This window comes from Rhinopithecus roxellana, chromosome 1 (genome assembly GCF_007565055.1).
Source record: "Rhinopithecus roxellana isolate Shanxi Qingling chromosome 1, ASM756505v1, whole genome shotgun sequence".
Taxonomy (NCBI): domain Eukaryota; kingdom Metazoa; phylum Chordata; class Mammalia; order Primates; family Cercopithecidae; genus Rhinopithecus; species Rhinopithecus roxellana.
The window spans coordinates 40,563,455-40,633,029 of NC_044549.1; the positions used below are offsets into that span (position 1 = coordinate 40,563,455).

The 69,575-nt window shown below is 44.7% G+C and overlaps 2 protein-coding genes and 1 pseudogene across 10 annotated transcripts; 2 read left to right on the top strand and 1 right to left on the bottom strand.

The window, feature by feature from the left end:
- Positions 1 to 8,917: 8,917 nt before the first annotated feature.
- ADPRH (ADP-ribosylarginine hydrolase) lies at positions 8,918 to 19,727 on the top strand. Of its 4 annotated transcripts, XM_030941566.1 has the most exons (5): positions 9,138 to 9,500; positions 10,201 to 10,286; positions 11,782 to 12,115; positions 16,061 to 16,421; positions 17,251 to 19,727. In XM_030941566.1, the coding sequence occupies exons 3-5, from the start codon at positions 11,818 to 11,820 to the stop codon at positions 17,663 to 17,665; spliced, it is 1,074 nt and encodes a 357-aa protein (XP_030797426.1). In that variant the 5' UTR covers positions 9,138 to 9,500; positions 10,201 to 10,286; positions 11,782 to 11,817; the 3' UTR covers positions 17,666 to 19,727. The 4 variants fall into 4 exon arrangements, with proteins under 4 accessions (XP_030797425.1, XP_030797426.1, XP_010355761.1 ...); XM_030941565.1 differs by having other exon boundaries at positions 8,918 to 10,286; XM_010357459.2 differs by lacking the exon at positions 10,201 to 10,286.
- A 6,924-nt stretch (positions 19,728 to 26,651) lies between these two features.
- PLA1A (phospholipase A1 member A) lies at positions 26,652 to 59,866 on the top strand. Of its 6 annotated transcripts, XM_030941560.1 has the most exons (12): positions 26,701 to 27,723; positions 36,523 to 36,724; positions 38,532 to 38,709; positions 39,230 to 39,338; positions 42,784 to 42,885; positions 45,749 to 45,838; positions 47,762 to 47,929; positions 49,450 to 49,539; positions 54,131 to 54,208; positions 55,138 to 55,246; positions 58,758 to 58,922; positions 59,439 to 59,866. In XM_030941560.1, the coding sequence occupies exons 1-12, from the start codon at positions 27,651 to 27,653 to the stop codon at positions 59,521 to 59,523; spliced, it is 1,449 nt and encodes a 482-aa protein (XP_030797420.1). In that variant the 5' UTR covers positions 26,701 to 27,650; the 3' UTR covers positions 59,524 to 59,866. The 6 variants fall into 6 exon arrangements, 4 of the variants coding, with proteins under 4 accessions (XP_030797423.1, XP_030797420.1, XP_010355764.1 ...); XM_030941563.1 differs by lacking the exon at positions 59,439 to 59,866 and having other exon boundaries at positions 26,652 to 27,723; positions 55,138 to 55,250; positions 58,758 to 58,859; XR_004060208.1 differs by lacking the exon at positions 59,439 to 59,866 and having other exon boundaries at positions 26,653 to 27,723; positions 54,131 to 54,521; positions 58,758 to 58,779.
- Positions 59,867 to 64,516: 4,650 nt separating this feature from the next.
- Positions 64,517 to 66,671, bottom strand: LOC104657628 (annotated as a pseudogene).
- Positions 66,672 to 69,575: the final 2,904 nt, after the last annotated feature.

Here is a 69,575-nt window from a genome sequence, read left to right on the forward strand (position 1 = left end):
AAAGCCCTGACCTACAGGAGCAGGCTACTGCATTGTTGGGAGAGGCGGGATTCACATCCACATGGACTTCCCTCGGGTCTCTTTCCGCTCTGCAGAGAAGGGTGGAAGCTGCTCCTAGGGGTTTTTTTTGTTTTGTTTTGTTTTGTTTTGTTTTTGAGACGGAGTATCGGTGTGTCACCCAGGCTACAGTGTAGTGGCACGATCTTGGCTCACTGCAACTTCTGCCTCCCAGGTTCAAGCGATTCTCCTGCCTCAGCCTCCCGAGTAGCTGGGATTACAGGCATCCACCACCACGCCCAGATAATTTTGTATTCTTAGTAAAGAGGAGGTTTTACCATGTTGGCCAGGCGGTCTTGAACTCCTGACCTTGTGATCCACCTGCCTCAGCCTCCCAAAGTGCTGGGATTACAGGTGTGAGCCACCGCACCCAGCCACTCCTAGGTTTTAAAACACCAGTTTGTATCCACTTATCTCTTTTGCTCCTCTCCATATAGTCTCCCATCTCTCTACCTCTTGCTATATTTGATTACTACCTGCTTGTTAGAATTGCAATGCATATCTTAGATTTTTCTTTAAATACAACTATTAGACCGTCATCAAGAAGAGGCTTAAGCCTCTTTGGGGGTGGGGTAGAGAATATTTATTTATTTATTTAGACACAGGGTCTCACTCTGTCACCTAGGCTACTGTGCAGTTGTGTGACCCTAGCTTATTGTAACCTCAAACTCTCAGGCTCAAGCAATCCTCCTGCCCCAGCCTCCTCAATAGCTGGGACTACAGGTGTGCACCACCACACCTGGATAATTTTATTTATTTTTTTTGCAGAGACAGGATCTCACTTTGTTGCACAGGTTGGTCTTGCACTCTTGGACTCAAGTGATCCTCCCACCTCTGCCTCCCAGCATACTAGGTTTATAGGCATGAGTCACTGTACCCAGCAAATGTTTCAAAAATCAGACTCAGGAGGTTCATATCTTTAATAGATGTTTAGTCTATCGCGTAATTTCAATTTTTTTCTAAGTGACAGTAGAAGGAATGGAAGAAGTCCTGGTTGGGAATTCAAAATGCATGGGCTCCAGGCCCACTTCTCTCCATGTGTGAAACTGAGTTATATAAACTCTGAGTAACTGTCTTCACTGGCCTCAGCTTCCTCTCTAGAAAGTTATTGTCAGCCAGGCACGGTGGCTCACGCCTACAATCCCAGCACTTTGGGAAGCTGAGGCAGGTGGATCACTTGAGGTCAGGAGTTCAAGACCAGCCTGGCCAACATGGTGAAATCCCCTCTCTACTAAAAATACAAAAATTAGCCGGGCATGGTGGCAAGCACCTGTAATCCTAGCTAGTTGGGAGGCTGAGGCAGGAGAATTGATTGAACCTGGGAAGTGGAGGTTGCAACAAGCTGGGATCGCACCACTGCCCTCAGGCCTGAGTGACAGAGCCAGACTCTGTCTCAAAAAAAAAAAAAAAAAAAAAAAACAGGCAAAAGGAAAAAAAGAAACTGTTGTCAACTGAGAATTGACAAGTTTATAAATCTGGAAAGGAGAGCTTTATTTTTCATAAAGGGTTGCAGACCGCAAGGTGTCCATTCTCAGACTGGGAAGTACAGCCTTCCAGCCAGAAGCCAAAAAGAGGCACTTCAAGGGAAGGGCAAAGGGAACAGGAATGTATGCTGAGCAGGGTGGCCAAATACACATGTTTATTTATTTATGTATTTATTTATTGAGACAGGGTCTCACTCTGTCACCCAGGCTGGAGTGCAGTGGCACAATCTCAGTTCACTTCAACCTCTACCTCCCGAGTTCAAGCGATTCTCATGCCTCAGCCTCCCAAGTAGCTGGGATTACAAAAATACACGTATTTAATAAGCTATAGGAGAAATCATGAATATTTATGAAAGGAGAAACATGTGCATGTGCAATTGAGCTTCATGCCCCTTTAAGGTGTCCCTTGTACAAAAAATGACAGCATCAGCATGATCTGAGGGTGGAGTTCTCGGCCCTCTGATGTAAAAAGGTGAAGCAGAGGACACAAAAACCCTCACTGCAGGTCCTCTGTAGACTGGCCAAAACCAATCTGTGACTGGTGGTCTCTTATCAGGACAGAATGATGGTCAGTTGTGTGTCAAAACTGCAAAAGGAAGGGACAGCAGTCATGTGGTTGGTTGAAATCAGCGGTGGAGTCTGAGCTTGTTTTCCTTGATAAGCTGATCTTCTGGATGCTGCTCTCTGAACACCCTGACTGAGCTGATAACATTAACTCTCTCATAGGTGCCAACCATGTACCTTGACCATTCTCTCTTTCCACACTCTCACAGCCTCGTGCCATTGTCCTGTACAGTGTCTCCTCTCCTCATGTGATTTTTGCCCTACCTCTGTAGCTGCAAGAAGCACCAAGCATGTGCTTGGCTGGCACATTTTATTTATTTATTTATTTATTTATTTATTTATTTATTTATTTATATTATTTTTGAGTCGGAGTTTTGCTCTTGTCACCCAGGCTGGAGTGCAATAGTGCGATCTTGGCTCACTGCAACCTCTGCCTCCCCTGTTCAAGCAATTCTCCTGCCTCAGCCTCCCAAGCAGCTGGGATTACAGGCACCCGCCACCACGCCCAGCTAATTTTTGTATTTTTAGTTAAGATGAGGTTTCACGCTGTTGGCCAGGCTGGTCTTGAACTCCCGACCTCAGGTGATCCACCCACCTCGGCCTCCCAAAGTGCTGGGATTACAAGTGTGAACCACTGCACCAGACTGGCTGGCACATTTTAGATACTGTATTAGTCAAGGTTCTTCTGAGAAACAGAACCGATAGGATGGACACACACACACATGCAGAGAAAGAGAGTTTACTTTGAGGAATTGGCTTATACCATTGTGGAGGCTGGCAGTTTCGACAGGGTAGGCCAGCAGGCTGAAGACCCAGGAAAGAGTTGCAGCTCGAGTCTAAAGGCAGTCTGCTGGCAGAATTCTCTCTTCTTTGGGGGAGGCGAGTCTTTTTTCTATTAAGGCCTTCAACTGATTGGAATGAGGCTCATCCACATTAGGGAGAGTAATCTGCTTTACTCAAAGGCTACTGATTTAGATGTGAATCTCATCGTAAAAAATACCTGCACAGAAACATCTAGAACAATGTTTGACCAAATATCTAGGTACTGTAGCCTATCCAAGCTGACAAAATTAGCCATCACAGATGCTCACTAAATCTTCTTGAATTGACAACACAGGATATGTGAGCAGCTACTTTTGGTTTCCTGTTTCTCCTGTACTAGCTTTCTTCTGTTTTCTTCATTTTCCTTCATTTAAATTCATTTTAACAAATGTATATAGAGGTCTAACCTGTAGTATGTTTTTCTTTAAGATTTTTGCTATTTTGTGTCTGCTAGTAAGTCCAAGTGGCCCTGCCTATCAACCATTTCCTGTTCAACCAACTCCCTTTTCTTTCACTTTTTTTTTTAAGCTCCGATTATTCAACTAGGCAGTCATGTATGTATAATCCACATATTCAGGCCCCGAAGTGGCAAAGAGTTAATTCCTGTTTTTTGATTCTGTGCTTCCATTTGCCTTCTGTTGAAGCAGTTTTAGCCACGGTGTGGTAGAGGAGCTGACCACTAGGGCCTTAGACATTTTTGTATCAAATTGGAAGGGAATTTATTCTAAAAGCATGACCTTATCTGAACATTTAGAATCAATTATGGTCATAATACTATTGCAAATGAGACAGACACACTTATAATGTGAAAGTAAGTAGTTTTATTTATAGGATATAAAATTGCATACACAAAATTATTCCATTTTTGTTCAAAAAACATGTACATAAAATAAAGACTGTAAATATATACAACCTGAATCATGAACTGTGGATGGTTTCTATTTTGTCTATGTTTTCTAAAATTTCTTCATTACACATAATATACAAAAATGCTTATTGCAAGCATTAAGCTTCCCTTTATCTCTCTTCCTACTCCCTGACAACTCTCTCATCCCTATCCTCAGAGATAACCGTAATCATTATTAATAATTTGATATTTATCCTTCTATCCATTTTACACACATACTACGTGCATTTGCACATGCACACACACAGAGCTTTTCTCACGAATATAAATAAGGCCATATATATTCATCTTTTTAAATCTTTTTAATTTTTTGTTTGTTTTGAGATGGAGTCTTGCTCTGTTGCCCATGCTGGAGTGCAGTGACGTGATCTTGGCTCACTGCAGCCTCTGCCTCTGGGGTTCAGCAATTCTCCTGCCTCAGCCTCCAGAGTACCTGGGACTACAGGCCTGCACCACCATGCCCGGCTAATTTTTGTATTTTTAGTAGAGACAGGGTTTTACCATATTGGCCAGGCTGGTCTTGAACTTCTGACCTTAGGTGATTCAAGTCTGACCTTGGTCTCCCAAAGTGCTGGGATTACAGGCGTGAGCCACCACGCCCAGCCTAAAATTTTGTTTTTTTCAGTTAAGCGTCTCTAAGTTCTTCCCATGTGAGCATGTCTATGTCTACCTCACGGTTTTAAGCAGCTCCATAGTTTTTCCATAAATAGTTATGTCACAATTTAGGGGAAGGAAATGAATACTCCCCTGTAGATGGATATTGAGGATATTTCCAATTTTCTGCCATTGGGAACATTTTGTGCAGAACATCCAAAAACATTTATATTTGTGAATGTGTGTGGGTATTTCTTTTAGAACATTTTGACTACAATTTTACATTACTTTTATTACAAAAAAGTTACTGTACTTATCTTCAAACTCATCAAGTTGTATACACTAAATACATACCGCTTTTTGTATGTCAGTCCATATCTCAATAAAGTTATTTAAGAAAACATATAAACACTTGTTTTGTGTTAAACATATAAACACTTTAAAAATAGTTAGCAGCCTAAAAATAAGATTACGTGGGTACTCTAGAGGAGCAGGGGTTGTCAGGGCCTAGCACATACTTACACAGCAGGTGTTTAATGTCTGAAGAATGTATAAAGATCTTTCTTGTAAGTGACAAGTTTGTTAAGAACAGTGTCATTGTTCCTATCTTATACATGAAGTGTCTGAAGGATCTTAGAGATCAGGTCCAAGGCCTACAAGTTTATTTCTCAGCAAGAGCCTCAACATAGCAATTGATTCAGTATCAGTGAGTAATGAAGATGCCTATGATGTGTCTTCCTCAATAAAACTAAGAGCAAGGAACCAAGCATGCAATATATTTGTCTTTCCAGGACCTGTGCTAATGCCTAGCACCTAGTAAGATGCCAAGTAACTATTTGTTCTTTTTGGCAGAACAACATTCACTGTTTCCTTCGCAAACATACACTGGTTTTTGTAAAAGAACCTACCACTATCTCTCAGGGAAGATGTGTCTATCATTGATCTAAGGGAAACATCATAATCCAACCTGCCTGCCAGGAATTGGTTTAGACTTCTGGAGGATCTTTGAGAATAGTTTCTTTATCTTGAAAGAAGAGACACTCTCTTTTTCCACTGGACACTGTCTATAACTGCAACTGCAATGTATTATTATGCATACACATTATCTTGACTGCAATATAATCATAAATATATAATCTGAAATAATCAGAGCTAAACAAAAATTTTCAAAGGAATTAACAGTAAGTGGTTAATAGGCAAGGCCTCTTGGACTCACTAGCAGACACAAAATAGCAAAATGGTTTAAACAAAAACACACCGAAGGATAGGACCTCTATATACATTTGATAAAATGAATTAGAATGGGGGAAAATGTGATCTTGTGCCAGTTAAAAACGTCAGTCTGGGGATAAAAATAACTGAAGATAGTAGGTCAGAAAGATAAGAAGAACAGGGCCTTTGATGATAGTATTGAGTTGCTGAATTAACCCTGGGACTTCTTACCTTTAGACATTTTGTTACATAAGATAATAAGTGTCTTTATTATTTAAGCCTGGTGAGTATGTGGTGTTTTGGGGGTGGGGAAGAGTGATGTTATTTGCCATTATTTGGAACCAGAAGCATGCTAACTGATAAATTATCCTGTTGGTTTACACGACAATGTCCTTGATGCCCCAGAAACATTTTCTAATTTTGACAGAGGAGAAAGGATGTCAGTAGGTGTTAACTAATGTGAAAAGAAGGTAGAACGGCTCATGTGTGTGATAGAGATGAGAACTGGGAATACAGAGAGGTATCTGATCTGGTAGTAATTTTTTCTTGCATGACTACTACATTGATAAGCACTGTGCTAAAATTTTTCAATTAATTATTTCATGCAATCTTCAAACCAACTTTATGAAATATGTACTATTATTTTTCCTACTTTACAATAGAAAGTGAAGCTTAGCAAGATGAAGTGACTTGTCTAAAGTCACTTACTCAAGCTAGTGTTTTTTGTTGTTGTTTGTTTTTGTTTTGTTTCGTTTTTATTGAGATGGAGTCTCACTCTGTTGCCCAGGCTGGAGTGCAGTGGTACGATCTCGGTTCACTGCAACCTCCACCTCCCGGGTTCAAGTGATTCTCCTGCCTCAGCCTCCCGAGTAGCTGGGATTACAGGCACCCACCACCATGCCCGGCTAATTTTTTGTTTTTAGTAGAGACTGGGTTTCACCATGTTAGTCAGGCTGGACTCGAACTCCTGACCTCGTGATCCACCCACCTTGGCCTCCCATAATGCTGGGATTACAGGCGTGAGCCACCGCGCCTGGCCCCCAAGTGTTATCACAAGGATTTGAAAACAGATAGCATGCATGTGTCAGGAGTCGATGCTAATGGTCGCAAGTTCATAGGCAGCATAAAGTTCAAAGCAAACTAATTGCTAACAACTCCAGTTTTTCTGTTTTGTTTTTGTTTGTTTGTTTGTCTGTGTTTTGAGACAGGATTTTGCTTTGTCGTCCAGGCTGGAGTGCAGTGGCACAATCTCAGCTCACTGCAACCTCTTGAGCCTCCTGGGCTCAAGCAATCCTCCCAACTCCGCCTCCTGAGTAGCTCAGACCACAGGCGCATGCCTGGATAATTTTTGTATTTTTTGTAGAGAACAGGTTTCACCATGTTGCCCAGGCTGGTCTCAAACTCCTGGTCTCAAGCAGTCTGTCCACCTCGGCCTCCCAAAGTGCTGGGATTACAGGCACGAGCCACTGTGCCCAGCCCCAGTTATTCTTTACATTTAAGCCAAAAACAAAAAATCACCCTTTCCCATGGATTCTCACAGAAAGATCACTATATAATATGAACAATATCCTCAGCAGACATCTTAAGCTGAAACTGTGTTGAGTTGTATCGGGATGCTTATTATTCGAAATGTCTCTTACTACGGAACTTGCTTTGACTGCATCCTCAGAGGCTGAAAATCTTTGATAGTTGAAAGAACGAAGGATGTGCCATCCCCAAATATGCCATATAATATATTGATTATTTTGAGTTGAAAACATTAAAGAAACTATAGTTTCAGAAAGGGTGCGTAAAACTGAGGTCTGACCTGATAAGGCCTGACACTTAATTTGTCTCGCTTGCTTTTAGTCCCTTGTTTCTAGTCAATTTTAAAACCTGCATAGCTAAAAGTCATGTAGCTATACAATACATAACTAAATTCCACTTGCCTCCTTAGAGATAACTTCTCTGATAGGACACCATGGAAATGATTGCTTAAGTTATTTTTCAGGAACTTAGAATCAGTTCTTGACCAGTTCAAGCCACCAGCCCTTCATCTGGGCCTGCATGAGTGTCCAATGGGTGACCTTTTGACATCAGAAGGCCCAAAACTCCACCCTCAGATCATGCTAACATCGTGATTTTGTGAACATGTGTTCTATGAACAGCCATGAAGCTTGACTATGCTTGCTCAGATTACCAATTGCCTGTTTTCCTTACCTCATCTTTTTGGGCACCTTGGACCACCTTCCTCCCCTATCCTATAAGCATCCCTAAAATTCCATCTTTGGAAAGGCAGAATTGAGGGCTGTTCTCCAGTCTCCTGGCCTGGTTGCCTTGTGAATACGCCCTTTCTCTACTGCAAAACTCATGCACCTCAGTGATTGGCATACTGTGTGAAAGGCAAATGAACCTGGTTCCCTAACAGGAGCTGAACTATCTCTTCCTACATGTAGCCAGCAATAAAGATTCCTCTAGGAGAGGTATGTTCTCCACTGCCAGAGTGAGAAAATAACCCTTATCACCGGAGATTTGGAACTGGAGGTGGCATTTGGACTGGAATAAACATTCTTGCAAAGTAACCATTATCTTCCACCTGTTTTACACCCCACCCCCCATATATCTCCTAGGGGCTCCCCCAGAAATTTTTACCACCCTAGCCAGATTTTCTTTGTCCTGTCATTTCTTCTTTAATTTATCACTCTTTTTCTAAAAAGTATAAAAGCATCTTGCTTTGGCCACTTTCTTCAGGATTCAGTCTCTTAACATCCCCGTGTACATGTACAATTAATAAAATTTGTATACTTTTCTCTTGTTAATCTGCCTAGTGTCAATTTGTCTTCTAGATGCAGCTGATTAGCCCACTAAAAGCTAAAGGGTGTGGGGGGTTGAGGGTGATCTCTGCCTCCCTTACTGGTGAACTTGATTTTTGTAAACACTCAAAAGTCACTTAGGCTAGAGTTGGAGATGGAGATGGGGACTCACTGGGAAGGCCTCAAGAGAATGTTTTAAAGTAATGGAAATATTCCATATTTTGATTATGGTGTAAGGGCATTTCATTATATATAAATTAGATATCAATTTTTAAAAAAAGCTCTCAGACCAAAGCTAGTCATTACAGCAAGAAAACAGGCATAGCAAATTTAAAACTTTGGAGAAATACATAGAATGCTTGCATATGGTGATTCTGATTTGCTTTAAAAGTGGCATGATTAATGTATTTAGACAAAAATAATCTTCGTTTTTCTTTGCTTTTATTTACGATCAGGATAAAAGAATTCTACGCTGCTGCCAAATAAAAGACGAGTTAAAATTAACTAACTGGATCCTTAATAACCATCCTAAGAGGCAGATATTATTATCCCACTTTATGCGTGAAGGCCCAGAACCCGGGCAAGGGCGGCGCACTCAGTACGCTCTTCCAAGCATCTGGGCACACTCGGTCCACTACAGCCCTACAGAGTCGGACGTGAGCACCGGCGAAGGCGTCAGCCGGGTCTACGCGGGAGTCACTGACCACAACCGGGCGAGAGCCGGCTTTCCGGTGCCGCCACATTCCGGGCACCAGGCTCCGGGCCCTTCAGAGCATTTGGGGCGGGTGACGGAGGTCCTGTCCACTCTCGCTTGGGTGCAGAAGGGCGCGGCGGTGCCGGGAAGCCGCCTTGGAGGTTCCAAGATTAGCTCAAACTCCGCGCGGCCGAGCGCAGGTGCTGGGGCGCTCGCCTCCTCCACGCTGACCTGGCGACAGCCCCGGAACTCGGGGACCTTGGCTCCGCCCCAGCCCGCGCCGTCGCCCACCAGCAGCAGCCAGGCCTCTTCCCCGGCCCCGGGAGCCCGCGCCGCGCCCTTAGCTCGCGCGTTCCAGTCCAGGCTACGAGCAGGTACCGCGCCCCCGGCCCTCTGCCCCGCGCTCCCCTCCCTGGCCCCTGGCTGGCGGGGCCGTGAGGATTCCCAGTCTTGCAAAGCGTGAGAGCTTGTCAACCGTCCCGTTTCTCTCCAAAGACGGGCATGGCCAGGAAGCAGTTGATCAGATCTTAGTTCTGAATGTATAGTTCGGGTACGAGAATGTGACCCGTGAAAGTTCAGAGGAGTTAAGGAATTACAGCGTTCTGAAAGCGAAGGTTAAAGGCAATTTACAAACGAAAAAATATGCCGGTCTTCTTCCCCCATCCCAGCTTGCGACTCACAGAAACACACATTAGGGTGGAGCCAGAAGGAATTACGGAAAGTACAATGAGGACATTGAGATGGAGGGTATGAGGGGTTAACAGTTAGTCTTCAGAAGCCAAGAAGGGGAGCTAGTGTCTGAAAATCACAGCGCAGGACGGAACTTCAGGGAGCCCATACCTCCCCACTACCCCTCCAGTTTACAGATGGGGAAGCTGCGGTCCCGAGTGTCTGTTCTCCCACAACTGTCTGGGCAGAGTCAGGTCTAATAGCCCAGAACCTCAGTGCCTAAGCTTCACTGGAAATAATAAGCTACGTAAATAACATTTACAAATATCCTTTGTGAGCAGAAACAGCATTACCAGTAACTGGGTACTAGAACGCATCCGTCTTCGTCGTTTACTCCTTCTCCAGGGGCTCCCTAGCCTGCATTCCATGGACAACAGCAGTGCAGCTGCAGAAGGACTTCTGGAAGCCCCGTGACTTGAACTAGACCTTGAGTAAATAGGGTTTAGATAAGTGGAGGGGAGGGAAAAGTTTCACCTGAGGGGAGAATGAGCTAGTCTGTCGGACCCTTATAAAAGTATTGGCCTGGATGGGATGGAGGGCTTTGACCTGAAAGCCACAGGGAGTAGGGAACCCTGGGGGGGCTCTTAGGAAATGCACCAACAGGGAAGCCAGCGCTTTACCAGGGATTTCATTCATGGTGGGTATATTATTAATCGAGATCCTAATTCTCTAGAAGCTAATCTTTTCTAAGAGAAACAATATTTAAACATTGCTATCGAAGGAAAGGTTGTGGGGATAAAATGTTGTAGTTCTAAAACAGAACACCCATTTTCCCTGGTTGTATATGAATAATACAAATACGTCAAAAATCAAGCTTACTATGTGCCAAGCACTCTAATAACTTATTTACTTATTTATTTATTTTTTAATTTATTTGAGACAGAGTCTCGCTCTGTTGCCCAGGCTGGAGTGCAGTGGCGCAATCTTGGCTCACTGCAACCTCTGCCTCCTGGGTTCCAGCGATTCTCCTGCCTCAGCCTCCCTAGTAGCTGGGGTTAGGCATGCACCACCATACTCAGCTAATTTTTGTATTTTTAGTAGAGATGGGGTTTCACCCTGTTGGCTAGGCTGATCTCAATCTCCTGACTTCAGGTGATCCACCCACCTCGGCCTCCCAAAGTGTTGGGATTACAGGCGTGAGCCACCGTGTCCAGCCAACTTTATGAAATTTAATTTGTTTATTCCTAACAACAAATCCAGGAGGTTGTTACTTTTTAAAATCAGTGCCATTTTACAAATGTGGAGGCTGAGGCACCCAGAGGTTGCCCAAGGTACGAAACTCTGGGCTGAGGCTGAGTGGTGTGATGCCAAGTGTCCTGGCTTGGCTGGAATCAGAAGATTTGGGTTCCAATACTTCCACTCCTCTTGTTTTGTGAATTTAACTTATCTGAGCCTTCATTTTCTTATCTGTGAAATGCATACTGTAATCCCTCCCTACTAGTGAGACAATGAATGTGCAGGTGCTTTGTGAACTACGCATTGTGACACCAATAGGAAGTATAAAGCCTTGCACTTCTAAGGCCAAATCCCAGCTAAGAAGAGAAAATGATGAGCTGGGTTTGACTTGCAGAATTTAGTGGGCTTACTACTCACCAAGAGGCAAGAGATATAGTTGTAGTTATAATGATAGACTTTGGAGTCAGATGGACCTATGTTAGGATCTCAGCCCTGCCACTTATTAGCTCTGTGACCTGAGACAAGTCACTGAACATTTCTGAAACTGCATTATCTCCATGATCCTCCACTTGCTCATACATAAAATGGGCTTTACTTTCTTCATAGAGCAGTGAGGAGGATTACATGATATGCCCCTGATACAATGCCTACAAGTAGTGAGTGCTCAATAAAACATAGCTGGAGCCATTGTTTTTTCTGATGCTTCTTCCTCCTCATCTTATTTCCTTTGTCTTAATTTCCCCCACGAAGACACCCTCTCCAGAGCCCAGCAAGTGTGAGGGACTGATGGAGAAGTATGTGGCTGCTATGGTGCTAAGTGCAGCTGGAGATTCCCTGGGGTACTACAATGGGAAGTGGGAGTTCCTCCAGGATGGGGAGAAGATACACCGGCAGTTGGCCCAGCTGGGCGGCTTGGATGCCCTAGACGTGGGAAGGTGGAGAGTTAGTGATGACACAGTGATGCACTTGGCCACAGCAGAAGCTCTTGTGGAAGCTGGGAAAGCCCCTAAGTTGACTCAACTGTATTACCTCCTTGCTAAGCATTACCAAGACTGCATGGAAGACATGGATGGACGGGCACCAGGTGAGCACAGCCAGTGGGAGGTGCAAGGAAGGCAAAGAATAAAACAGCTTCGAGGAAATCATTAACAATGTTGATGGAGATTTAAATAACAAAGAGACAATAGTGTTTCTAAATGTGATAAAAATAGAAACAACAGCATGGTAGTGGCTCATACCTGTAATTCCAGCTCTTTGGGAAACCAAGGTGAGAGAATCACTTGAGCCCAGGAATTCAAGACCAGCCTGAGCAATATACTGAGACCCTGTCTCTAGAATGGGGTAGCCAGTCCCTGGTCTAGAGACAGCTACTGGTCCATGGCCTGTTAGAAACTGGGGCACACAGCAGGAAGTGAACGATGGGCGAAGGAGCATCATCACCTGAGCTCTGCCTCCATCAGATCAGTGGCACATTAGATTCTCATAGGAGCCTGAACCCTGCTGTGAACTGCACATGTGAGGGATCTAGATTGTGGGCTTCTTATGAGAATCTAATGTCTGATGATCTGTGGGGGAACAGTTTTGTCCCAAAAACTCCCCCAACCAACCCCGTCCATGGAAAAATTATCTTCTGTAAAACCGGTTGTTGGTGCCAAAAAGGTTGGGGACTACCACTCCAGAAAAAAATTTTAAAACATTAACCAGGTGTTGTGGCACATACCTGTAGTCCCAGCTACTTGGGAGGCTGAGGTAGGAGGATTGCTTGAGCCCAGGAGGTCAAGGCTGCAGTGAGCTGGGATCATGCCACTGCGTTCCAGCCTGAGTGACAGAGCAAGACCCTGACTCTAAAAAATAAAGAAATAAATAGAAAGAACCTAAATCTCTCATAGTTAATTAAGCTGACACATTTGCAACCATTTAAAGTTATTCAGGGTGACTGTAGTCAATAACAATGTATTATATATTTCAAAATAACCAAGAGAGTGAATTTCAAATGTCTCGCCACAAAAAAATAAGTGAGGCAATAGATATGCTAATTAGCTTGATTTGATCATCCCACGTTGTTTACATATATCAAATCATCACATTATACCAAATAAATATATGTAATTATGATTTGTCAGTTAACATATTAATAAAAATTTAAAATTTGCAAATAATATTTACTAATACTGAAAGGTATTATTATACACCAATAGGTTATAAAATAATATGTATGTTATGAAGCTACCATCCTTTAAAAAATAGATCTTGTGGGGCCACGTGCTGTGGCTTACACCTGTAATCCCAACACTTTGAAAGGCCGAGGAGTTTGAGACCAGCCTGGTCAACATAGCAAAAGCCCATTTAAAAAAAAATTTTTTTTGAATGACCAGTTGTAGTAGCAGGCACCCATAGTCCTAGCTCCTCAGGAGGCTGAGATGGGAGGCTTGCTTGAACCCGGGAGGTCCAGGCGGCAGTAAGCCATGATTGCACCACTGCACTCCACCCTGGGTGACAGAGTGAGTAAGACCCTGTCTCTAAAAACAATTTTTTTTTTTTGAGATGGAGTCTCACTCTGTTGCCCAGGCTGGAGTGCAGTGGCACGATCTCGGCTCACTGCAACCTCTGCCTCCCAGGTTCAAGCAATTCTCCTGTCCCAGCCTCCCATGTAGCTGGGATTTCAGGCGTGCACCACCGTGCCTGGCTAATTCTTGTATTTTTAGTAGAGAAGGGGTTTCACCACGTTGGCCAGGCTGACCTCGAACTCCTGACCTCAGTTGATCCATCTGCCTCAGCCTCCTGAAGTGCTGGGATTACAGGCATGAGTCACCATGCCCAGCCAAAAAAAAATTTTTTTTAAAATAGATATGTATTTCTGTGTTGAGAAAGGTCTTGAAGAATATGTACAAAGATTACTAATTATATTTGGGTAATGGGAGTATTTATAGTTTTTTATTTTTACTTATTTGTATTTCTAAGTTTTCTGTGATGAATAAGTAAAAAGAAAAATGCATATTTTTTATTTTTAAAGAAAAATGCGGCTGGGCACAGTGGCTCATGCTTGTAATCCCAGCACTTTGGGAGGCCAAGGCGGGCGAATCACCTGAGGTCAGGAGTTCGAGACTAGCCTGACCAACATGGTGAAACCCCGTCTCTACTAAAAATAAAAAAATTAGCTGGGTGTGATGGTGCACGCCTGTAATCCCAGCTACCTAGGAGGCTGAGGCAGGAGAATCGCTTGAACCCTGGAGGCAGAGGTTGCAGTGAGCCAAGATCACGCCATTGGACTCCAGCCTGGGTGACAGAGTGAGACCCTGTGTCAAGAAAAAAAAAATGCAAACGGTTTTCTAGAGACTTCTGGCCACAGGTTTGCTCACAAGTGGTTCTTGCCCACTTCGGCAACTTGTCACAGCCACTTGGGCCACCAGGTGATTTTCTCTGGCCCATCTGACCTACCTCTCCTATTTGAGGCTACTAGGGCTGCCATAACAAAATGGCATGGATTGAGTGGCTGAAACAATGGAAATTTATCTCTCACAGCTCTGGAAGCTGGAAATCCAAGTCAGGGTATTGACAGGCTTACTTTCTTCTGAGGCCTCTCTCCTTGGCTTGCAGACGGCTGCCTCCTCGCTGTGTCTTCACATGGTCTTTCCTCTGTGTGCATGCATCCCTGGTGTTTGTGTGTGTCCGCATTCCTCTTCATATAAGGACACCAGGCAGATTAGATTAGGGCCTACCCTAAAGGCCACAATTTAGCTTAATCAACTCTTTAAAGGCGGCCCTATCTCCAAATCGAGGTACTTAGAGCTACAGCGTTTGAATTGGGGGGACTCAATTCAGCACAACACCTCCTGATGAAAGCTTCCCACCACCATACCAAGGGGTCCCTGTCACCCCAAAGATTGGCTTGAGATGCCAATCTCTGTTTATTCTTTCTTGGCATCTGATAGCTCATCAGTTTAGCAAGTGGAAACTTTTTTTTGTCCACCTGTGCCATCCATGAACATTGTTGTGAATACACTGACTAGTAAAGGAACAGCAGTGCCACACTCCATCGTATGTTGCTGCCATCGCTTGGCTCGCATGCATATTCACAGGTCTCCAGTAGGACAGGTCAGGGGGACAAGCCTGCTTACATCACTGCCATGAGGGGACAGCCGAGGCCCAGAGGTTCAGTGACTCACCAAAGACACATTGTTTCCCTGAATCCACTGCTCCTCATCTGAGCCCAGGGCTTCACTCTAGAATTTTTGGCCTCTTTCTCTCTTTTTGATATTCAGAAACTCCAATTGTGAGGTTTTTGTTTCTTGTTTTTTGGGTTTTTCTTTTGAGACGGAGTCTCACTCTGTTGCCCAGGCTGGGGTGCAGTGGCACGATCTCGACTCACTGCAACCTCTGCCTCCCGGGTTCAAGCGATTTTCCTGCCTCAGCCTCCCAAATAGCTGGGACTACAGGCATGTGCCACCACGCCTGGCTAATTTTTTGTATTTGTAGTAGAGATGGAGTTTCACTGTGTTAGCCAGGATGGTCTCAATCTGCTGACCTTGTGATCTGCCTGCCTTGATCTCCCAAAGTGCTGAGACTACAGGCATGAGCCACTGCTCCCGGCCTAATTGTAAGGTTCTTACTGGACTCCATAAGGGATTGGGCTTTGGAGTCCCATGGATTTTACCCAGCCATTAACTAGCTGATTATGTGATTCTGAAGAAGTTTCTTAAGCTCTGAGTTTAAAAGACTTACTTACTTAAAAAAAGAGAATAATATACTTATTTCTTAAATTTGTTGTGATGTCTCAGTAATGACTGGTAAAGATTCCAAGGGTCCCTATATGAGTCTGTTGCTTTTATTAGCGTTACCTTGCCAAGAGTTATACATAAAGAAAGGCACATTGTTGGGTGGGGTTTGGAGTTTTGGGGCATTCATCATCATATTTTTTGGCTTTCCCTTTCCATCAAAAATACTTGGAGACAGAGTTTAGTTATTTATTCCTGCTGGGGCCTTTACTTTGGTTATGCTAACCCCCATCCCTTATCCGACTCTTCCCCAGGTAATGCCTCGATGCACAACGCCATGCAGCTGAAGCCCGGCAAGCCCAATGGCTGGAGAATTCCCTTCAACAGCCATGAGGGTGGCTGTGGGGCCGCCATGCGGGCCATGTGCATCGGTCTCAGGTTCCCACACCATAGCCAGCTGGACACACTGATCCAAGTGAGCATCGAGAGCGGTCGGATGACCCACCACCACCCAACAGGCTACCTGGGGGCCCTTGCGTCTGCTCTTTTTACAGCCTATGCTGTGAATGCCAGACCACCCTTGCAGTGGGGAAAAGGACTGATGGAGCTGCTACCAGAAGCTAAAAAGTACATTGTCCAATCAGGCTACTTTGTAGAGGAAAATCTTCAACACTGGTGAGTCTGTAGGTGCATGCCCTGCTCAAACATGGTTGAATCTGTGTGTGCACATCCACCTGCACAAATGTATCTTGTATTCAGAGATCACAGCAACCCTCATGGTTTTCACCGCCCAGCCCCCTTTCTACCAATCTGCTAAGGATTTCAAGTTCCTTTCCGGTAATGATTGTACAAAGTAGCCAAGTGGGTACCTCAATGAATAGGGCAGCTGTGGTGTTTCCTTCTTACACAGGGATCCTGTCGTTTTTATGGCTATCCTATGCTGCCATGAATTTTCATGCCTATTTCCTACTTTCCTGAAATTTGCTTTTTCGGTGTTGTCTTGGTACGTACACAAATAATATTTTGAAATCCTTGGTTAAAATGCCAGAGACAGGTTTTTCCTCTAGCTCACTAATAAGTGGTAAGGCCACATCTTCCCCTTCTTGTGAGTTCACTTCACATTCTCTTTCTTAGAATAAAAAGAGGCTTTCTGCTGAAGTCACCCACAGTTGTGATGTCCTGAAGTTCCCCCTTGAAAGGTCATTACTCTCGACCCTCCCTGGAAAAACAAACCTTTATTTCCTACGCTGTAACATGATATGTCTGTATCTCTTTATTTAGCAACAGGATCAATGCCTTATTTACGTAGATTCTTATGAAAAATGTATTGAATGAATGGTACTTATATAGAAATAATTTTAATGTTTAAATCGTTTAAGATATTACTGCAAGAAGCCGAAGTTATGTTGGATTTTCCTCTGTTCACACATCCATCTGGTGCTTTTTGTTATGACTTTTCACCTTATTTTTTTCAACTGACTCTAGATTTTTTCCCTTTCTACAGGTCCTACTTCCAAACCAAATGGGAAAATTACCTAAAACTTAGAGGGATTTTGGATGGAGAATCAGCCCCTACCTTCCCCGAGCCCTTCGGTGTGAAGGAGAGGGATCAGTTCTACACCTCCCTGAGCTACTCTGGCTGGGGTGGCAGCAGTGGGCACGATGCCCCCATGATTGCCTACGATGCTGTCCTTGCTGCGGGAGACTCCTGGAAGGAGCTTGCCCACAGAGCCTTTTTCCATGGTGGAGACAGTGATTCTACAGCTGCCATTGCTGGCTGCTGGTGGGGAGTTATGTATGGTTTTAAAGGAGTGAGTCCTTCCAACTATGAGAAACTAGAATACAGAAACCGGCTGGAAGAGACAGCTAGGGCTTTATATTCTCTCGGGTCAAAAGAAGACACTGTAATTTCCCTTTAGGAGATGTGATGTTCATTTCTGATGGATTCTTCTTTTGTGTGTTTCCTTTTCTGCTATTTCTTTTCACTTTTTCCAAAGTCAAGAGTCTCAACCTTGTACTCAGGGAATTTTGAGATAGCAAGTCCCTTGGGCACCTTGAGCTCAGTTTTTTCAGGCTCATCCTGTTCTTCCAGAATCTATCCCTGTTCTTACACTGAAGAGTCTTTTAGCTCAGTTGATGGAGTCAGTGTCTCCCAACCAAAAAATCTCATAACCTCATATTTGAGTCTTCATTTTCATCATGTACTTGTTCTAAAAGTTTTTTCTGTTTGTCTCAAGTTGGGTTCCCACAAAGTGGACTTTGAGACAAAGATCAGAATGCAAGCAGTTTATCTGGTAGATGATTCCAGGAAATACCGATATGAGAATGGGGAAATGAAACCAGGAAGGGAAGGGAGCTAGTACCGGGTATGTCAATGAGCAGGTTTCCACTGTGGGCAGTTGGCACTCTGCCATCTGAGTCCTCTGCCTAAAGCAGTCCTCAAAACTGTCCCATTTGAAGAGCAAGCAAACCTGGGGTATCTATCCACCGACTTCCATCTGACACTGCTTGAGGACCACTGCCAGGGATGCTAACTCCCTGGTACTTCTTGGCTTGCCCTTTGAACAAACCAAACCTGAGTGTCTTCAGGTAAAGACTCAGAGATACTTGCAGGGGCAAGCTGTAAGGGGCATGGGAACAGTGAGGGATATATGTGGGGTCCTAACTATCTGCTAGGCTGGTCTACTTCCTAAATATACTCTAAATCTATCACCTCTATTACCTTCTTGCCCTGAGGATTTTTCAGCTGGATTTCTGCAAGCCAAGCTACTCAAGTCTGGGACATGCTGCTGCTCTGAGCTGCTCTCAGTACTTTCCTCATCATGGCAGTTAACATGTTACAAATTTTGTTATTGTCTATTTGCTTGTTTGTATTATTTCTAGACAGAACCTAGCACAGTGCTTGGGCAGCCAATAGGCATTAATTAGTATCTATTGAGTGTTATGAACTAGCCTCCTAGCTTGTGCTTCCCTCATTACCCTCCAGAGTTATGTTTACGAATAACAAATTGACCATGCTAAACTAATCATGGTCTAATCATGTTCCAATGAATACATCACCCTTTCTTCATTTCTTGATGCTCTTCCCAATCCTTGTCTACCTGATAATAAATTCTTACTTGTCCTTCAAGACCCAACTCAGATAGATAGAGCTTCCTGGGTGAAACCTGCTCTGATTGTTCAGGCACTTGGCCACCTTCTCTTCACTCCTCCCACAACCTTCTGTCCTGGCCTTGTCACTACATCAATCCTGTTGTGTGGTGCGGTGTGTCTTCTGAGTCAGTCCTAGGCAGAGGCTGTCCATCTGGGAAATGAGATGCCATCATCACGTTCATTTGGTCACCCTCAGTCCAGCCAGTGGGCTTACTCTCATTTGGCCTATTCTCAGGGGTGGGAAGGAAGAGCGTCTCCTCCTTCTCCTTTTGAGAAAACCACAGAACTATGACTCTCATGATTTTTCCTTTGTGAAATCCCTGGTTTTCAGCTGGGAGTGGTGGGGAAATGAGGTCTGATGATAGCTGTCCTGCCACCTTCTAGTTCGTCCCATAGGAATATTTTTCCAAGTCCTTCAAGCCGTTTTAGAACGTGGTGGAGGAGGGTTGTGTGTGTCGCAGGGGGTAGGGGTTAGGGGATGCAGGGAGGATCTTAGCATTTGTTGTTTTCTAGTGCAGGGCTTTAGCCACAATTGTAAACAACAGGAAAACGCTTTTTAGGGATCCTATTAGATTTGCTTTGCCGATTGTCACTCTTCATCACAGGCACATTTCAAAAAGAGGTTAGACTTTCAGACTTCTTTTTTCTCAAACCTCAAAACCTCCACCCCAGACTTCACTCTCAACTGGTGACTTTGCTTCCTTATGTGTGTGTGTGTGTCAGAGAAAGAGAGAGAGAGAGAAGGGAGGATGAGAACGAATGGGGGAAAGAGATAAACTTTATGCATAACGTTAGGGTAAATCAATAAAGATGGTCTGACACATTGTATGAATTTGCCATTCTTATCAAGTTAATCTATGTGTATTGCACAACAGAGGAGGTCATATGTGACCTTTCAAATGATACTTTTTGGACCTGCTGTGTGATGCCATTTCATTTGCTTTCTTTGTTAGCCAAGATTGCTACATGTTGTCTAGAAGTCTTGGCAATAGTTGTGTTTTTGTTTGCTTGTTTGTTTGTTGTTTTAGATCTACAAAATTAGCATTGACCTCATTCACCCTTCTTCAAGATTCTCCAACCGCAACATTCTTCATTTATTCTTTCTGTACCTCTCTGGAGTGAGTAAACTTGCATCTTTTTCAAACAGCCACTGAGCTACTAGGACATTGAAGGGAAGGAATGGGGACTAACTTCACAATCCAACTGGCCTCCCGGGCCAGCTCCTCAACAGTGGCTGCCTGGGGTCAGGCTGAGGACCCACCGGTTATTTAGATGGGACTGGGGAGCAGCCTACCATCATTTGTTTTACTCTTTGGGCTTGGGGGTTGGGAAGAGTAACTCCTAGGGAGTAGGGGAGGCTCTTTCCATTTGGGGAAGGATAAAGAAGAGAGGAAGAGAATATTGCTGTGTGTCAGATCATTCACAACAACCCATGAATAGATGAAGAAATTGGGCTCAGAGAGATTGCCATCTGTCCAAAGTCACTCAGGATGAGATGGAGCTGCGGTTTAAAACCAGGTCTGTTTCTCATACAAAGGATGGAACCAAACCAAGGTGCTTTTCCCAGTCTCATGCAGCACTCACACTTCTGCCACCCAAAGGTGTGGGAGTTGTTTCTCCACGCACCAAGCAAGTGTCTAACAGACACCAAGTGGGTGTCCTCTAATTCAATTCTGATAGTATCTTCTGGATGATAGCATCAGATTCCACAAGTTAAGGCACAAGACTGCCTCTCCTCACCCACACCACTGCTTCAGATGTTGACCACAAGTCCCAGGTTCTGGCCTGTGCTTCTGACCAACCAGCTGTAAATCAGGGTTCCCACAAAACCCTCCTCAGGTTTGATTAATCTGATGGAGTGGCTCACAGAACTCAGGAAAAACACTTAGTTTACTGGTTTGTTAAAGGATATTACAAAGGCTACAAATGTCTAGCCAGTTGGAAGAGATGCACAGGGCAAAGCATGTGGGAAGGGGTGTGGAGCTTCAGTGACCTCTCCAGGTATACCACCCTTTAGGAAGCTCCATGGGTTCAGCTGTCCAAACCCAGTTCTTTTAGGTTTTTATGGAGGTTTATTGTGTTGGCATGATTGACTAAACCATTGGCCATTCGGAATCAACTCAGCCTTTAAGCCCCCACCCCTCCCTGCGGGTCCTGAGGTGGGTGGGGACAAAAGTTGCAACCCTCTAATCACATGATTGATCTCTTCGGCAACAAGTCCCCATCCGGAGGCTATCCAGGAGCCCACCAAAAAGTCCTCTCACTAGAACAAAAGATACTCCTCTCACCTGGGAAATATCAAGGGATTTAGGAGTTCTGTGCCAGGAACCAGGGTCAAAGACCAAATATTTGAACAAAAGATTAGCACCCCTATCTACAAGGGTTTTAGCAGCTCTGCATCAGAAACTCAGGGGTAGAGACCAAATACATATTTCTTACTATATCATCATAGCACAGTCTTTAAAGCCCATTTTCTTTGTACACATTCTACTACACTCTAATTGTTAGCTGTTTAAGTATTAGAAAATCATTCCTTAGAGTCAAAATGGTGTAATATGGTGACAGTGTAAGCCTGTGCTGTCTTCACCTTCCTACAATTAAGTGGTGATGTCAAGAGGAAAGACTAGGTGTGGGTTTCAGATCCACATTTGGCAGCAGGGGTAGGGAAGGGACAGAGTGAACCCAGGAAAAATTGTGAAGTGGGCAGATAATCTTCACTCTCCTCTCAGGCTTTTTCCCCTTCTCAGGCCGTTCCCCCACCTCTGCACTCATTTTGCCCCTTAGCCACAGTGGAGACCCCACCCAATGCTTCGAACATGATCTAGACTTATCTGTTCACACTGTGGTTGGTTATATCTGTCTCCACTTGCCAAGGTCCTTCACCTTTGTGGGCCTTGAGGTCGTTGTCTCTACCAACTGGTGGCCTCAGGCAAGTGACCCCTCTCAGGGTATTTGAGCTTGGAGCCCCTGGACTTTCAATACTAACACCCAAAGAACATGAGTCTAAAATGGGGTTGTCTGACTTGGAGATAAGAGCAAAGAAAGAATCTTTTGGTCTCCCAATCTACAGAGCTATGGATAGAAACATGTACTTACTAATAGAGAGCCATGCTTCAAAGCAGTGTTTCTCATCATTTTGGCTGGTATATGGACAACCGTCCTCCCCATTGTCAATGCCAGCAGGTGAAAGTGACACGGTCCATCTGTTGGCCCACTTCAGGGGCTGGCTGTGTCTTCTTACTATATCTTCCTTCTAAAATACACTTTCTATTGGAGACTGCTCTAGTGGAGGTGACATTCTGGGGTGAGGTGGACTCTCTGCTGTCCCTTATTCCACCAGCCCCAAATCCAGGAGACCTAAGAGGAGGGTGCTCTGAAGGTGTGAATTTTTTCCTTGTTGCAGGAACATGGTAATTGCTATGTAACTAGGACTAAGAAAAGGCATGTTCTGTGATCTTTTCCAGAGAACCACCATTGAAACCTGGCTCTGCCACCAGATGCCTCCCAGCCTCAGGTTGCTCAGGACTAATGTAAGTTGAGGCTAATAATGCCCACCTTGAGAGTATGGTGAGAATGAGAGTAGGAAGCATGAATTCAGCAGAAAGGATAAGGATCTGTTGCTAGTGGTAGTTTTTCAAATTCAAATCCATGCTCTGTCACTTTGTGTAGCCTTGGGCAAGTTATTAAACCTTGCACTGCCTGTTTCTGCACATGGAAAATGGGGTTAATAATAGTATCTACCTTGTGGGATTGTTGTACATTTTACACAGCATAGTATCTAGCATATAATAAGCAGTTAAACAAAAAATGGAAAAAGGTATGTTAACATATACTAGCTATATATTACTGGTGGCTTTTAAAAAGTGTATCTAGTGTCTTCTTTTTACCAAGCTGTCATGAAATGAGAGACCCAGGGAAATTCCCAGACAACCACCTCCAGCCAGTTTCTTCTGTCATGTGGGAAACTTTTGACACAACCCCGGGTGCTCACAGGGCTTTCTTTCCCTTCAGCCATAATGCACACTCAAAGATAAGCCCTTGAAGTTCACAATTTTACTTTGAAGTTAAGTGATCTCAGAGAATAAACACTAAACCATTGAATTTTAGTATCAAACTGTCATTTTAAAGCTACAAATAATTTTCAGCCCTCTCAACAGTTGCAAGCTTGGCAGCAGCGGTGGGGTACACAGCTTCTCTGTTCTGGCAAAACCACAAGTGACCTTTTTGTCTGGGCTAATATAAAGCCGGTCTCTACTTATTCTTTCTGGAAAAACAGAGATAGAATATAGACGTTTTTAAATGAAGGCTAAAATAATGTGGTTTGGCATATTAGGAGCATGAAATGTTCTCTTTCTCCATAAGGTTTTAGACTGTCCTGCGAGAAAAGCAGGTTCACTGTGATTTGTGTGAGTCTTGGGAGACAGAATACCTATGCACACAATGAGTTACAGGAATCTGGCTTGTTACTTACAGCTAGAAGCAGACAACAGAAGCCTGAAATTCATGTGAGCCAGTCCCCCAAGGCTTAGGAAAGCTGCCTGGGGCACACGGAGCCTCCTCTGCACATGCCCACTTGCACCACAGCTGAGGACCCCCAGGAAGGCAGCCCACCCTGGGTTTTATACTCAAGGGAAACAAGAATCACTGAGCTAAAGCATTGAAGGATATCGTGTAGTGGGGGGACTGGAACAGATCCCAGGATGTTGGATTCCCAGCACATTCTACAGTTATTCTTGAGAACTATAAGCCAGAAAACTGAAAGAACTGGGCCCAGTCCAAGACCTTGAAAACTGTCCTTCACTATACTTGTATTTTATGACTTGTTCTGAGAAGGTGCATATGTGTGTGCGTGCGTGCGTGTACCCATGTTCACACGCAGGACATATAGGACAGCAGGAGTGGAGAGACTCCATAATCGTGCTCTTCACCTCCAAGTGGAATCTGGCAAAAGATTGGACTTTCTGAAAATCAGGTAGGATAAGGGCTTCAGCCATTTTGGGTTGAGCACTAAGATTTCATGACACATTCTATCTGATGGAATTCTGTGCAACCTTAAAAGAAGAATGAGGCAATTCCAAAGTATTTTTTTTAGTGTGAAACTCAAGGTTCAAAAGAGTTTGTGTAAGAATAGGCGTGGTGGCTTACACCTAGAATCTGAGCACTTTGGGAGGCAAAAGTGGGAAGATGACTTAAGCCCAGGAGTTCAAGACCAGTGTGGGCAACATGGCAAAACCCTGTCTCTACAAAAAAAAAAAAAAAAAAAAAAAAAAAAAAAAAAAAAAAAAAAGCAGGATAGAAAGAAAGAAAGAAAGAAAGAAAAATTAGGTGGCCATGGTGGTGTGTGCCTGTACCAGCCACCTGGGAGGCTAAGGTGGGAGAATCACTTGAGCTCAGGAAGCCAAGGCTGCAGTGAGCCATGATTGCACTGCTGCACTTCAGCCTGGGTGACAGAGCAAGACACTGTCAAAAAAGAAAAAAAAAAGTAGTAGGTCAAAAGAAGGGCGTAAAAATCTAAAAAGCATGAGATAGAATATCTTTAGGAGGATATGCAAGGAAACAATGACATTGCCTGATTTCTGTAGGATCTGGGAAACCTGGGGGAAGGAGATGGAGATTGATTTTTAACCGTGTTTTTGTATTTTTTTAAAAAGCGTATATGTGTAGAGCTATTAAAAAAATGCATGTTAGGCCAGGTATGGTGGCTCACACCTCTAATCTCAATGCTTTGAAGTTGAGATGGGAAGATTGCTTGAGACCAGAAGTTTGAGATCAGCGTGGGCAATACAGCGAGACCTCCATCTCTACAAAAAGATTTTAAAAAATTAACCAGTCATGGTGGTAGATGCCTGTACTCTAGGCTATTTGAGAGGCTGAGGTGGGAGGATCACTTGAGGCCAGGAGGTTGAGGCTGCAGTGAGCCGAGATTACACCACTACACTCCAGCCTGGGTGATAGAGCAAGACCCTGTCTCAAAAACAAACAAACAAACAAATAAATAAATAAATAAAATTAGCTGGGTGTGGTAGTGTGCACCTGTAGTCTCAGCTACTCAGGAGTCCAAGGGAGGAGGACTGCTTGAGCTCAAGAGGTTGAGGCTGTGGTGGGCCATTATCACACCACTGCATTTCAGAATGTTGAACATTGATTCCCTGGTCACTTGCTCCTTGTGTACCTGGATCCTAGGCAAATAGAACCATCTGACTCCACTTTAAAATGGGTGAGTAAGACCCCCTCTCTAAAAGAGGGGTGGGGACTGACCAGCACACCCTACCAATTGAACAATGCCTTCCCCTAGCAAATATTTATTGACCACTGACTGTGTAGCAAGTACTGTGTTAGGTACTGGGATATCTCAGTGAGCAAAACAGGCCAGGACTCTGCCCTTCTGAGGCTGACATTCTCCTTGGGGGAGACAGACAGCACACACTGAATATGAATTGTGGCTCTCTCATTGTCTCCAGGTAGAAGGGTCTCATCCTCACCTTCTAAAACATGTAATCTCACTTTTCAGAAGGACGAGGTTTAGTCCAGTAAAACTCTTGCATATCTTGTTTTGCCTTGGCCCTCTCAAGCAGTGTCCCTAGGCCCCTGGCCTATCTGAGCTTCAGTTTCTCCGCTGGTGAAATGGACATGGCTGTTGTAAGTATTAACAGAAGACTAGCGGTTCTAGCAATCACTGGAGGAGCCTGCTGGAGCTGCAGAGTCCTGGGCCCTGTTCCAAAGATTCTCATTCTGTGTGTCTGGAGTGGGTCCAGCAATCTGTCCCAAGTCAATTGGATGGTTGTGAGGCAGGTGGTTCTGGAAGGGACCACTCTGACCCTGCTCGGAGAGCACTGTGCTAGATGTTGGATGTGAAAGAAAGTGAAAGTGCTCTCTCAGTGTCAGCTGTGTTCATGCCAGGCACAAGGGCACCCGGGATTAACTATCTCTGGCCACGGTGTGGGCGGCCAGGAAAATAGCCCTCAGGTCTCCTGCTGTAGGGAAAATGATTGACTGATGGCTCCAGCTGCTGCCTTCTGAATCTACCTCTGTCTTTGTGCTGAGGTTGACCCCAGCTAATGACTAAGCAGGATGTGGTTGCTAATGCAGGCTCATTTCTACAAAACACAGATCTGCTGTCACAAAAGACTTTGGCCTGAGGAGTCCCCATTGGCCTGGTCAGAATATTCTAGAAACTGTGCTGCAACCTGAGATTCTTCCTATGTAATCCTCTGTTTCCTGCCCGTTCTCTTTCACAGGTGTCAGATGTGCACCACAACCTAAAGGCTCTTCCTGCCTTCTCTAGCACCTTTTATTCTTTACAGGTGTTAGTCCGATAAATCTCTTGCATATCTTGTCTTATCTTGGCATCTTCTTCTCTGAGGACCTGAACTCATACACTCGGCTTCATCTCTAACATCAAGACTGCTTTCAGTAGTGACCTCTGCTGTGCCCTACTTATTGCCACACTCCTTCCTGGTTGCAGCAACACTTGAGCAGTGAGATCGTGCGCACAAGGGGAAGTAAGGGCTAGCCCCTCCAAAATAATCGTATCCTGTGTTCAGCCTTGGTGGCATGGTCCCAGTGCCTCTTCAGGAGTTGTTGCTGTAGAGTATCATTGCTCAGAGCATGGATTCTGAGGCTGGCTCATCCTGCTTTAAATCCCAGCTCTGCATGATCTCGGGCAAATGACTTAAATTCTCTGTGCCCTACCAGCTGTGTAAAACACAAATGTTTGTACTTAATACACATTACTTAACTTCTGTCACAGAGAAGTAATTTGTACTTATCTGTGATTATTAACTGTGTAATTATCACAGTTAAGTAATTTGTACTTAATACAGTAGTTATTAATACTCTTTGATAATACTCACCTCAGAGAGTTATTGTTCAGAAAAGATGATCCTGGCCCTGCTGGTGGGCTGTCTGCCTAACAGCAATGTGTTATGATTTAGGGAATGGCAGACAAGTGCCCCGCCCTCTGCCCCAGCCCTACTGGCGTGCCTAGAAATAGTTCTGTGTGGTTTCTGCCACTCCTTTGGGTGGAGAGGCCATATGGTGCTGGAACCACCTTGGTTCCAGGCCTGGCTCTGCCACTTCCACTAACGTGATCTCTAGAGGTCATTTTCTTTTCTAATATTCAGTTTCTTTGTGAATTCAGGAAGTTGAACATCTCCAAAGTTGGACTTGACTTCTAGCCCCAAGATTCTACAAAATGATAGTACTCTCCAGAGGGAAGCTTTATCTTCTTCCCTTCTGTCCATTAAATGGACACTTAAAATATATTATTATTTCAGTCCTGTGCTAGGCACTGGGGATTAAAAAATGAAAAGAGAAAGCCTTTGCTCTCAAGTCACTCAGAATCTTCTAGGGAGACACACACGTCCACAGATAATTCCAACACGATGAGGGGTTTCTGGTCACCCAGAGATGAAGGACTTCTGCCTTAGTTATTAGTAACATCCTATCATGGGAAGTGGGAGAGGTGCAGGAAATAGTTTCCTGATCATGTTTGGCTCAAAGAGGAAGGACAGTGTGTTTCAATGCACTCTGGTTAACAAAAAAGAAAGTGTATTTATTTTCATTGAGAAGAAGAAACCGAAAACTCTAGCATTTAAATAAATAAGGAAGAATTTATTTTTCCTTTTCAGGTCATGAGGCTAGTTAATGATTAGTGAAATCCACGTGGGTGTTTTCTGAGAGGCTGGGTTATGTGATCTCTTTGGCTTTAGGGAATTACTCCATACCAGCTCTGAGATTTCCAGCTCAGCAATGGCCCCAGTTCCCTGGAAGAGCCGCTTCTGGGTGGGGGGCCTACTTTTGTGGCTCAGCGTTGGAAGTTCAGGTAAGCCAGGGCTCAGGCCTTGGGAGGAACTTATTTCGGTCAATGATCATATTTCTCCAACTACTTATGCAGTACCAACTTTTAGAAGGTCCCCTAAAAGTCTTTTGCCTCTTCTGAGGTGAATTTAAAAGAGTAGGGGGGAAAAAAAAAACCCTTTTATCATAATCAGAATGATGGTAAACAGGTCACAGAACCTGAACTTTCCCTGGTTATCCGACTCATTTTTTCTAAAACCCACATAAAAAACCCCTTTCACCTTGCACCAGCCAGGACCCACTGTAAGAAAATAAAATTTGGTTAATTCTAAGATATTCATTTTTCATCCCATAAATATCCACCATTCTAAGATACATTTAATTTTAAAATTTAGATTTTCCAAACTAATAACGAGTTTGTCACTGAGATTGTTAGATGTCCTTTCTAATCCGGCAACCTAACTCAAGTGGTTCGTCATCCCAGCTGGGTGATGGGAACTAGTCCCTGCTAACCCCAGATGCCCCTAGGAAAACTTCCCTCAGATGCCAATTTGCATTTATCTTTCCCCAGTAAAGAACTGATGCACTGATCCCACTTGCCTAACATAGCAAATTAACCTGCTCAGCCTTGGGTTCTCAGAAGTTCTCAGGAGACTTCTTCTTACTCTGGTGGTGACCTCACCCTTAGAAAAATCCCCTCCCTCTGCTCCCAATAGCAGGCTGCTTTTCTTTCTTCTCTGCCGGACATTTAATTCTCATTCCCTGGCTCTAGAATATATCATTGCTTCTGCCTGGAGTTGCTCACATCACCTTTGGATTGATTTCTGTTCTTTGCATCTTCCAAGGGGGCTTCTGTATTCCTATCTCCCTTGTATTCATTATTTTTCTGCTCAACACCCCTCCCTGCTACAAAGTTCCACTTAGGTGACTGCATGCTCTCCTTGCACTCATGGGTGGTTTCTCAGAGGTGCTGTTGAGCTCTGTATGTGCTTTCTCCTACCTCAATTATTTGTTCCTAAAAGGCGAGGATTTGAGGTTTCTGTCTCTTTTAGCATACTTAGTGCTGTGCTCTGTATACAGCAGATGTCCAGTGAATGTTGCTGCATTGCTGCTTAGAGGAGGCAATGGGTTGAGCTGATGGGAAGTAGGCTCTGTCTGAGTCAGGCTAACCCTGACTGGAATCCTGGCTCTGTTTCTTTGTAGCTATGTGACCTTGAGGAAGTGGTTTTCTTTACCTGTAGTTGGAGATGATCCTTACCAGATAGGAATGCTGTATGGACTGAATGAGATCATCTGTGCACAGGGTCGGACTTTTGCAGTTGCTTATTCCCTTATGATTTTATTATTGGCAAATGGTTGTCTAGGCTGATGGAAGTGGAGGGAACAGGGCTGTCATGAGCCACCTTGGAGAGAAGGTGGGAGGTATCGCCTAGGAGAGCTGTGGGTCCCGTTCTGAGAAGTGGGCTTGGCAGGCCCACTTTGTCCCTGCTCAGGAGCCCCAGGCCTCCTTAGGGGCTGGAAGGCATTTGCTAGTTGTCCTGATTTGAAGGTTGAGGCGTGGGAGGACTAATAGTAAATTGGCATCAAACTCTTTTTGGAAGCTCATCTGTCGGTAAGCCTGGGGCCTCTGTCACACAGATAAGAGAAGCTCAGAAATTCAGAACCAGGTAGCAGGGTTAGGGTCAGGGCAGAAGCTGATCAGGTTCCAACCACATATGTGGGAACTATTCTAGATGTTCTGGGCAGGAAGCGGGCTTACGATAACATGTTAGCAGGACCGGGGTGTTTCCTTGCCCTGTCCTCTTGCCTTTGTCTCTGGTGTCTTTCTTTTCACACTTACCCAGTGAGGTATTCTCTACTTCCCATCTGCTTCTCTTCCTTTCCCACTGTCAACAGCAACAATATTTATTAAGTTAATGTTCCTTATTCTTACTTTTAGCAGTGCTATCTCAGAAAGTTAGTAAGTTGATGGATAGGCAGAGATAGAAGAGTGTGTTTGTGTGTGTGTGTGTGTGTGTGTGTGTGTGTGTGTGTGTGGCTGGCAGGGATAGAAATATGCCAAAGGGAAAAGGAAAAAGGATATAATTGTCTTCAGACAGCCTAGATGAAGTAGGTGGAAAGAAAGAGGATGCCGGATGCAGAGAGCTCAAGGTAAAGGAAAGGAAGAGCTCAAATGATCGGGAGGGAGGAGGTTCAGGAGGTATCCAGGTGCCTGCTGTCACACAAGGGCAGTAGCTGACCCACATGGGCCTCTTGGAAGTTCAGCCTCCACTCACTTACCTGACTGTGTGCCCACACAATCTTTCATGGCAACCCCAGTCACACCCAGCTTTCCTTGGACGGTGGAGCTTGAGATTGTTGAGCTCCTTGATCAACCTGGCCCTTGAGCTTCCAGGCCGGCTCAGGCATCCTCTCCTCCAGGTGGGTGCACAAGTCTTCCTCCACCTGGGGTAGATGGCCTTTCTGTGTGTTCTCTCAGTACCTATGTTTCCTGTTCACAGATCTTACATCCCTATTTGCTGTGGGGCTTCCAGCTTATTTTCCCCTTCTCCGCCAGACTTTGAGCTCCCAAAGAACAGTTATGGCTGGCGTCTTCTTCATCCTGGAATCTCCAGAGCCTCACCCAGGCCCTGACACACAGGACACATTCAATAAGCCAAAGGTCTTGGTAACTGAGAAGAAAGAAATTGAGCGGGCTGCAGTCCTCATCTCTACTTCCTGACATTAGGGCAGATTGATTAAATGACACTCGTCCTGAAACAATTCAGCCAAAGAAGGGTTCCAGAGGTTGGCCCATTTCAAAGACACTCCTGGCTGCTGATGCCTCAATCCACAGGTCATCTGATAGCACAGCTCTGTCTGTGGGGAGTCCAGGGCTCAAGGGGGTGGCAGGAAGTTCAGGGGCCCATAGTGCTGAGCTGGCGGCAGAGACAACTGAGTAGAAGCAGCCTGTGACACCAGCCTCTCCAAGGCCAGCCTGGGCCTGAAGGTGGTACTGCACCCTGCATGCATGGCAGACCCACCCTCAAGTCAGCTATTGGGAGGGGGCCTCCGCCCTCCTCCCCTCCTGCAGTGTCCTCCCGAGGAGCCTGGAGAAGGGCACCCGCTTCCCGACACATGCACCAATGGCTCCTCTGTCATCTCCACATTTGATAAAGTGTCTGATATGGTTTTGTGCCAACTCTGTCACTGCCAGAGCACCCATCCATTCTTGGTCCAGGTCACACAATCAAAACTGTTTTAGCAAAATAACACTTCTATGAAACAAAAGCACATAGGGGATACCGATCTACAGAATACAGCTGAGACAGGTGCAGGTGGCAGCATAGAGGAGCACATTTCCAGCATTTACAGATCACAGAGGCCACCCGTGGGAACCACGAGCATCCCAGGAGGGTGAAGGGAGCTCTGTCATATGTGCCTGAGAGTCACTTCCCATTATGGAAACATGGATGTTACCAGGCTTTACTCACCCTTCTCTAACACTTCTTCAGTGTCAAAGATTCAAGAATAGAAAGCTATAGGCTCTTTTCAGACTCAGACAAGCCAGTATTTCATTCTTCACCCCTCCTTTCTATTGTTTGTAAACCTCTGGTCAGCCTGGCCAGATACGCATCTGTCACTGTTCTTTGGTTGGAGTGGTGGCTAGGTAGAGTCAGTATCTGAATATGCTTCCCTATTTTATCAGCTTCAAATACTGGCAATTTTCTTCTCTCCCTTTTCAAACTGTATAACTTTTATCCCATTGTATTGTCTTGTTTCAGTGGTTAGGACTAGGACCTCTAGCACAATATTTAATAGAAGCAGTGGTAGCAGACATTTCTCATCTGTTCCCAGTTCTAGATGGAATACTTCTAATGTTTCCCAGTAAATCTAATCTTCACTATAGGCTTTTAGTAGATATCCTTTCTTATGTTAAAGAGTGTAGAATTTTGTCAAGTGTTCTTTTTTTCTGCTCATCCATTGAGATGAGCATATGATTTTTCTTCTTTAGTTTGTTCATATGTGAATTACATTAATACTTTTTCTAATGTTAAAATAAACTTTAATTCTTTGCAAAGAATTGACCCAGCAAACCCTGCTGGGCCATGATGTACTTTGTGGTCTTGTTATCCCGGATGGATTTAGATTTGCTGATACCTTATCTTAGATTTCTGTTTATGTTCATACATGAAAGTAGCCTTTAGTTTTTCCTTCTCACCTGTCCTTGTGCAGTTTTGGTATGTTGGATATTCTCATAGAATGAACTGGAATCCTGTCTCCCATTTTCTATTCCTGGAACAGGATGTGTAAGCTAGGGATTGCTGGATTCATAGAATTCCTCTGTAAAACTCTCAGGCTTCTTAGACTTTTTAAAGGGATAGTTTTGAAACTAGTGTTTCAATTCCTTTATGCTATAGTTTTACATTTGATTTTCTGTTTTTCCTTTCTTGACTAGGTTTTGGTAAGTTATATTTTTCTAGGAAATTATCCATTTTCTAGCAAAATATCAGTGTTTTCAGTTTTGGGGTACATATAAACTTTTTTATGGTTTAAGGAAATCTACTGTCTGTATTTATATCCCCTTTTTATTCCTGATATTGTTTACTTGTACCTTCCCTTTTTTCTCTTATTCTGTCTTATCAAAAGTACATCTAGCTCATTATTCTTTTTCAAGAGCTTGTTTTGGGTACTGGCTCTTTGTGTGTGACAGGTACTGCTTTAGGCAGTAGAGTAAATAAAATGGATTTTAAAAATCCCTGCTTTGTTCAAAAGTACATTCTAATGTGGACTGACCACCAATAGACAATAGTATAATAACTTGGCAAATTCCATAGTAGATTAGAAGGTGATGATTGCTAACAAATAGACCAGGGTAAGGAAGACTGAGAGAAATGAGGTGAGGAGCACAAGCAGGTTACAACTGAAATAGGATGTGAGAATAGAGAAGAGAGCACTTGACAAGCAAAGACTTGAAGGAGGGGAAGGAACTGCCATGTAAATACATAAGGGAAATGGATTACAGGCAGAAGGAATGGCCAGGCAAAGACCCTCAGGCAGGAAGCCATCTAGAGTGAGGAAGGGCCAGGAGAACAACTGGCTGCAAAAGTGAGTGATTGTAGCATAAGGCAAAGGACTCTTGGAGTGGGGTGGATTAGCTCAGTTAGGGCCTTACAGTCCATTGTTAGGACTTCAGGTTTCTATCTGAGTGAAAAGGCTTGGACACTTTTGCACAGAGATGTAACGTGACTCGACTGACTTAAAGAAAAATCTTGACTGCTGTGTTGCAAATAGACTGAAGGGGCCAAAAGAGAGGGCAAGAAACACAGTTGCAGGCTATGGCAGTGGTTGTGAGAGATGATGATGGCTTGAACCAAGGTAGTGAGAAGGGTTAGATTCCAAATATTTCATTCTCATGTTCAAGCTAACAGAACTTACCAATTGTATGTGGGATGTGAGAGACAGGGAAGAGTCAAAGACATCCCAGGCAACTTTGCAAAGCCTGAGAAATTGTAATGACTAAGTTGCTACCAATGTTGCTCATATTTCCTTATTTTCTATTTCTTCCATTTCAACTATTACCTTTATATTTCTTTCCCTATATTTTATTTGGGATTGCTGTGGTATTCTTTTCTGAGTTAAAATATTAACTTATCTAATCTAAGTCTTTCCCTTGTCCCCCCTAACATTTGCATGTAAGGTTATACATTTTTCCCTATTAAAAGGTAAACTTAGGTACATTAAAATTTTAAAGAGATTATTTGAACAAACAGTGATTCATGGTTTGGGCAGCTTCACATTGCAAGTGGCTCAGGGCTCCACCAAAGGGGTGTGAGGAAGAAATTTTATAAGGTGCCTATGGAGCAAGGCAAAGAAAATATTTGATTGATTAAAGTGGAGCAGTACCTTAAGGTCCCTAGTCAGAGGTTAGTTGGCAGCTTCTGAGTGCTAAAGCTTAAGCCTCATAGGACATAGCTGTTCACTATGAGTTGAGGTTTGGTGAGCTTCTATAAGAACTCAAGCACTAGAGCTGCCTCAGTCTAATGGCTTCCCAAGTAATTATTTTAACAACCCAAGTGCTGTTTTAGCCACTCTTTGCAAGTTTTGATATGTGTTGATTTTATTGTCATTCAGTTTTTAATATTCTGTAGTTTTCATTGTGATTATTCTTTAACCCATACGTTCCTTAAAAGGTTAAAAGGGTGTTTTTCTGTGAGTAGGAGTGTAAATTAGTATAGCCACTATGGAGAATAGGATGGAGGCTCCTCAGAAAACTAAAGATAGAACTTCCATATGATCCAGCAATTCCTCTACTGGGTATATATCCAAAAGAAAGGAAAGGAAGTCAGTATATCAGAGAGATATCTGCACTCTCATGTTTATTTCATCACTGTTCACAATAGCCAAGATATGAAACCAACCAACCTAAGAACCCATCAACAGATGAATGAATAAAAGAAAGAAAATGTGGTATATATACACAAAGGAATACTATTCAGCCTCTAAAAAGAAGGCAATCCCGTCATTTGCAGCAACATGGATGGAACTGGAGGCCATTATGTTAAGTGAAATAAACCAAGAACAGAAAGACAAATATCACGTTTTCACACATATGCAGGAGCTAAAAAAGTGGATTCATGATGATAGAGAGTAGTAGATTGTGGCTCCCAGAGGCTGAGAAGTGGAGAGGAGTTGGGAATGAAGGGGAGAAAAGAATATATGTGTATTTATTACCACTGAACTGTACACTTAAAAAAGGTAAAGATGATAATTTATATTTTTTTACCTGAATATAAAAAATTTTTTAAAAATCTTGAACAAGCTTCAGCAATATATGTCCATGAGGAATTGTGCCCAGGACCTTCTCTTTGTATGGGCTGGTAAAAATACCACAGGCACACGGGATGGGTTTGTCTTATTGGAAAAAATGGGAGGGGGTGTTTTTACATTTCCAAATGTATATTAAAATAATTTTTGTTATTGATTTCTAGTTTTATTGCATTTTATTTGGATGATATTGGTTCTTTGGTGATTATTTGGGCCTACTTTGTGACATATTATGGTTATTTAAAAGGACTCAGACTCTCTGATGGATGCAGGCTTCCCTATATGAACAACAGAGCAGATTGACTCATTAATGTGGTTCACGTCTCCTGCTGAAGCACAGTCCTTTCGTCTTTTCTTTAAAGAGCCAAACGCTGGGGGAGGCTGATAAAAGGATGGAGTCAGGCATTAGCTCTCTCATGTGCTGTGGGAGTTCAAGCCGCAGGCTGAAGAGCTTAGGTCCTGCACTTTCAGAGTGGGCTTCTTCCCAGGAGCCTCCAAACCTGCCTGCTTGGTCTGGCTCTGCAAGGGGATTGGGGATAAAGTCTGGGGCTCAGAAGCAGTGATGGGGAAACCTCTAGTCTACCTCAGTGATGCTCCAGAAGGCCTCGTGGCTTGAGGTATTCTCCACAGGTGGGGTTCCCACAATTCACTCATAGCACCATATCGCAGAGCATCCCAGATCCACACCCTGGTTGTATATGGGCTCCCAGTTACCTCTGATAGCAGATGATCACTCCAGAAACCTAAAGTTACGTTTTCCTTGACAAAGGGGCCCACACAAACCAAAGTCTGCAATCCAGACCTCTCCTCTGAACCTCTGATTCTGTGAATCACTTTGTCTGGTGGCAGCAATGCTGTGTGGGGCTCTGTTCTGTGGGTCAGCGTGCACCCTGCTGCTCCTGCCAGTCTCCCTGTGGGATGCATGGAAGTCAGGGACCACACGTCTGCATCACAGAAGTGGGGATCAGGGTGGGATGCTGGGTACTGAAAATGGGCCAGATTTTCAGCTCCCTGGGAAGCAGGAGTTTCACGTTGCCTTTTCTGTTCGGTGTTTTTTAAAGGCCTGCAGTTATCTTGGCCAGAGAATTTCCATTGTAAAGGTATCTATTGTAAGGTGCTGTGAAGTAGGTGAGGCTTGTTAAGGCTCTTCTCTACCATCTCTCTAGGCCATGGGCTGGGCACTGGAAGGCTATGGCAGGGCTCCTGACTGCTCATAAGGACAAGAAGTGATTAGGCGGGGCTAAGGGGTTGGAAATCCTTCTGGGACAGAGTGTTCAGACTAAAGTGAGGCTAGTCCCCAGGGCAACTGTTCATTTGGCTGACCAGGGTTCTACTTAGACTTCTCTATTAGTTTGCTAGGGATGCCATTATGAAGTGCTGTGGACTGGGTGGCTTGAACAATGGAAATGTATTGCCTCACAGTTCTGGAGGCCAGAAGTCTGAGATCAAGATGTGGGCAGTGTTAGTTCCTTCAGGGCAATGAGCAAAGGATCTGTTCCAGGCCCCTGTCCTTGACTTGTAGATGGCCACTGCCTCCCTGTGTCTTTACATCGTCTTTCCTCTGTCTGTGTCCAAATTTCCTCTTTATATAAAGACAATAGTCATATTGATTTAGGCCCACTCTGTTGCCCTCCTTTTAACCTTTATAAAGACCGTATCTCCAAATACTGTCACATTCTGAAGTATTGGGGGTTAAGATTTCAACATATGAATTTTGGGGGATGAGACTCAGTTCAGCCCAGAACAATAGCCATTTCACCATGGCCTTTAAGCTCATCTAGTTGGGCAATATCCCTTCTCTGCTATTTTGTCCTTAGGCATGAAAAATATTCACAGAGCTTCATTACAGAAGTGATGCAGGCTGTAATAAATGAGTGATTATTGCACTAACTGATGTATAATAAACCCCATGCCTGCAGGCCCCTGTTTCTTGCTTCCTTCCAAGGTCATCTTTCTTCCTTCTAAGAACAGATGACCTCACCTTTGGATGTTTCTTGTTTGTTTTGTTTTCCTCCAGGGGATGCACCTCCTACCCCACAACCAAAGTGCGCTGACTTCCAGAATGCCAACGTTTTTGAAGGCACCGATCTCAAAGTCCAGTTTCTCCTCTTTGTCCCTTCGAATCCTAACTGTGGGAAGCTAGTAGAAGGAAGCAGTGACCTCCAAAACTCTGGGTTCAATGCCACTCTGGGAACCAAACTAATTATCCATGGATTCAGGTGGGAGTTAACTAATCAACAGGACCTCTCAGCTAAGAATGATCAAGTAACCATAATACCGTAAGAAGTTAGTGGGGAACAAGAGGAGGAATGAGTTTACCAAAGGTCACATGTTCCATCCCTCATGTCCTGCTGTCTTTGATGGGTCTCATGTCAACATGCACACATGGTGTTCATTCTTATTGGTCATATATTGTACTTCTCCATCCAGTCTTGTCTACACACTCACAAACAGTACATGTCTGTGACTCTGGACAAATCTCCATACACAGAGCCTTTATTACCCAGGGTTGTATTTCCCCTTCTTCACTTCTTCCCTGGTTTTATGACCTAAGAAACTTCCATTTATGGGGGCCACTTCCACCATACCCAGAGGTTATGGGTGTGATGGAACTATGCACTTCTCTTCTTCAATTTCTCTGACCCTCTCCAGTCCACATTTTGTTGTAATATACAGTCACTGAGTCTCAATTCCAATCACCATCCTTTCTTTGAACAGCTTTTCTCCAAAGCCCATCAATAGGCCCAGAAACAGAGAAAGGTTTATGGGAGGAAAGAGGGAGAGAATACGGTAAATTAACAGCACCATGGAGCAAGTAGAGTTGGGGGCACCCAATGAAAAGGTAGACACGAAGGCCATGCACAAAGGACCACCATTTCCTGATCTCTGGCCTGTCTCTGCCTCTCAGATCCCTGGACTCCAAGGACTCAGCCACATGTTTCCTTAGGCTTCTCTTCTTGCTTCCTTGCTCTTGTGTCAAAGCCTCTCCTCTAGCAAAGCTTACATTCGACCACTTTCCAAGGCTGAATGTGTACCTCCAACCCAGGGATAACTAATAGAGGGGGAGAGCTCGTCAGGCGAGGCACTCTGTCTGCTCTTAAATCCCGCAACCCCATTATCTGGCACACACCCAGTCTGCACTCCTCTGCCCACATGAGCGTGCTCTCTTTGCTTCTATACTGGGAGCCATCAAAAAACTTATTTCCTGATCCCAATCTGTTGGGAAAGATTTCTAAACATTTTTCTATCATTTTCCTTTTCCTGGAAAACTCCCATTATACTGTAAGTTCCAGAAGGATAGGGACGATATCTTATTTGTCTTTATTTTTTGGAAAGTACCTAGCATACTGCCTGGCCCATAGGTACTCAATAAATGTTTGTTGAATAAATCAGTGGGTGAATGAGGGAAAGAAACAAAGAAGGAAGGAAAAAGAAAGAAAGACAAAGGAAGAAAAGAAAGGAAAGAAAGGGAAAGGAAAGGAAAGGAAGGAAGGAAGGAAGGAAGGAAGGAAGGAAGGAGAGAGAGAGAGAGAGAGAGAGAGAGAGAGAGAGAGAGAGAGAGAGAAATGTCCACAAAGAAAGAGCCTATATTTTAGAATGAGAATTAAGATTGCAAATCTTAACTCTAGGGCACAAAGCTATCTTTTTCTTTCCACAAATAACACAAATGGAGCGATGCAATGTATACAGTTTATGTGGTTTATGCATTGTTCAAAGGTGCCTGACAAAAGGCTGATGGGGCTGAAATCCAACCTGAGTTCTGAACCCTGGCATGAGGCTGCATCTACCTGGAACAAAAGGCAAAGTTTTATAATTTACACAAAGACTGTATATGTGCTGGCGGAAGGGCTGGCAGCTTTGGAATGGTGTCCTCCCTGTGCTCCAAGTGCTGTTTAATAAACTCTTCATATATGCCCTTCTCTAGTTTTGACTTCTTTTCTGGGTTTGGGATTAATAGAGGTTTCCATGACAATGTATATCCACTTGGTGGGTAATTTTTCCATCCTTTTTTGGCCCCCTCTCTAGTGTTTTAGGAACAAAGCCTTCCTGGATTGATAAATTCATTAGAACCCTTCTGCAGGCAACGAATGCTAATGTAATTGCTGTGGACTGGATTTATGGGTCTACAGGGGTCTACTTCTCAGCTGTGAAAAATGTGATTAAGTTGAGCCTCAAGATCTGCCTTTTCCTCAATAAACTCCTGGTAGGTGCAGAAGAGCTTAGGGTGAGTTTGGGCTACATATGAGGAGAGAGGGTCAGAAAGACAAAAGCACTGCCTGAGGAGGCTTAGGGTGGAAACAGAGTCACTGGGTAGCTTGGTGGTCTTGGGTTCAAATCTTGCCTTTGCCACTCACAGCACTGACCTTAGGCAGGTTATTGAACATTCTGAGCTTCCCACTGCTCCTCTGTAAAATGTGTCATAGCACATTGGACAGCGAATGCAGATGGCCTGGCACTTAGTTGTCCCTCAAGAGAGAATGGTTGTGGTCATTACTCACATACTTTGAGCACCAAAAGGAGAGTAAGTGGGTTGTCAGGGTGGGAAGCCCAGGAAGAGAAGAAGTGATTAATGATGAGAGTGCTGTCCATTTTCCCTCCAAAGTAAGTGTGGTGGGTCTGTCATGCCCAGGGCCTCGGCTTCTGAAGCTTTCGGGGAAAGCCTGCCACTGCGAAGCCAGCAGACTCTGTGGCCCACGGGGAACTCACTGCCCCTGCTCTTCTAGGTGCTGGGTGTGTCGGAATCCTCAATCCACATCATTGGTGTTAGCCTGGGGGCCCACGTTGGGGGCATGGTGGGACAGCTCTTCGGAGGCCAGCTGGGACAGATCACAGGTAACATTCATCCCTGCCCATCCTCCAGGCTTTAGAGATGGAGAAAGCTTTCCTTGAAAATGTCTCTTCTAAGGCAAGCAGAGGGGAGTACGGAGCCTTTGTTCTTACAATCAAGGCATCTATTACCACTAAAATTTATTTATTGTGATTCTTTTGTATAAAATGGTGTGTGTTATTATTGCATGATTTCTAATATCAATGTGAGAGGCCATGTATTTCTTTTTTCACTTTTTATTTTTAAATTTCTTATTTCAAAAACTTTATTTTAGATTCAGGGTTTACATGTGCAGGTTTATTACATGGGTATAGCATGCGATGCTGAGCTTTGGGCTTCTAATGATCTCGTTGCCCAAGTAGCAATCAGTACTTGATAGGTAGTTATTCCACCCTTTCCCGTTGCTTTTCCTCCTCCTTTTGGAATCCCCAGTGCCAGTCGTTCCCATCTTTGTGTCCATGTGCACCCAATGTTTAGCTCCCACTTGTAAGTGAGAACATGCAGTATTTGGTTTTCTGTTTCTGCATTAATTGGCTTAGGAAAATGACCTCCAGCTACATTCATGTTGCTGCAGAGGACAAAATTTCATTCTTTTTTATAGCTGTGTGGAATTCCATAGGGTATATGGACCACAGTTTCTTTATCCAGTCTACCATTGGTGGGCACCTGGGTTGATTCCATGCCTTTGCTATTGTGAATAGTGCTGCAATGAATATACTAGTGCAGGTATCCTTTTGGTAGAAGAAATTCTTTTTGCTTGGGTGTATATCTAGCAACGAGATTGCTGGGTCAAATGGTGATTTTATTTTTAGTTCTTTGAGGAATCTTCAGATTGCTTTCCACACTGGCTGAACTTATTTACATTCCCACCAACAATGTATAAGTATTCCCTTTTCTCTGCAGCCTTGCCAACATCTATTTATTTATTTTCTACTTTTTAATAGTGGCAATTCTGACTGGTGTGAGATGGTATATCATGGTGTGATGATTAGTGATGGTGAGCATTTTTTCATATTTTGTTAGCCACTTGTATGTCTTCTTTCAAGAAGTCTCTTTTCATGTCCTTCACCCTCATTTTAATGGGATTGTTTTTTTTTGTTGTTGATTTGTTCAAGTTCCTTATAGATTTTGGATATTAGTCCTTTGTCAGATGCATAGTTTGTGAATATTTTCCCCCCTTCTGTAGGTTGTCTGTTTACTCCATTGGTTGTTTCTTTTGCTGTGCAGAAAGTCTTTAGTTTAAGTCTCACTTGCCAATTTTTGTTTTTGTTTCATTTGCTTTTGAGGACTTGGTCATAAATGCTTTGCCTAGGCTAATATTCAGGAGAGTATTTCCCAGATTTTCTTCTAGGATTTTTATAGTTTGAGGTCTTACATTTAAGTCTTTAATCCTTCTTGAGTAAGTTTTGTATATGGTGAGAGCTATGGGTCTAGATTCATTCTCCTGCATATGGTCAGCCAGTTTTCCCACACCATTTATCAAATAGCGTATCTTTTTCTCTTTTTCTCTAAAAAAAAGTGTTAATTTTTGTCAACTTTGTCAAATGTCTAATGGTTATAGGTGTGCTTCTTTATTTCAGTGATCTCTATTCTGTTGCATTGGCCTATGTATCTATTTTTGTACCAGTACCATACTGTTTTGGTTACTGTAGGCTTATAATATAGTTTGAAATTGGGTAGTGTGATGCATTCAGCTTTATTCTTTTTGCTCAGGATTGCCTTGGCTATTTGGGCTCTTTTTTTGTGCCATACAAATTTTAGAATAGATTTTTATAATTCTGTGAAAAATGACTTTGATAATTTGGTAGGGATTGAATCTGTAGATGGCTTTGGGCAAAATGGATATTTTAATGATATTTATTCTTCCAACCCTGCATAGAATACAGAATACTTTGGCAAATACTATGCAAAAGCATAGAATACTTTTCCATTTGTTTGTGTCACCTGTGATCTTTCTTTTTTTTTTTTTTTTAGCAGGGTTTTAGAGTTCTCCTTGTACAGATCTTTCACTCTTTTGGTTAGGTGTGCTCCTAGGTACTTTATTTTTGTGTGTAACTATCGTAAATGAGATTGCATTCTTGATTTGGCTCTCAGCTTGAATGTTGTTAGTGCATAGAAATGCAACTGACTTTTGTACATTGATTTTGTGTCCTGAGACTTTGCTGGAGTTGTTTTTCAGGTCTAGAAGTCTTTTGGTCAAACCTTTAGGGTTCTCTAGAATTATATCATTGATGAAGAGAGACAATTTGACTTCCTCTTTTCCTATTTAGATGCCTTTTATTTCTTTCTCTTGCCTGATTGCTCTGGCAAGCACTTCCCCTTCTATTTCTTTCTGAGCCTCAGTTTCTACATCTGTAAAATAGTGGTAACAGCCCACATCTCCTTGGCCCACTGTGGAAATAAACTTTAAACAGTTTTGCTATACACATGTAAAAGTGTGGAGGACTTTATGCTTCCAGAGCCACTCTCAGTTAATAAGGGACTGGAGTTGTATGGCAAAAACCCTCAGCTTCCTGGCCTTTCAGTGGGACAATTCTGGGTCTTGTTTTACAGAATCTCACAGAGGCACCCCAGTGGGGTGAAAGCCCATGGGGATATCCTACTCACTACTATTTTCCTTTATTCCCTGACCTGCTTTCCCACTCCCTCACCATGCTTTCCGAGACTTTCTCCCAAATCTATCTTGAACTCTTGTGGCAGTGTCTGCTTTTTGTAGGGGAAGGGAAGAGATCCAAACTGAGACATGGGAATAGTGTATTCACAGTAATCACTGTGTTATGGTGAGGACTACAGTGTGTAAAACTGCCCGGCATAAAGCCTGGTCCATAGTTACTGCTCGAAGAAATTGTAGCTGTTGTTGTTACTACATGAAGGCAGTAACAAGCTTTACATTACATTAACTTCTATCAAAAATTGGTGTTACCAAGCTCCTTTTTTTTGAGATGGAGTTTTGCTCTGTTGCCCAGGTTGGAGTGCAGTGGCATGATCTCGGCTCACTGCAACCTCTGCCTCCCGGGTTCACGCCATTCTCCTGCCTTAGCCTCCCTAGTAGCTAGGACTACAGGCGCCCGCCACCACGCCCAGCTAATTTATTGTATTTTTAGTAGAGACGGGGTTTCGCCATGTTAGCCAGGATGGTCTCGATCTCCTGACCTCGTGATCTGCCCGCCTCGGCCTCTCAGAGTGCTGGGATTACAGGCGTTAGCCACCATGTGCAGCCTCAAGCTTATCTTAGAGTCAGAGAAACTGGGTCATTGAGAGGTTACCTCTAGAGAGACAACAGAGAGTGGGGTTTCCTGAGGAAGATGGTCCTCAGCTAATTCTCCCAACCCTTGGGTCTTTTCAGGGAGGCTCTATGATCTGCATTGGAAGCGGTGGGTGTGTGGTGGGTCCATGAATGTTCCTGCAGCTGAGAGGAAAGTGGTCCCTCATATCAGTCTCTTCTCACAGGCCTGGACCCCGCTGGACCTGAGTACACCAGCGCCAGTGTGGAGGAGCGCTTGGATGCCGGAGATGCCCTCTTCGTGGAAGCCATCCACACAGACACTGACAGTGAGCTGGGGTGACCTTCCTGGTGTGAGGGAATGAGCTCAAGGCAGCGCCTAGGAGGCTGGCATCTAGCTATGTGACCCTGGGCAGAGATGCCCTGCCCCCTCTCTGAGATTCTGTTGCACAGTGAGGAGTTTACCAAAAGGCTATTGAAAGTCTCTTCCGGCTCTGTCTCTGTGACTGAGGTGAATGGTTGTATTTTCAGCCACCATAGGCAGGAGGATTCTCACTCACAGACCAAAAGTACTTGGTTATGAGCCTCACTTTCTGATTCAAATGAATGCAGTAACAGCAGTGTGCTAAGCAGTACTGGGTAGGGCATTGCTGTCTAGCTGACTTATGGGAAAGTCATGAAGCTTTTTTAGGATGGGTGTGCCTGGTCCCAAGGGATTGGGACCCCGGAAGGCAGGCAAGCGTGTCACAACTTCCCTCCTCCCCAGATGACAAGCTTGGCTCTTCAGTCCAGTGGAGAATAAGAATCCCTCTTCTGGGCCGGGCGCTGTGGCTCACGCCTGTAATCCCAGCACTTTGGGAGGCCGAGGCAGGTGGATCACGAGGTCAGGAGATCAAGACCATCCTGGCTAACACGGTGAAACCCCGTCTCTACTAAAAATGCAAAAAATTAGCCAGGTGTGGTGGCGGGCACCTGTAGTCCCAGCTGCTTGGGAGGTTGAGGCAGGAGAATGGCATGAACCTGGGAGGTGGAGTTTGCAGTGAGCCGACATTTCACCACTGCACTCCAGCCTGGACAGAGCGAGACTCTGTCTCAAAAAATAATAATAATAATAAAGAAAAAGAAAAAGAATCCCTCTTCCAATAGTGACAGGCACAGGAAATACTCTCCAACTCTCAACCCATTATGACCAACTTAAGTTCTTCTGACCAGTTGGGAAAGGCGGGGGCATTCCTCTTCATTTCTGCTCCGCAGCCAATGCCCATGGGGTCTGTGCTTAGTGTGGTGGGTGCAGGGAGAAATAACATCTGTCCCTGACCAGAGGAGCTTGCAGCTCAAGTGAGAGATGTCCACGTCTCTTTTCCTGTGGTCAGAAGTCTCTTTTTGGCATTTAAGACTCATGATTCTGAAAGAAACACATGCAGTTATATTGTCCAACCCTTCTTCCCACCTTTATTTCACAGATAGGAAACCAAAGCCCACAGGCCTTATCCTAGCTATATTAGGTGAGTTAAGCTTGTTCATTTAAAAAGTGAATCCTGGCCAGGCACAGTGGCTCACGCCTGTAAGCCCAACACTTTGGGAGGCTGAGGCAGGGGGATCACGAGGTCAGGAAACTGAGACCATCCTGGCTAACACAGTGAAACCCAGTCTCTACTAAAAAAAAATTCAAAAATTTAGCCGGGTGTGGTGGCAGTCGCCTGTAGTCCCAGCTACTCGGGAGGCTGAGGCAGGAGAATGGCGTGAACCCGGGAGGCAGACCTTGCAGTGAGCGGAGATCATGCCACTACACTCTAGCCTGGCCGGCAGAGTGAGATTCCGTCTCAAAAAAAAAAAAAAAAAAGAATTCTTTCTATCCTTAAATTTGCTAAATATGTGACTTATTAGGTACCCATTTATCTAAGAGAGGCTTCTCAGGCCCCTTCAAAGTCTCCCTGCTGTGACTTAAAAAGATTTATTCAACCACTATTTATTAAGCTACGTGGCAGGTGTGGAGAATTTAGCAATCATCAACACATTGAATGAGGTCCCTGCCTACATGGAGCTTACAGGCTACATGGACTGTAGGAGTCACCAAGGGAAGCCCGGATGCCCATTAGAGAGTGTCTGCAGTAGGGGTCCGGGTGAGAGATGATGGTGGCTTGGGTAAAAGTGGTGGCAGTAAAGACAGAGAGAAATAGACAGATTCAAAATATGTTTTGGAGGTAGAGCTGACTAGACTCGTGAAGGGCTGCATGTGGGGTATGAGGGAAAGGCAAGACTCAAGGGTGGCTTCTAGGTCATTGCTTAACCTCCAGGTCGATGGCAGTAAGCAAATAATACACAATCATTTTCTTCCAATAGTGACAGGTGATAGGAAGGAGAAAGTCGGGGTCTTCAGCAGCTGGGCCTGAGCCAGTCTGAGGGTTCAAGTCTGACACAGCAGAGCATCCAGGAGTTGGTCACAGGGACAGAATGAGGGCAGAAGATGCTCTCTCACCTCAGCTCTGGAGCCATGTCCTATTTCCACTCAGGAGAGCACAAACAGCTTTTGTTTTAGGGGGGACTGTGGAAATGTGACCCCAAACATGTTTACCTGAACTATTATTACTCAAAGGAAAACCGATACTACTCAATGAGGAACTTTACCAAGTTTATAACATTTACTGAGTTACAAAAACTTGTGTTACAGGATATTTTTCTTGATTTGCTTAGGCAAATATGAGCATCTTACCAACTGAATCTCTTTGGTTCCTTTTAGCATGAAAAATCCCTTTAGAAAACTGAGAGGCTGAGGTGGGTGGATCACCTGAGGTCAAGAATTTGAGACCAGCCTGACTAACCTGGTGAAACCCTGTCTCTACTAAACACACACACACACACACACACACACACACACACACACACACACACACACAAATTAGCCAGGTGTGGTGGCATGAGCCTATAATCCCAGCTACTTGGGAGGCTGAGGTAGGAGAATTGTTGAATCCAGGAGGCAGAGGTTGCAGTGAGAGATCGTGCCACTGCACTCCAGCCTGTAAAGAAAAGTAAAGGAAAGGAAAATCTGCCTGAGGGCTCATCCTGTGAAGTCTCACAGCACTTAGAAGTGACGGAGCAGAGAGTGGGTGGGCTCCTGAGGTCAGAGTTTGAGGCCTGCTCCCAGCCAACTCCCTGAAGCAAAGAAGTTAATGGAGTTCTGTCTCCTTTCAGATTTCGGTATTCGGATTCCTGTTGGACACGTGGACTACTTTGTCAATGGAGGCCAAGACCAACCCGGCTGCCCCACCTACTTTTACGCAGGTCAGAAATCCAGTAAGAGTTGGTATTTGGCAACCCCAGAGATTGGAATTCACCAACAGCTTTTGTATTGAGTCAGCCAGAATGGCCTACAGAGGGTCTGCTTTACAAGTGTCCTTTGCTATGTCCCATAATGCTTTACTCAGAGTGTATTCAAGGATGGATGTCTTCAGAGCCCAGGCATTTGAGGGGCGGGTGTGGCACAGTCCACACCAACTGCATCCTCTACAGAGCCTTGCTTTGGCAGAAGCAAGCCATCCTGCCCAAAGCTGGTGAGCAGAAGGATCAATTCACTGCCCAGTCATTTTACCACATTTACCGACTCTAACAGTTCTCTAAAATTGTTTTCAAGATGATCTTTTTGAACACATTCAATGACCGTACATTTCCTCTCTTTAAATACAGCCTTCTGGAATGTTCTTTTTAATATATTTATTGATATATTCTTAGCATACTAAATTTGTCAAAAGCTAAGATCAATAATTATTTGGTTTTCTTATATCTTATGAATATAACCAATATCTCAGCATTTCATATAAAAATTAAAAATGCTGATTTCTGTTTACTGTGTTTTTAGTCTTGTCTTGCTTTACCAAATTTCTAACATTTTAAGGATTCCTTTGACAATCTTATTGAGTAACTACTCATCGATTTTACCAAATTTACTAGTTTTCCAAAAACATGCTTCTTTTTGCAATTTGTGAATTTCTCAGCAATTCTGATAAAATAGGAGTTTGGTTTCAATGGCTTTTGAAGATTTGGTGGCATTTCAATTGACCACTTTTCACTTTTTCTCCATAACACAATTTGAGAAGGGTTTAGTTTGTCTCTGCCCCAGTTCCCTGTTACAACTGGAAAGAGCTTGGCCATAGAAAGTGTCCCAACCACAGGGAAAAGGAAAGTCAAAATACTGCTTGGCTTTGGCTGCAGGTCTCAGCAACGAGGTCTCAAGGTACAGGGAGAGTCTGAAGACCCCAGGACCCTGGAGTTGTAGCTCACCACATACTTCTTAGTTCCAGCTAATTTAACCAATGTCGAATGCTGCAAACTTAAATAGTAAATAACAATGCAACTAAGTTTTGGTAAACTGGGATATTTGACAAATTCAGCATATCAGTCATTTGGCCCGGTGAACCTCAGCACATTGGCTGTAGAGAGTGATCCACCATAAACTGCGGCTGATGCAGCAGTCTCACTGCTGGGTTGGGTATAATGAGGTTGTAAAAAATTTGTTGTATGGGTGATGATGAAGAAAGTAAAAATATGCACAAATACCCATTTTGAGAAGTGGGGCAGCATCATCAACTCTCTATATATTCCCATTTTATGAAGGAGAGTTTGCATGATCATATAAGAATCCATCTCAAGGCCAGGGCATGGTGGCTCACACCTGTAATCTTAGCATTCTGGGAGGTTGAGGCAGGTGGATCACCTGAGGTCAGGAGTTTGAGACCAGCCTGGCCAACATGGCAAAACCCTGTTTCTATGAAGAATGCAAAAATTTGCAAAGTGTGGTGGTGTGCACCTGTTAGCCCAGCTACTCAGGAGACTGAGGCAGAAAAATTGCTTAAACCCAGGAGGCAGAGGTTGCAGTGGGCCGAGATCATGCCATTGCACTCCAGCCTGGGCAAGAGAGTGAGATTCTGTCTCAAAAGAAAAAAAGAAAAGAAAAGAAAGAAAAGAATGCATCTCAAATCAAGCAATTTTCTTGATGGATTATGCTTATGTATCTCAGGAAAAGTAAAATGAGAAAGTAGAATGTAGTAACCATGTACACTAATATTTTGAAAAAGTGATTTGAGGGGACTCACATGCATTTATTTACAGCTTGCTGGAATATAAAATTCAATAGAGTTTCAGTGAGCAGCACAGAGGGAATTCCATTTGTCTTGACTGAAACCTTGGTTGTGTTTTTTCTCTGTTCAGGTTATACTTATCTGATCTGTGATCACATGAGGGCCGTGCACCTCTACATCAGCGCCCTGGAGAATTCCTGTCCACTGATGGCCTTTCCCTGTGACAGCTACAAGGCCTTCCTTGCCGGACACTGTCTGGACTGTTTTAACCCTTTTCTACTTTCCTGCCCAAGGATAGGTAAAGTGCTTCCCCTTTGACTTCCTTTGACAATGTGAGGAAAGTTCAAGCCCTGCTACTTGTCCCCTCTTAATGTCCTGATCTCCTGTGGTCAAGAATTCTATCCAATTGGGGAAAAGAAAATTAAGCGATGAGGTGCTCAGCCTGTTCTTACTTGGAGATGGACGGTTGGTTCTCGTGCCCCAACCCTCACCCTCTATAGTGTTCCCTATGGCCATCCTTGCTCCACACACACCCTTCCCACATACAGGTTCCCCCACTCTCGGACCAGATGCTGCTTATAGATCTTTCTCACTTCTTGCCATTCTCCAGTTCTTCATAGACCCTAATTCTCTGTGTGGTGGGGAATCCCTAAGAGTGGAACACAAGACCCACATTAGAGGTCTAAGATTCTGGTGGCCTCATGGCAGCTGGGGAGATGCCTAGTTGCTGGGGGGCTTGGGTACCTTCTTGGATGATCCAGACCAGTCTGGGGAAAGGGTGCCAGGAAGGCTGCAGGATCTGGCCTCTAACTCACTTGTGTAGACCATTGCTATGAATATCTTGTGGTTATCCAGGATGAAGAGCTCCAGGAAAAACTCCTGGGCAGTGGAAACGGTTTCTCTCCTTCCCACTCTCTTACTTCCCGCTACCCCTGGCTGCCACTCAACTGTAGCAGCTTGCCACTGCTTATATGAGTGAAATGGGTACCAGCTTGACAAAATAGTAAAGTAGGGTAGCTTCCCATGATAGAACAAGTCAACATTATTTCCTACTCATTATGCATATGTCAGTTTCCCCTACATGCCATGGACCCACAGACATAACAGCTGCTTCACACTGTGTGCCCAGCCTCATCTGTCACTACACTTTCCCTTGCACTGAACACCGGATGGTGCTAACTACTTGTACTTCCAGGTGCACATCAGGCTTCCCCACCTGTGTGCCTTGGTCCTAACCATACTCTCTTCCCAGAATGCGCTCTCCCCACCTGTCATCCACTAGTCTTCAGGTCAAACACTTCGTGCTTCACCGTGCTCCACCGTGCTCCCACTGCATGGGATGTAAGTGTCATGAAAACAACTGCTATAGGAGATTGGTTTTGCAAGTTAGAGATGCAGCTTCAGATTTCTTATAATTATCTGCCAAGATGAGTCAGATGATCTAAAAAGCATAGTGCCGTTTATGTGTGTGTTTACTGCCCACTGGACCAAGTTGCTGGGATCACAGGACTCACCTCAGAATACAGCATGAGGACTTGGGGCTTCTTACCGTCTATCTACTGATCCTATTTCCTCCTACCCTCCAAATTTACCCTCCAGTGGGTTTTCTCTCTAGAGTGGTGTTTAGGAGTGTCCTCTGGCTGTCTCCTTTCTGCATTATCCTTTCTGCATTCTCCTTTCTGCACTCTCATAGTGCGTGTGGAGTGTAGATGTCTGTGGAATAAATGGGTGCGTGAATTAATAAACATGTGGCTGGGTGCTGTGGGACCCTAAGATAGCCTTCTCAGGACTCTGCTGTCTTTGCTTCTTTATTTTCAGGCCTGGTGGAACAAGGCGGTGTCAAGATAGAGCCACTTCCCAAGGAAGTGAAAGTCTACCTCCTGACTACTTCCAAGGCTCCGTACTGCAGTGAGTAGGGGGAAATGCATGAGCTCAGCTCTGCCAGGGCGCCACCGGAAGAGTCCAGGGCTTCGGCTTGGGCTGTGCCCAGCCCAGTGTGGTAGTCTGGGTGGGAGTGAATGATAAGGGCAAAAGCAACACCGGAGGTGGGGCAACAGCCCCTGATCTGAACCAAAACTTTCAGAGTGAGTCCAACCGATTGCTCTTCAGATAAGGGCTTGGGGTTTCTTATGTCTATCTACTGGTCCTATTTCCTCCGACCCTCCAAATTTACCCTCCAGTGGGTCTTCTCTAGAGTGGTGTTTAGAAGTGTCCTCTGGCCATCTCCTTTCTGCTCTCTCATTTCCCACTTCTTGGCGCCCACCCTATGTGGTTCTAAACCTGGCAGCCTCCAACGTGGGGGTCCCTGGGAAATACTGAACCTTTCCCTCTGCTCTCCTTCCCCTTCACAGATGCATTCCAGCTTCCCACGGTTACTCCTAACCATGGCGTTTCTTTGAAGCTAGGATGCTAGTGGTTGTAACAACGTTAAATGTGAAAGAAAAGTGTGTCCAGAATCCATGAAATACATTACAAGCTGAACCATCATCCTTCTCTACGCTATGTGCATCTTAACTAGGGTGACTGTATTTCCTGGTTTATGCTGGTTATCCTGGGATCCTGTCTGCTTTATCATGTGTACAGGATAAAGCATGCTGGTTTGGATGATAAACTGTATGCCACCCAATTTTAACTGATTTTCTGGTCAGCTTGTGTCGGGTCAGTGGAGGGATCTTTGTGACAATATCTTCCTGGTACTAGAAGGCCTGGTACCATGTGATATGGAGCCCAGAGCTCAGACTCTGTGCTCACCTAGGCGTGGATTTGAATCTCAGCTTCTCTACTTACCAGCTGTGTGATCAGGAGCAGGTTATTTAAACTCTCCGAACTCTATATCCTTATGTGAAAACGGGAACCATAACGGTACCTACTTTAAAGAATCAATTGTGAGTATAAAATAAAATGGCGCACAGGGGGTCACTAGCACAGGGACTGGAACCCAATCAATAATAATTTCCTTCCCTTAGTCAATTGGAGAATTTGGGAGAGGAATAGTTAGGGTGTTTCTACCTTCATGCCAGAGAAAATTTATGGCTACATCTTAGGAACAAAATGGACTACAGAGTCAACTGTGGCTTTTCACATCCTTATCAGCTCATTTGACAACCCAACTGGGAGACGTAGGGAAAGGGAAGCTCTGAGAGACCAAGTGGCATGCCTGAGGCTCCATAGCTGGGTGAAAAGGTCAGAACTCAACTCCAGGTCTTCTGACTCTAAAATCTATACTCCTTCCTCACCACCACCATGGTTCCATCTTCTGAAAACCTGCTGTCTGCAGGCTGTATGTCTCAGCTCCCCTTCTGTCAGCACCACCCCGTCAGAGTTGGCATGCAGGAGGATGTTTTGTCTGGTGGTGGACGCGGTGCTGCCAGGACCAGATGTCCTGGCTTCTAATTCCAGCTGCTGGGCAGATTCACAGCAACCTGAGCTGGCGCCTCTGTGTCTGTGCAGCTAAGAATACACCTGGCAGGAAAGTTTGGGGAATGCCTGGAGGTTAAAAGCATGTTAAGGTCCCTGCTGAGGGGGTTCACAGAGCCATACTTTTTCTGACTGTTTCATATTTGTTGTGAGACCACCTCCCCATGCCTCCAGAAGCATAGCCCTGTTGGTTCCAAAACCACAGAGGGATACAGAAACAGGCATGCCTGCCTGCATGCTCTGCCCTGAGCTGTCACTTCTAGGGATGGAAGCTGGATACTCCCTGCTCTCCCTGGACAGATATGGGTATGTTCAGGAGTGGGTAGGGAGAAGCAGCTCTCCAGCTACTCTTAGGCCACCGTGGCACTGGGCTCCCATGCCTAGCACCCTTGGCCTGCTTTGACTTCAGCAATGTTGACCTGTGCCAGGCATGCGCCAGCATGGGCAGAGGATCTTCTAACAAACAATTTTTAAACAATATATTCCCTCATAGAACAGTTTTTCACATAGTGTACCTTCTCTCCGTTACTTCACCCCATCCTTAACATGTCCTGTGTGATAAGTTGAGGGCTATTGCTTGCAGATGAAGGAACTGAAGCATGGAGAGGCTCAGTGTCTTAGGCAAGGCAGCATGACTTGTAAGCAGCAGAGTTGGGACTTGGATCCAGGCCTCCTGACCCACCACCCAGGACTCTGTATTGTATGACATGAGACATGTTCCTGTGCACATTTGATTCCACTAATTCCCACCCACCCAACATTAGGCCTGGCTCCCTTGGGGCCTCCAGGGTAATTTAGTGAAGAAAGAAGCAGGCCAGGCGCGGTGGCTCACATCTGTAATCCCAGCACTTTGGGAGGCAGAGGTGGGAGGGTCGCTTGAGGACAGGAGTTTGAGACCAGCCTGGGTAACATAATGAGACCCAGTCTCTACTAAAATTGTTTACAATTAGCCAGGCATGATGGTGCTCACCTGTAGTCTTTGCTACTAGGGAGGCTGAGGTGGGAGGATTGCTTGAGCCCAGGAGTTGGAGGCTGCAGTGAGCTGATTATACCACTGCATTCCACCCTGGGCAACAGAGCAAGAACCTGTTTCTTTAAAAAAAAAAAAAAGAAAAAATAAATAAAGAAGAAGAAACAGAATCTTAGAAAACTTTCTTAATCAATGATACCTGCTAGCAAAGGAAGAAGTATTAATAATATTATATAGCAAACTCAGCCCTGAGAATTAAATTCCTAAAGTTTATGTAAGTTAGTTATTTTTTCCACATTGCAAATATCATCCATTCCAGTTCAGCCCTTGCCTGTCCCCATAACAATTGATATCCCACAGTAACATCTGAGAAGGAGAGACAGATGGGGTGTGGTGTCAGATGTCCTCCTCTGTGGAGGGGAAACATTCAAGGCTCTTTTCTTCTCGTGGATTCTTGGCATCTTGGCACCTTTTGGTGAGCCCTGTTACTAACCCCAGGGAGCCCAGATGGGCCATAGCACTCCTCCAACTTAGTGCTGAGTTCACCTGCATCCAGTTTATGTTCCCCTCCCCAGTGTTAGCCCATCAAATATGGCAAATGAAAAAGTACAGGTAGAGTAGAGGCGAAGGATTGCATCTCTAGCTATGTCTCCATCACCAAAGGAGCCTGGGAAAATTCCCTGAGACTAAAGCGATTGCAAAATGCCACCAGGTGCACCTACTCCTTAATAAAAAAAGGACAGTGTGTTAGGGAAACTGTAATCTTTCTTTTCTTATTTATTTATTTATTTATTTATTTATTTATTTATTTATTTAGAGCCAGAGTCTTACTCTGTCACCCAGGCTGGAGAACAGTGTCACGATCTCGGCTCACTGCAACCTCTGCCTCTTGGGTTCAAGCAATTCTTCTGCCTCAGCCTACTGAGTAACTGGGATTACAGGCATCCGCCACCATGACTGGCTAATTTTTTTGTATTTTTAGTAGAGACAGGGTTTCACCATGTTGGCCAGGCTAGTCTCGAACTCTTGACCTCAGGTGATCTGCCCGCCTGAGCCTCCCAAAGTGCTGGGATTACAGGTGTGAGCCACTGCGCCTGGCTTTTCTTAAATTTTTTAATTCTTATTTATTTATTTATTTATTTATTTTTGAGGCAGGGTCTCCCACTGTCACCCAGGCTGGAGTGTGGTGGCACAGTCACGGTTCACTGCAGCCACAACTTCCCTGGCTCAGGTGATCCTCCCATCTCAGCCTCCCAAGGAGCTGGGACTATAGGCACACACCACATGCCCAGCTAATTTTTTGTTTTTGTTTTTTTGTAGAGACTGGGTCTTGCCATGTGGCCCAGGCTGGTCTTGAACTCCTGGGCTCAAGTTATCTGCCCACCTTGGCCTCCCAAAATACCAGGATTTCAGGTGTGAGCCACCATGCCTGGCCTGTAATCTTTCTTCCCTTCTCTTGTCAGAGGGACAACAGGTCCCAGGGATATCACCGTGGCCCAGGTTGTACACCCAGTCTATGTTGGCGATACTCACCTTGAGAGCTCCAGCATCCACGCTGCTCAAAGGAGAGTCTGGATGCCACATACGCAACCAGTGGCCACAGGGAGAGGAGCAGTCTCCTACACACACAGCCTCCTTCCCTGACGTTGGGTATGTGGAGAGGGAGCAGGGCCGTTGCTATATTTTATGAGTTAAATCTCTCTTTTTTTTTTTTTTTTTTTTTTTGAGACAGAGTTTCACTCTTGTTGCCCAGGCTGGAGTGCAATGGCACCATCTCGGCTCACTGCAACCTCTGCCTCCCGGGTTCAAGTGCTTCTCCTGCCTCAGCTTCCTGAGTAGCTGGGATTACAGGTGCCCGCCACCATGTCCGGCTAATTTTTATATTTTTAGTAGAGACAGGGTTTCACCGTGTTGACCAGGCTGGTCTCAAACTCCTGACCTCAGGTGATCTGCCCGCCTAGGCCTCCCAAAGTGCTAGGATTACAGGAGTGAGCCACCGTGCCTGATCTTACGAGTTAAATCTTTAGTTTATGTCTTAGTCTATTTGTGCTACTATGACGCTGTACCTGAGACTGGGTAACTTACAAAGCTCAGAAATTTATTTTCCCACAGCTCTGAAGCCTGGGAAGTCCCAGATCAAGGCGACGGCATTCCATGTCTATAAGAGTTGCACTCTCTGCTTCCAAGAAGGTGCTTTGCTGTTGCGTTCTCCAGAGGGGACAGATACTGCGTTCACACAGAGCAGAAGGCAGGACGTCAAAAAAAGGGCCTTGCCAATTCCCTTGAGCCATTGTATAAGGCACTATTTCATCCATGATAGTAGAGCCACCATGATGTAATCCCTTCCCCCAAAGGCCCCACCTGTCAATACTGTTGCACAGAGCATTCAGTTTAAACATGAATTTGGAGGGGGCACAAACATTCAAAGGATAGCCGTATATGACAGATGCACTTGGCTCATTCAAGATCATCCCACCATGAAAATGTCAGCAAACAAGGGGAGGTAAAACATTAGTATTACAAAATAACAAAAACCAACATTACTGAATGCTTCCTAGGCACAGGCACTGGCCTGAGGACTTCATACATATTAACCCATTTATCTCAGACCTAGAGTGTCTACTTTTTTTTTGTTGTTTTTTTGAGACGGAGTCTTGCTCTGCCGCCCAGGCTGGAGTGCAGTGGTGCGATTTCTGCTCGCTGCAACCTCTGCCTCCTGAGTTGAAGCGATTCTCCTGTCTCAGCCTCCTGAGTAGCTGGGATTACAGATGTGCGCCACCACACCCAGCTAATTTTTGTATTTTTAATAGAGATGAGGTTTCATCATGTTGGTCAGGCTGGTCTCAAACTCCTGACCTCAGGTGATCCACCCGCCTCGGCCTCCCAAAGTTCTGGGAGTACAGGCATGAGCCACTGCACCCGGCCAAGTGTCTATTTTTATTATCCTCAATTTACACTTGAGGAAACTGAGGATCTGAGATTATAGGTAATCTCCTCCTGGGCACACAACTACTAAGAGATAGAGCCAAGATTCCCAACCACACTGCTGCTCTCTGGGGTTTTTGCTCATTGCGCCTTCTGCCTTCTGGCCCAGTCTCTGTTGTGCTTTGGTTTCCTAGTGCATCACAGCCTCGTGGAGTTTCACTTGAAGGAACTGAGAAAAAAGGACACCAACATCGAGGTTACCTTCCTTAGCAGTAACGTCACCTTCTCATCTAAGATCACCATGTACGTAAGTGTCCCACCTGGTTGACCCCTTCCCTTAGGAGCTGGTTACTTTTTCATTTTATACACATGGACAACCCAGGTCAGGTACTGTGTGATTGCTGATTCCGGGGCCCAGCCAGCTCGGCTGGGGGCAGCACCTACTATAGATCCAGCCACAGACACATGCTGGGGAGATGCTCAGTAGTGGGTCCAAGTATAACAGATTCAGATGAGAGCAGGCAGGACAGGCAGGCAGGGTAGGCAGGCAGCAGGGACGGCATGTCGCAACATGCCAGGCCAACATGGTAGAGAGGACATAGGAATCAGGTCCCTGAGGGAAAACAGCACTCTGGAATCCAGGCCGTGCGGGTATCAGGGATGTCAGTAGGGAGGAGGGCCTCAGTCACCAGCCCAGGCAGGGCTAGCCAGAGCCTGGAGAGCACCCACTCCTGGGAAAGCAGAGCAGTTCTAGGTTAGTTACCAGAATGGAATCTGAGGCACAGGGTCAGTCAGCAAAGGAGTGCAAGCTGAGGGCCAGACTAGCAGCCAGGAGGGCTTGATGATGGGTGATTCCTGGAACTGGGGCTAATCATTCCCTTCCTTTGTTGGGGCAGACTGGGTTTGGGGGCTGGTGGAACTACGCTTGAAGTGAGAGGGTAAAGAACCCCAACTGTAGGGAGCCACAGCCTGCAGGGGATAGGAAGGCAGCAGCCATGGTGCATACTTCTTTAAAAAGCAACTGGTTAGTTATTCACAAGCCAGCAGGAGACAGACTGTCAGATAATGTCACTGTCACTGTCACTGTCTCAGTCAGAGATAGGTCCAAGAGAAGGAATTTAGCACGGCGAACTCATTACACGTGTGTTGGATGAGCTGAAAAACTGAGAGATGGGGACACAATGCAGAGATTACTCACAACAGGAGCCACTACCACCCTAAGCTAGAGAGACAAAGCAGGAGTGGCACTGGCAAAGCTGGGTCCACAGAGAAGGCTGCTTGGCAGGAGCTGAACCCATGGGAAGTGCAGCCCCTCTGGAATCCCTGTGCAAAGCAGCCACCCACCTGAGCATGCTTCCACTGGGTTAGACCTCACTGGAACCTGCTGGTGGGGGAACCTGCAGGGGAACAGAACAATCCAGAGCAAACAGGGAAATGACCAGCGCATACACACTTAAATGTGTCAGCAACGCCCTGAGAGTGACAGCCTGGAAGACGGAGCCTGACTGAGTCTAAGGAAATGATGAGTGGAGATTTCGAGGCTTTCCAGGAGCTACCCAGGCCGGGCTTAGGGAGAATGTGACACCTCTGGTGTGTATGGAGCACAGATTTAGGGTTATGGGGATGGTGTGAGGCTGGAGAGGCAAGTCAGGGCCAGACCCTGCCAGGCCTTGAAGGACAGGTTTTTATCCTGAGAGTAGTTTGGAGAGCCACTGGGAGTTTTAAACAGGACAGTGATGAGATCAGATGTGAGTTTGGAGATGTTTCTCAGGCTGGGGTGTTGGACGTGAACTCTGCTAAGAGGCACTACAAGTTTCTGCTGGAAGGAGCGCCCTTCTTCGCTCCCAAATCCCTGGCCACTAGCTCGTGCTCCTTCTGGCTCACCCAAGGTCACACAACTACGTACAGCCATCAGGATTCCAACACAGGCCTGCAGGTGCCCACAGGGCCTTGCAGACTGTGGCTATGTATCAGTAAGCCAAATACCTTTCATTAGACCCGCTCAAGGTTGTGCTACTTCTAGAAGGGTGTTTTCATCATCTTCTAGCCCATTGGTAGGTCCAACAACACTGGCAGGAGTCATGAAAATGACCCACAACTCTGGCTGCACATTAGAATCACCTGGAGAGCTTTAAAAAATATTGATGCCAAGTCCCCCACCCCAGAACAATCACATCAGGGTCTCTGGGCATAGGCTCCACAGCCACACTTTAAAAGCTCCCCAAGCAATTCCAGTCAACATCCACAGATTAGCGCTTCTTCCTCCCCGAGCAGGTTCACATAACTCTTTTGAAGAAGGCACCAGAACATGACTTACTTCTTGCAGATCAGAAACTGGGGGAAAAATGGGGAGAAGGTTACGTGTGGTCTTTCTCCAAATTTCTATAGCTTTACGCGACTCTAAGATTTCCTTCTAATTGGAGAATTAACCTGGGCCAACTCCCCAAATCACTCACTTAAAAGATTTTTCATATTCCTTGAATTTTACAAACTCTTCAATCTAAGCTGTTTCTTAAAGGAAACAATCTTACTTTTTCCTCTGAGGTATTTCAAAAGACTTGTGAATTTAAAAAAAGAGGGACTGGTTTTTAAACAAAATTATAATGATCTTCCCTTAGAAGGAAAAAACAAGATATATGACTAACCCTGGACCACAAAGAACACAAAGAAGCCTTGTCATCACTCTGTGAAGGCCAGAAAGGAACAGGAAACCGAGTTGGCAAGGGTGGCTCCCCACACCCCCCGGCCCCCGCCGAGAGGAACGCAGCGCCCTCCTTCTTTCCTCTTTCTCAGAGTCCCACTCAGAGGCCAGGGAGGATCACAAAGGGCCCCACAAATCAAATTCCTTCCCTAGCTGGGTGGTGCAGCCCTGCTGGGCACTCTCCCTGATCCCCTGCTCACCACCCTCAGGCTCTGCTGGCTGGGCTGTGCCTTGCACTCAGCATGAAGACTGTCCTCATTGAATCTCACGATTTTTTTGCTTTTGTCTCCAGTACCTAGTACCTAGGGGGTACCACAGCCCTTTTGGAAGCACCCTGCTAGGTTGATCACTTCATACTCCTCCCTCATCTTTGTCTCAGTCCAAAGTGGTGCCTAAATCTTTAAACAGATAGGGAATCTGAGGGGCAAAGCCAAGAGGGTGGGTTAAGACAGAACTGGATACTGTTTTCACTCTGAGCCTCCTAGGCTGAAGTCAGTATGAACCAAACCCTGTGGTTCAAGTTCATAGCAGCATGTAGGGAAGCTGGGACTTACACCTAGTTGCTAGTGACTCCACAGCCACCTTGCCAGGTTAGGTAACTTGTCCAAAGCCACACAGCTGGGAAGACAAAACCTGGGTTCCACCCAGCTCTGTCTGTGCCTCATGATCTGTTTTCTTGTCGCTGTTCCCACCCACACATTCATACTTAGCCTAAAATAGAAAAGTCCTTACACAGATTTCTTTGAAAAGGAATGCCCTAAAAGAGGGTTTCTACTTCTGGGTAATTGGATGTAAAGGTGAAGGTCTCCTCCAGCTGGGAATCCAAGAATGAGGAACAGTTTTTCCAGATATGAAAATCCAGGAGCTACTATTCTGTTGCAGTGTCTACTTGTTCACTCTAAAAAATCAACAACTACTTTCTTGGTCATATTCAAAGCTGGAGGTGTGGGCAGAGGGGCTGGTGAGGGTGACACAAAGGACTATGGTAAGGAGCTAACCCCTTGGTACATGACAGCCAACCAGTGCCACCAGCAGAGCCTGACTGGAGCCAAAGGGAAAGCACAGGCCGTAAGGGCTGTAGTCCTTTACTTTCCCTTGCCGCTTTCCTTGCAGACCTAAGCAGCAACTTCACGGGAAAGGAATCATAGCCCATGCCACCCCACAGTGCCAGATAAACCAAGTGAAATTCAAGTTTCAGTCTTCCAACCGAGTTTGGAAAAAAGACCGGACTACTATTATTGGGAAGTTCTGCACTGCCCTTTTGCCTGTCAATCACAGGTAAGCTCCAGTATCCACTTCCGCCCCAGATGCACACACACATCAAAGATCAGTCCTGGTCTTAGATGTGCTGCTTGTTGAGATTCAAGCTCATCATAGTAATTACCATCTTAGAAGCAGAGATGACAGAGATCCAGCTTTCCAGAACCTTCTGTGGGACCATCTTGGGTCGGGGAAATTCCACTGTGTTTGTTCTACATATTTGGTTTCTATGTAAGGTTTCATTAGAACAAAATTTTCTCATTGCATATTTTCTTCTCTGTGGCCTCCACTCCAAACGTATCACGGGTCACATTCATGGGTGTGGATCCAGAATCCACATCCCCTTTCCCTTCCTCTAAAGGCATTTATGTCATTAACCTTACCACCTTCCGGCCCTTGGACCATAGGAACTGGCTCTTAATTGTAGGTGACTGCAGACTTCTTTCATCAGACATCATGGAAATTCAAAAGCCACAGAATGCCAAGCCTTGTCTCCTCACCAGCCACTGCTCTCTTATTGTTCTTCTCTTCCAGAGAAAAGGTGATTTGCTTACCTGAACCGGTGAATTTACAAGCAAGTGTGACTGCTTCTCATGACCTGAAGATAGCCTGCATATAGTTTAACCTGGGCAGGACACATCTTCTTGCGATTTTTTTTTTTTTTTTGGAGGGAGGTGTGATGAGGGATGTATGTGTGCAGCTTATTGTAGACCACTACTGCTATGGAGAAAGGCAAAGCTCTTTCTTATTTTCTCCATAATGAGCCACCCTGGAGGGGAGGGAGAACTCGTTTTACAGAGCTTGGTTTCTGTTGCTGATCTTATGTACATACCCGTTTTAGCTTTCCCATGCATACTTAACTGCACTTGCTTTAGCTCCTTGGATATCTGTACTTAGGATTCAATAGAAACATGTACAGAGTAAACAATTTTTTAAAAATAAAACTTAATGGAGTACCTGAATCATTTAACTGTTTTACTTGAATGGAATTCTGTTACCTACAAAAAGTTGAGATTTATACTCCGTGGCATTGCAGAAAACAGTATTGCATTATCTGTATTAAAATAGCAACTAAAAGAAGTACTTGGAACAAGAGAGGGGATGAAGGGTGGGGAGGAAGATGGCACCATTTACTAACCCTTACCACTACCTCCTCTGGATATCTGGAAGGTTTGAGGGATCAGAGAGATCTTGGGGAATACAGGTAGATTTCCTCTGGGTTACTGTTTCCCAAACTTTGATCTTTGTAAATAACCTTATATCAGCTGCAGCCCAGCCAAAAACAGATGGTGCGCTCAATCTGTGCTGGGAGAATTTAAGAAAAGGACTATTTGCTGTAGTCTTTTGTGGGGAAACCACAGGGATAATGCAGTTCCCTGAAGCTACTGGCAGTAGAAGCTGCTACTATGCTACCCCTGAAGAGGCCAGAGAAGGAGAGGAAGCACGGGGGGCTGCAGACCTGCAGTACAGGGACACAGTCAGCCAGCAGCAACCCCGCAGGGAGGGAGCAGGACCACAGATTCTCTGACTTCACTGTTCCTTCTCCCCCATTTTCCTGCTAGTGCTCCCCATTAAGGACCCCCAACAGAAGCCAGAGGGCAAATAACACATTGACATGGCCTAAACAGGCCTGGGGCATACAGCAGGACAGAGAAGGGTGTAGAGTGGATGGGAAGGGGATGGGGAGCTAACAGATATGGCACACGCCTTCACCACTTTCCTAAATCCAGGTTTCCCCTGGATTCTTTTATTCTTTAAATTCACTTTTTTAAAAACATAAATAAATGAGCTTTAAAAGGAAACTGCTGACTTGCTGATTTGCTGTCCACAATAAAGACTGGGAGAATGATGGAAGCAACAGGCTGCAATTACTCCATCTGGGCCAAGTCAGCCAGGGCACTGAGAGCTTCGGCCTCCGTCTAGGCCTTGGAAATGCAACCAAAAGGACAGGTGAGGCTCACAAAGATGTTTAACTGTCTGCATGATCACAGTCATGTCTAAAGAATACACATGTTCCCTACTACATAGGCTTTCAATTTTCTGTTTTTCCTCAAACCAAAAACCCTCCTTTCCTTTTCCCTCTCTTTACTCCACGCAGGTTCCTCCCTGGAGACAGTCTTACCCTGAGCTGTATTACGCTGCACTTCCATTTGCCATCCTGGGAGACACTGCTTAGCACATACTTCTTCCTTAGTTTTCCCCACTGCTCGTTGCTTTATTTCCGAATGTGTATTACATTTCTGTGATGAAAATCATATTGTGGGCCGGGCACAGTGGTTCATACCTATAATCCCAGCACTTTGGGAGGCCAAGCCGGGTGGATCACTTGAGGTCAAGAGTTCAAGACCAGCCTGACCAACATGATGAAATCCCATCTCTACTAAAAATACAGAAAAAAAAAAAAAAAAATTAGCTGTAAATTAGTCGGTGTAGTGGCACACTCCTGTAATTCCAGCTACTCAGGAGGCCGAGGCACAAGAATTGCTTCAACCCAGGAAGCAGAGGTTGCAGTGAGCTGAGATCATGCCACTGTACTCCAGCCTAAGAGACAGAGTGAGACTCCGTCTCAAAAACAACAACAACAACAAATCATGTTTTGTGATGTTGATGCTAACTGGTGTTAAACTGACTCAATCTGTTTTGCAGTGGCCTCACACTTCCATTCTGCTTTTGGCCATAGCCCTGGGTTTCTTTGCGAATATTTTCTTATTTTTAAACACCGTTACACTTTCTCACATGTTATTTTGCCCCCAGTCAGAAACTTTGGATTACTACCTTACATGGAAAAACCAGTTTCTCTACTCATAAATTAATCCTAGAAAGAAATATAATGAGAACATTATAATGTTTAACATTCCAACTAGATACTGTGGTCTGATGTAGGCTCAAAGTCCCAAGCCAGTTTTTTCCTTTTTTTTTTGTTTTCCTTTCATGTTCAGGAGGCAAAATTTTTTCTTTACTAAATAGGGAAAATTTGCAAGTATGTGAGAGATGTTAAAAATTAATCAACATTGGCCAGGCGTGGCGGCTCATGCCTATAATCCCAGCACTTTGGGAGGCCGAGGCAGGTGGATCACCTGAGGTCTGGAGTTCAAGACAAGCCTGGCCAACATGGTGAAACCCTGTCTCTACTAAAAATACAAAACATTAGCCAGGCATTCCAGCCAAGCTTGTGTAGTGCCGCTGACTGTGAACCCAGACAAACCTCAGTTGGCTAAGGAAGAAAGTTGTGAAGGATGAAAAAAAGGTTATAAGGCCTTTGAGAGGGGTGCTAGCGTTTCTTACAGAAAATATTCAGACCCAGTCGGGTGCGGCGGCTCATGCCTATAATCCCAGCACTTTGGGAGGCTGAGGCGGGCGGATCACCTGAGGTCAGGAGTTCGAGACCAGCCTGGCCAACATGGTGAAACCCTGTCTCTACTAAAAATACAAAAATTAGCCAGGCATGGTGATGGGCACCTGTAATCCTAGCTACTTGGGAGGCTGAGGCAGGAGAATCGCTTGAACCTGGGAGGTGGAGGTTGCACTGAGCTGAGACTGTGCCATTGCACTCCAGCCTGGGCAACAAGAGTGAAACTCTGTCTCAAAAAAAAAAAAAGAAAAGAAAAAGAAAAAAAGAAAAGAAAAAAAATAATACAGGGGACGTTCCTGTATTAACCATCACTAGATTTTCAGATGAATGTTCTTTAAGATTCCTCTATACTAGAGGCTGTGGGAGCTTGGTTCCCACTGCACAGCTTGGTGACAGGTGGGAGAGAGCCCATCTCCAGCAGCATTTTGGAATGCTGTCCCCAACATCTGGAGCACAAGATGCCAGGGAGAGATTGGGATGGGTTGATAAGGGAGAAAATGACTTCCTATCCTCTTTCGAGGTCTGATGATCCACACTTTGAGAATAGACGTAGGAAAGACCTTCAACTCCTGTGTCTACAGGTGAGATTGTCTAGCAACTGCAGAGTGGTTAACAGCAAAGAAGATATGGGTACTCACTTCTGAATAGCAGGGCTGGCTGCTTCAACAGAGGGAGAAAAAGGTGGGAGCAGAAGGATAGGGGAGAGGAGAGAGGAGATGGAAGCATGGATGGAGGTGACTGCAGTCAGATAAACAGTTGTTTGCGCACAAACCCAGCATTCCATAAAGTCTTATGCAGACTCCGTGAGTTCACAATAGTTTCCCTTCCAGCTCACAAACTGTGCCTTGATTAAAACTCTTCTCAGGACAAATCAAGCCCTTGGGCAGCAGGGACCTTGTCTTGTCTACTGTTGTACTCCAAGTCCCTAGCATACAGTAGGTTCTCGAATATTTGTTAGAAAATGAATAAATAAGTGGTCCCGGGAAGTATTTTCAAGTCTAAGGCTTCATTATTGGCAGAATTCACCAGTGAAGCCATCTCAGTGTTGGCTTTTCTTGGCGAGTAGTTTTTCACTAATTTAATCTCTTCACTTGTTATAGATGTATTCAGATTTTCTTTTTCTCTTGAGTCTATTTCAGTAATTTGTACCTTTCTAAGAATTGTCCATTTTATTTAAGTTATCTAATTTGTTGGTACACAATTGTTTGCTGTATTCTCTTGTGATTCTTTTTATTTCTATAAGGTCAGTAATGATGTCTCCTCTCTTATTCCTGATTTTAGTAATTTAAGTCTTCTCTCTTTTTCTCTTGGTAAGTCTAGATAAAGATTTGACAATTTCATTGATCTTCTCAAGGAATCAACTTTGGTTTTCTATTCTCTAGTGTGATAATTGCTACTCTAATCTTTATTGTCTTTCTCAATTAGATATTATTCTACATCATTTTGAAAAACAGCTAAAGCCACAAATCTGCCTTGACCCTTTTGTTTTTGCTTCTGCTCTGTCAGTCTTCCTTGAGGCACCAGATCTTTCATGATCTATTGCCCAAAAAGGATAGCGTCATAGGATCACAGGCAATTCTTGGAAAAATTTACATTGGTTACTATATCAAAAAGATATTCTGCTACATATGCATAACTTATCTTCACTCTTGGACCACAAAGATCTATTTCAGAGACAAATTTGGAATGCAATTTTCCTTAACATTATCCTCAGTAGAGCCTGAAGTATAGAATATACTCATTTTCCCACTCAGATCCTGAGACCTCAGTGGTCGTTTACCAGACATTGGAATTCCTAAATGAATAACATTGTCTTAAAAATCATGTTCCTAAGGTCAGAAGGCTAGAGTGCTCTAGTACAGGAGTCCTAAACCCCTGGGTGAGTGAACATTACCACGGGAGCTCCATCTCCTGTCAGGTCAGCTGTGGCACTGGATTCTAGGAGAGTGAACCCTACTGTGAACTGCTCATGCAAGGGATCCAGATTGTGCTTTCCTTATGAGAACCTAACTACTGCCTGATGATCTGAGGTGGAACAGTTTCATCCTGAAACCATCCCCCTCCCCACCATCCCCGCACTGCACTGGTCTGTGGAAAAACTGTCTTCCACAAAACCAGTCCCTGGTGCCAAAATGGTTGGGGACCACTGCTGTAGTAGATACCTAGTCAGTTTGAGGTGTCCTTTTTTTTTTTTTTTTTCAAGTGGACAGAAAGTAGGATTTATTGTTGGGCATTAGGAGGGGCAGCATAGTGGAAGCTCTCATGAGTTCAGGGCCCACCACTTGTCCAGAGGGCCACGATTGGGGATGTACTTGACCCCGCAGTCATCTGAAATGAGCTGTTTCTCAGCCACCATGTGTTCGCATTCATCCACATTGAACTTGGTAATGTCCCACCTCTTTGAGATGTGGATCTTCTGGTGGCCAGGGAACTCGGCCTTAGCCCTGCGCAGGGCCTCAATCGCATACTCCTTGTTCTGCAGCTTGGTGCTGATTGACATGATGACTTGACCAGTGTGAACCCTGGCCACAGTGCCCTGGGGCTTTTCAGAGGTACCTCATATACCTGTTTGGAGCCTGTCAGCCCAGCACAGGACAACGTCTTGTTGATGTGCATAACGTGGAAGGGGTGGAGCTGCACTCAGATGTGAAAGCCATCTTTGCCACAACTTTTTATCATGTACTTATTGGCACAAATTCGGGCAGCCTCCAGGGCTCCAGTCATCTGACACCATGTGGCCACAGAGCGGAAACTCAACCACTTTTGCCCACTTCTGCCCCAGGTCAAAGATGGGAATCTTGGCATCAGGAACACCTCGCCAGAAGAGAGGCTTTGGGTTGTTCTTACAATAATGGTAACACCAATGGGGCAGCGGCCCATGGTGACACCAGAATCTTCAGTGGCGCACCAAAGGGAAAGAGCTTGAGTGTCTTTTGAACTTAAGAGTCATTCCTTTCTCTAAGAACTGATCTCCATCTAGAAGATGGGCAGCCCCAATTGTACTGCATAACCCTGTCTCTCAGGCCCAGCTGAGTGGACCAGAAGTAGACACGTGACTGAATCTGGACAAGGTAGATTTCCTTCCTGAAAGTCTGAAATTATGACTAAGAGGCTGCCATACTTGTTTTCTGGTAGTTGGAATTGTTCCACATGAACAACTCAGGAGCTGAGGGCAAACATATTCCACTGTGAGAACAGAGAAACAGGAAAGACTACTCTGTTGGAAAACAGAAACATGTTGCAGTTCTCCTAAGAGAAACAGAAACAGAAGATGGTGACTGGGTCCCTGCCGGCTTTCTGCTTTCCCTGATGGCTTTCTGATCTAGTCCCATATTAAAATCTAGAGGCATTTCTGCCTTTGAATTCTATAAGGCACCCCCGTGTCCTTATAAGTTCTCCTTTGCTTCAACATCATAATTATCAACATCGTCAACATTATCAACAAAAAAGACACAACTTCCTGAGCAGTTAGTATATGCCAGGTAAAGTTCCAGTTAGCTTACACAAATTATCTTATTTGATATTCCCGATAAATCCACGTATTACTTCATTTTACATATGAGGAAACAGGGACAAGGAAATTAAGTAACTTGTCCACTATAGTTAGCAGTGGATAAAATCAGGATTCACACCAAGGCCATCTGACTTCAGAATCTGAGCTCTAACCACCATGTTTTTATACAGTTTAGGCTGTTCACGTTGGTTTCTAGCACTTGCAACCAAGATGTATTAGCTAAATAGGGTTCTTCAGTCTGGCCCTACTCTGCCTAACTAAAATTATCTGCCATTTTCTCCAGTGTGCTGAAGCCAGTATTCCCCTAAAACATACTATGGTCAATGTCATCTCCATGTCTTTTTGCTCCTTCTCCTTCCCACCCCCCCAACTTTTACATCCTACCAATAATTCAGCGTCTACTTCCATTTCTATCTTCCCCAGGGAACCTGGTCACCCATATGTTCTATCAGTCAGTAACTATGCTGCCTTGCAATGGTGGTCAATAGCTTACTGCATGTATGTCAGGCCTCTATGATGAGATTGTAAGGTCTTTAAAAGCAGTGGCTATGTTTTCTCTTTCACTGTGTCCCCAAAACACTGTAATTCATTGTAAACACACAATAAAAGCTCCGTGAATTGAATTAAAGGCAGTAATCTTAGTGGCATAGACAAAGGCAGGGAGAGAAAGTCAGGCACAGAGAGGCTTAACTTTAAAGGAGGGCTTAATGTCTTTTCCTAAGTGTCAGGAATGGCCTTCACGTACTCATCTTGTTTTAAAATTGTATGTGTCAGTATTATATTTTAAAAGTTTTAAATCTCTGTAGGAAAAAGGATATTACATTGAAACATAAATCTTCTGTAATTGCTGAATTCTCAGCCAGCCCTTGATCTCCTGGTTGAGTGGTCCCAAGTCTGACATTCTGAAAGTGACATACGCTGATCCCCACAGCCACAAACACATATCTGATCTCACTCTTGGGCACACCCCAAGCCCTGGGATGACCATCACAACTCCCCGCTGCCCCACCATCTCAGAGGAGGTAGGTTTTGTACCCTTAAGAAGAACATGGGGGTGATGAGAGTATCCAGTGCCTGAGTCTTCCTAGGCCCTAAGAAGGCCTTGGAATCCTCTCTGATCCTTAGCATTCACCCTCATCTATGAAAACAACTGTTTGCATTTCTGTGTCCACTTAGTGTCCTGACAAGAGTCAAAACTCAATCCATCCAAAAGGAAATCGACATCTTCCCTAGTTATTCCTCCTCTTTTTATGGTAATAGTTACCACCACGATCCAATCATCCAGGCTTGAAGCCTGAGTCATCTTTGACTCAGAACATCACAGTGCTAAAAAAAATTTTTTTTAAAGCTGTTTGCCTCCTTCCCCCAATTTATACTCAGACTCTGTCTCTCAATATCTTAAAATGCATCTGAGATCTGTCCCTTCTTGTGTATTCCCCCTGATAAGGCTCTGGATTTTGGCACCAACCCCTGAACTACTACTCTCTTTTCCTGCTGGTTTGAATAGGGAGAGAAGAAAAGAAAACTGGAAAGTGGAACTAGAAATCTTTAAAACCCCAAGTGTTAACCTTACCCTTGCCGAAATGCGCACATGAATTGTCCTGCTAGCGGTTAACAGCTGAGTTTAACCAACATTTAAGAATTACCAACTAAATGTCACACAAGTGGCCCTGTGTGAGGTGCTGGGGCCACAGCAAATAAGTAAGACTTCCCCAGCCCTCAAGTGCCTAGCGAGGGATGAGAGCTGAGGGGGGTGGTCCCAGAGGACTCTGCGAGTCCTGAAGGGGATTCGTCAATGCTGAGGGCGAGGTGAAGGCCAAGAGAGTGTGCATAGGGAGAAGACATGTGTATTAGGCTTGAGGGGTGAATAGGATTTCAAGCCTGAGGGCTGAGGGGTGGAGGGCAATTCCAGGCTATTAAGCAAAGGCTCCGTTTACAGGCTGGACTAATCTGATTTGTGTGCTGTGTCCTGGGCTCCCCTGTGGCAGTGACGCAATCATGTGGCAGTTGGTGATCATGTGCTGGGGTTTCAGGAAGGATGGTATCACAGAACTGTGGATGGTAACCACAGTGAAATAAAGTATAATCACCAGATAAATTTCTGAGGAGGCACATGTCAGTGCATGAATTCAATGACAAAGACAGACGTAAAACTGCTGACGGTATTGTTTTCACTTCTACCTCAAGATTTGTGTGGGTGTCTACAGGAAACCAGGGTGTCAAAAATAGAAAGAGAAGAGGTGTGGCTGGGCGCAGTGGCTCACGCCTGTAATCCCAGCACTTTGGGAGGCCGAGGTGGGCAGAACACGAGGTCAGGAGATTAAGACCATCCTAGCTAACACTGTGAAACCCCAGTCTCTACTAAAAAATACAAAAAATTAGCCAGATGTGGTGGCGGGTGCCTGTAGTCCCAGCTACTCAGGAGGCTGAGGCAGGAGAATGGCGTGAACCCAGGGGGCAGAGCTTGCAGTGAGCCGAGATTGTGCCACTGCACTCCAGCCTGGGCGACAGAGCGAGACTCCGTCTCAAAAAAAGAAAAACAGAAAGAGAAGAGGTACTGAACACTGGAGATGGACTCAGTTTCCCCCTCCAGGCAATTCTTCTCCCCAGGGTCTCTCATGGGTTTTTGCTTTATACATATATGTAATGCTATTTTTCAAATATATAAAGAGACTGTTGTGGCGAATTTCTATCTGTAAATTTATCTAAAAATCCTACTGAAATCCAAATGTCTTTTGCCTTACAAACACCATTAGATAATAAAAGCACAACTTCGACAATGTAAGGTCTGATTCTTTGGCAGGCAAAAGGGATTAAAGAGGTCCTCATCTTGAGAAACCACTGCTATATGCCATAGGTGTGTAATGACAGCCCTGCGTTGGTGATCCTCCAGGCTGGGCAGTGGCACCACATCCAGGTTATGTTGAATCTCAATTTACAGCGTACAGTGTACTTTTTTTTTGAAATGGAGTCTTGCTCTGTTGCCCCGGCTGGAGTGCAATGGCGCAAATCTTGGCTCACTGCAACCTCTGCCTCTCAGCTTATTCAAGCAATTCTCCTGCCTCAGCCTCCCGAGTAATTGGGATTATAGGCGACTGCCACCGCGCCCAGCTACCTTTTGTATTTTTTAGTACAGACAGGGTTTCACCGTGTTGGTCAGGCTGGTCTTAAACTCCTGACCTCAAGTGAGCCACCTGCCTCGGTCTCCCAAAGTACTGGGACTATAGGTGTGAGCCACTGCACCTGGCCCAGTGTACTTTTTTGTTGTTTGTTTATTGCTTTGGTTACTCTCCACAACAGCCCTCTAGGGTTACCCAATGCTTGAGTAAATCCATTCCTAGGTATATATCCAAGATATGTATACATATGTATAAAGACATGTACAAGAATGTTCATAGCAGCACTATTTGTAATTGCCCCAAGCTGGAAACTATCCAAATGCCCATCAATTGTAGATGGGATAAATAAATTGTGGTATAGTGATACAAAGAGCACACAGCAACAAAAACGAAAAAGCTATTGAGAGGGAGAGATGCCCAAGGATTCCCAGCTGTTTCAGCCCTCAGCTGTTTGAGTCTTCCCAGACAGGTGAGTGAAGAAGCCTTAGGGATGATTCTAGAGTGAGCCACTATCTGACTGAAACAACATGAGAAACCCTGAGTGAGAACCGCCTAGCTGAGCCCAGTCAGGTCCCACACTCATGGGGACAACAAATTATTAGGACTATTTTAAGTCACTATTTTAGGGATTGATATTACACAGCAATAGATAACTGAAATATTGTTGAAGTGTTTAAAGAAAAAGG

Coding starts and splice junctions, on each gene's coding strand:
- PLA1A (XM_030941560.1), top strand. CDS start 27,651: ATGGCCCCAGTTCCCTGGAAGAGCCGCTTCTGGGTGGGGGGCCTACTT. Junction 39,339..42,783: donor CCAGCTGGGACAGATCACAG/GTAACATTCATC, acceptor CTCTTCTCACAG/GCCTGGACCCCGCTGGACCT. Junction 42,886..45,748: donor CATCCACACAGACACTGACA/GTGAGCTGGGGT, acceptor GTCTCCTTTCAG/ATTTCGGTATTCGGATTCCT.
- ADPRH (XM_030941564.1), top strand. CDS start 11,731: ATGCTTCTTCCTCCTCATCTTATTTCCTTTGTCTTAATTTCCCCCACG. Junction 12,116..16,060: donor CATGGATGGACGGGCACCAG/GTGAGCACAGCC, acceptor ACTCTTCCCCAG/GTAATGCCTCGATGCACAAC. Junction 16,422..17,250: donor GAGGAAAATCTTCAACACTG/GTGAGTCTGTAG, acceptor CCCTTTCTACAG/GTCCTACTTCCAAACCAAAT.